The following is a 72,089-nucleotide window of genomic DNA, read 5'->3' on the forward strand; positions in this document are numbered from 1 at the left end:
AATATATTTTACAACCCCAAACATGTCTTTTTCAAAGCTTGCAGTGAAGAGAAGGGTTAGTGATGAGCAAAGACAATTCCAGGAAAAGTGGGAGATGGAATATTTCTTTGTTGAGCACACCAGGGGCACCCCGACGTGTCTTATTTGCACAGAGAAAGTTGCATGAGGGATACAATGTGAAACGTCATTATACAACTAGACATGCTGAGGAGTATGCAAAAACTTTTTTAAGAAATCTTTTCTTGCGGCCCAGCCTCACCCAGACTCTGCATCCAGTGGCCCCCAGGTAAAGTGAGTTTGAGACCCCTGATCTAATTGATAGGACAAATGTCTCTGCACCAAAGACCTCCACACACACCCAGGATGCATTCTAGACACACAAAAGACGTAAGAAGGACATTGAGTAAAGCATGATTTGATTGTCCAACTTGGAAGAGCAGGACAAAGTGCCATTGATTGACTGACTCACCAGCTGACCTATATTTGACATGCACTGCAAAAAAAAAAAAAAAAAAAAAAAACATATGTCAACAACGCAGTGGCGTGCAATCAGAGCCAGCAAGGTCTTCTCTGCTGGCCTAACATAACCAGAATTCATGATCATCCATCCATTTTCTAACGCTTATTACCTTTGGGGTCGCGGGGGGCGCTGGCGCCCATCTCAGCTACAATCGGGCGGGAGGCGGAGTACACCCTGGACAAGTCGCCACCTCATTGCAGGGCCAACACAGATAGACAGACGACATTCACACTCACATTCACACACTAGGGCCAAATTAGTGTTGCCAATCAACCTATCCCCAGGTGCATGTCTTAAAGACAAAAGTAATATTTTCATTTATTTTCCCTGAAAGTATTCATATTCTCTTCACGTCATATTATGCTCCTTTCAGCACTGTTGTTTTTAGTTCATAGAGTTTTTATCCAATCAGAATTCATCTAGCTTATGTTGCCATGCTGTACCAAATCTGCCCGGGGCCTTCAGAATCAACAATACTGGTCCTTAAAGTTAAAGTACCAATGATTGTCACACACACACTAGGTGTGGTGAAATTGGTCCTCTGCATTTGACCCATCCCCTTGTTCACCCCCTGGGAGGTGAGGGGAGCGGTGGGCAGCAGCGGTGCTGCGCCCGGGAATCATTTTTGGTGATTTAACCCCCAATTCCAACCCTTGATGCTGAGTGCCAAGCAGGGAGGTAATGGGCCCCATTTTTATAGTCTTTGGTATGACTCAGCCGGGTTTGAACTCCCAACCTACCGACCTCAGGGCGGACACTCTAACCACTAGACCACTGAGACAGCTTGCACTGTAAGTGAACATACAGATATTGACAGTTGCAATAGCCAATCACGCGTTATTGTCAGTAAGGCCTTCTAGCTTTTTAGCATCTAAGGATGTTATGAGCCAGGTAACATCCATCCATCCATTTTCTACCGATTATTCCCTTTGGGATTGCGGGGGCGCTGGTGCCTATCTCAGCTACAATCAGGTGGAAGGCGGGGTACACTTGGAGAACATGCAAATTCCACACAGAAAGATCGGGATTGAACCCCAGACTACTCAGGACCTTCGTATTGAGAGGCAGACGCACTAACCCTTCTGCCACCATGAAGCCCTAGCTAGGTAACATAAGAACTCCATTACCCACCAAGCCACAGTAGTGAAGCGCCTGCGCCTTAGCCCTGTTTATGTTGAGCGTAGCCATGCCGGCAGCGGGGTGTTTTTGATGAGCATGCTGTGGAGTAAACTTTAAGAACTCAGCCAACACGCCTCGTCTGCATCTTTTATGATTAGACAAAACAACACATATATTTGCAAGGCCATTTTCAAGAAGGATATTTAAAGAGAAACTACATCTTGTGAGATGATGTCGGCCAACCCCCGGAAGCTAGCTCAGCTATGAAAATAATCCATTCATCCATCCATTTCCTACCGCTTGTCCCTTTTGGGGTCGCTGGACCCTATCTCAGCTGCATTCGAGCGGAAGGCAGGGTACACCCTGGACAAGTCGCCACCTCATCGCAGGGCCAACACATTTATACAGACAACAGTCACACTCACATTCACACTCGAGGGCCAATTTAGTGTTGCCAATCAACTTATGGAGGGAACCCACGCAGTCACGGGGAGAACATGCTAACTCCACACAGAAAGATCCCAAGCCTGGGATTGAACCCTAGACTGCTCAGGTCCTTCATATTTTTAGGCAGATGCACTAACCCCTCTACCACCCTGCTGCCCACTATGAAAATAATAGTTTAGATATTTTATTTCTTTATTTTTTCACAATTAAAATGTTTTTGGGAATTTAAAATTTTGACAGTACCACATAAGATATCAGGGGTGTGGGAAAAAAATCGATTTAAATTTGAATCGCGATTCTCACGTTTTGCGATTCAGAATCGATTCTCATTTTTAAAAAAATCAAATGTTTGTATTTTTTATTTATTTTTTTATTTTTTTTATCAATCTAACAAAACTATACACAGCAGTACCATAACAATGCAATCCAATCCCAAAACCAAACCTGACCCAGCAACACTCAGAACTGCAACAAACAGAGCAATTGAGAGGAGACACAAACACGACACAGAACAAACCAAAAGTAGTGAAACAAAAATGAATATAATCAACAACAGTATCAATATTAGTTATAATTTCAGCATAGCAATGATTAAAAATCCCTCATTGACATTATCATTAGACATTTATAAAAAAAAAAGAACAATAGTGTCACAGTGGCTTACACTTTCATCACATCTCATAAGCTTGACAACACACTGTGTCCAATATTTTCACAAAGATAAAATAAGTCATATTTTTGGTTCGTTTAATAGTTAAAACAAATTTACATTATTGCAATCAGTTGATAAAACATTGTCCTTTTCAATTATAAAAGCTTTTTACAAACATCTACTACTTTGCTTGAATGTCAGCAGACTGGGGTATATCATGCTGAAATCCTATGTATTGAATGAATAGGGAATCCTTTAAATCGGGGAAAAAAATCGTTTTTGAATCGAGAATCGTGTTGAATTGAGAAAAAAAAAATAGTTTTTGAATCGAATCGTGAGCCCAAGAATCGATATTGAGTCGAATCGTGGGACACCCAAAGATTCGCAGCCCTATAAGATATGTCTTAGTTGCCGATGTGGATTTATTGATTTTTAAATAACGCCAGAAAATAACCTGTTTTGTACAATACCCAGTAGTGCCTAAATGTGTTTCTGTTTAGTATTTCTCCAGCAATGGTCATGTGGTGACATCAATGATGGTATTTTGAGAGGTAATCATTGAAGTCGGACATCACTGAAGGCCTAGGTGGGAAACGCACTGCCCGCCACTGCAACAACGAGGGGTCAAATTCAGTGAACAACTGCTCACTTGCTAGTAGGATATAATAGAAGATACTTTATTCATCCCACAATGGGGAAATTATGCAGTTGCAGTACAGATGCAAAAAGTCCACAAAAATTAAACTAAAAACAATGGCGGCGGGCTAGTGGGTAGCCTAAAATGGAGTCAGCTCTCTTAGTTGCTTTGTAGGATCTGTATTCTTGCTTCTGGCCGTGTGGCTTCCCACCCCAGCGGACATTGCTGTGGAGCACTGCAGAAGCCACCGTGGTGTACAGTACTATATGTGGGTGTTGAAATTGTGTTTTTGTTTTGTTGTTTGTCTATGCACCACGCAATCGTATGCGCACACTATTTATTTATTGTCGTTTTTTGGGGGGGTTTCCATTGTTTCTTACTTTGTAAATGTATGTAGAAATGGCGCCACTGAAGTGGTGGCAGCTGGTTGCATCAGTTCTGTGCTGCATTTAATGCCTTTGTGTTTTTTTGATGTTTCCCTCTTGTTTTCCTGTGATTATGTTCCTTTAAGTAACCCTCTATTTGACATTTTCTAATATAAATCTGCTACATCGTGCCAGCAACTTGAGGGTTCCAGGTTCGGTCCCCGCTTCCGCCATCCTAGTCACTGCCTTGTGTCTTTGGGCAAACACTTTACCCACCTGCTCCCAGTGACACCCACACTGGTTTAAATGTAACTTAGATATTGGGTTTCACTATGTAAAGCGCTTTGAGTCACTAGAGAAAAAGCGCTATGTAAATATAATTCTATATTATTTTCTCCCCATTAAAAATGGTAATATTAGGTGGTGAAAAAACTTAGTACTAGTTTAAGTTAAAGTACCACTGATAGTCAAACATACACATTAGGTGTGGTGAAATTACCCTCTGCATTTGACCCACCCCCTTGTTCCACCCCCTGGGAGGTGAGGGGACCAGTGAGCAGCCACGGTTACCACGCTCGGGAATCATTTTGGTGGTTTAACCCCCAATTCCAACCCTTGCTGCTGAGTGCCAAGCAGGGAGGTAATGGTCCCATTTTCATAGTCTTTGGTATGACTCGGCCAGGGTTTGAACTCACAACATACCGATCTCAGGTCGGACACTCTAGGGTACTGTAATTGCTTCTTTCTGTACAATTTTTTTTAGAAATGTTGCATTGTGAAAATGTAAAATGTGTTTTTTTTAATAGATATTGTCTGGTGTGTCGTGGAAGATTATGTAATTTCACCTAATTGGGTTTAAAATATTTTTGGCAAACCAGTAATTATAATCCGCAAATGTGCTGTTGTTGAGTGCTGTCTAGACTTATACTTAACTTCCTTTTTATTGTCATTCAAAGTTTAACTTTACAGCACAGAAAAGAACGAAATTTCGCTACATAAGCTCATGGTAGTGCAGGATAAAAAAAAGCAATAAGGTGCATATATAATTAAATAAATATATATGAATAATATATGAATATACATATAAAATAAATAATAATACATTTTATGTGCCAATAAAATAGACGATATTTTGCAGCAGATAATATGGATGAACTCTAATATTGTAATAGATGGAAAGCCTTTCTTTTGGAAAAATATGTTTGAAAGCGGAATCATTTTTTATCAATGATATAACCAATGAGAATGGTAAAATATGAAGTATGATGAATTTAGAACTATGTATGGTGATGCTTGCTCAAGCTTTTCTTTAAATCAAATAACTGGAGTAATTAGGAAAAGATGGAAACAAATAATTAATTATGGAACTACTAATTTACAAGTTTGTAAACCTCTAATAAGAAATTATAGCTGGCAAAAAGGAACTAAAATCCATCCATCCATTTTCTACGTCTTATTCCCTTTTGGGGTCACGGGGGTTGCTGGCGCCTATCTCAGCTACAATCTGGCGGAAGGCGGTGTACACCCTGGACAAGTCGCCACCTGATCGCAGGGCCGACACAGATAGACAGACAACATTCACACACTGGGGCCAATTTAGTGTTGCCAATCAACCTATCCCCAGGTGCATGTCTTTGGAAGTGGGAGGAAGCCGGAGTACCCGGAGGGAACCCACGCAGCCACGAGGAGGACATGCAAACTCCACACAGAAAGATCCCAAGCCCGGGATTGAACCCAGGACTACTTGTGAGGCAGATGCACTAACCCCTCTGCCACCGTGGTGCTTAAGTTAGTATTATTTATTTGTTAATTAAATTGATTTAATTTAAGTGTTTATTATTTTTGTTGTCATTTTTAAACATCATTAAGTCCATCCATCCATCCTTTTTCTACCGCTTGTCCCTTTTGGGGTCGCTGGAGCCTATCTCAGCTGCATTCGAGCGGAAGGCTAGACAAGTCGCCTCATTAAGTCATCGGTTAGTATTGTTTATTTTTTAATCAACTAAACTTTGTTTATGTGAAGTGAATTATATTTATATAGCACTTTTCTCTAGTGACTCAAAGCACTTTTACATAGTGATGCAAGTCATATTGTTGAAGGAGCAGAAATGGCCCTTTGAAGTCACAACATGTGTACTACACAGCACTAAAACAAACGCCATGCAAAGATGCTAACACAGATAGCATTGATGCTTGCATTTGAACAGAACCAAATGTCGTGGTTCTTGCGACAAGAGCATTACTGGAACCAGCGGATTAATCTGCATTAGCTGCCTGCTGCCCCACTGGGCGGCGTGGGCTTCTCGTCAGCGACGCTACTGTCTCTTTAAATTTACCCAGGAGCCCCTTAAGGAGCCCCAGGGGCCCCTAGTCCGGCTCCCCACCCCGAAGACAAGCAAGAGCCTTAAAATACATGACTGGAGGCCCGGGCGGGGTTTTTTTTTTTTGGGACACGAAACAGGACGCTTTTTAACGGCTCGTGTGTGTTTTTCGGGATCCATGTTGTTGGTGTGAATTGCTGAAAAGTTAACTTGGATGCCCAACACGCACGTCGTACTACACACACATCGTTAGTGCTGCTGTGCGATGCCAGATGCGTGTCGCCAACACGTCCGTGTGCGAGTGACATGTCCCACTCCGACGAGGAGGACGGCGAGCGGCCCAGGCGTCAAACCGCGGCCGGGCCGGTGATGGAAGACACGGCGCCCGGGGACAGCGAGCCTGTGGACCTCCGCCGTGGCGAACAGGCTAAGCTGCTCTCATTAATAATAATCAGCGGGGAGGAGGAAGAAACGACCCACGCACACAGTGACCTGGGAGGTAATGGTACATTTCACACTTTCTGTTGTTGCGTGGTACTGTCAAATGGACGGCGATTGTCGTCGGATTGTCGTCGGGGACAATACGCTAGATCGGCTTGGCCCCTCTGTGTGGCTCCTGTAAACAAAGGCTCAACGGCGCCATGGCACGTACAGGGGCGCCCTCTTGCGGGGGACGGTGGAACTACCACTCGTGTAACGATAAACCATTATTAAAGACTTCAAAGACTTCATAGAGCATATGCAAGGAATTAAACATGCCAATGACATTATGAGCTCCTTGATATCAACTCAATGTTTACAGATTGCCACACAAAGTTGACAGTGCGTACGAGTTTCTTTCAGCAGCAACGTGACATAAGGGGGGCCTCCGGGAATTCAGGGCCCCCGAAAAATCACATTGGGCCACCACTGGTCCACGATCCGTTTTTTGGGGTGAAAATGTTGATTTGTTCTTGCACCCTCCGATCCCCTATGGCAGGGGTAGGGAAGCTATGGCTCGAGAGCCAGATGTTGCTCTTTTGATGACTGCATCTGGCTCTCAGATAAATCTTAGCTGACATTACTTAACACAAGTAATGAATAATTCCGCTGGTAATCACAATGTTAAAAATAACGTTCAAAATATAAAACATTGTCATGCATTCTAATCCATCCATCCGTTTTCTACCGCAATTGTTCAAAAAATAACAATGTTATCAAAGAGAATTAGAGACTTATTATACTCAAAAAAAGTTGGTCTTACTTAAAAAATGCACGCATTTAGTTGTATTCAGTATTAAAAAATATGATATGGCTCTCACGGAAATACATTATAAAATATTTGGCTTTCATGGCTCTCTCAGCCAAAAAGGTTCCCGACCCCTGCCCTATAGCAGTGGTCCCCAACATCCGGTCCGGGAACTGGTACCGGTCGGTGACGCATTTGCTACCGGTGTCAAGCGAAAGGAACATTAAATAATAGGTTGTACTTGTATAGCGCTTTTCTACCTTCAAGGTACTCAAAGCGCTTTGACACTACTTCCACATTTACCCATTCACACACACTGATGGAGGGAGATGCCATGCAAGGCGCTAACCAGCACCCATCAGGAGCAAGGGTGAAGTGTCTTGCTCAGGACACAACGGACGTGACGAGGTTGGTACTAGGTGGGGATGTAACCAGGGACCCTCGGGTTGCGCACGGCCACTGCGCCACGCCATCCGTTTTAAATCGTTTATAAACGACTGCATTTTCTCCGACTAACTTACGTCTGTCCCACCAGACACAACAAAAAGCATGTTTATAGATGTACAATAAAACTCCTCATAGAAAGTTACCATTTTTTATAACGTTGTGACATGATATGATGCACATTAATGAACATATAAAAATAGAAATGTGACAGATTGTAGCCAAAGGCTGTTTTCCTACTGCAGTTTACAATCAACCTGCTGGGGATCTCATTGCAAAGAAACAAGCGTTATAGTGAGTTGTATTTTTCATGCACTTATTTTTGCTGTATTTCTCTGGCACATGTGGAAAGCCGGTCCGTGAAAACAATGCCTACATTAAACCGGTCCATGGTGCAAAAAAGGTTGGGGACCCCTGCCCTATAGTATAACTAGGATTGAAGTGGTTAACAGGTCTGCCTTTTTAGTCAGGAGATTGGGATTTTAATTTGTTTAGTTTGCATGTTTTTGCAAGAGTTCTCTCATGGTACTACCTTATATGCATGTTAGGCTAATTGAACAATCTAAACGAGCGTTAAAGTGAGTTGTATTTTTCATGCACTTATTTTTGCTCTATTTCTCTATCACAAGTGGAAAGCCGGTTCATGAAAATATTGCTTACATTAAACCGGTCCATGGTGCAAAAAAGGTTGAGGACCTATAGTATATTTAGGGTCTGCCTTTTTAGTCAGGAGATCGGGATTTTAATTTGTTTATTTTCTATGTTTTTGCAAGGGTTCTCTCAAAGTACTAACTTACATGCATATTAGGCTAATTGGACAATCTAAACAGTGCGTTAGTGTGAATTGTTGTTCAATACAAACGTGAATACAATTGTTGGTACCATTTTGTAAAAAAAAAAAAGAAAGTATCACAACTAGTAATAATTTAAAAAACTATGCTGAGTATTACTTCTACGAGACAAGCCTGAAGATTATTGGCAGATCACATCGTTAGTAGGTTTGCAGACACAAAGATGAAGCATACAGACTTAAGAACATCCCGTGTAACATAGAGGTTATGTGTTTCCGACACAGGATGTTGCGACATCTGAAGACTATCAAAGCATTCTGGAGCGAAATGTGTTGCAGAGAGCTGTTTCTTTGGCGCAGGTCATGTGTCCTTCAACAGGACAATGAGCCAATCACGGAGCCATGAACACCAAAGAAAGACTAAGGGCCAAACGTTTAAATATTCTGAATTGGCCTGTTTTAAATCTAATTGGACATTGTGGAAATAGCTGCAATGTACAGTTTGCAGAAGGCATCCATCAAACCTGACAAAGGGTGCAAGAGATAATTAGATTACTGAGAAATACAGAAATTGCTTGAGTACAGTAATTGATTGGGAAAAATATTTAGAGAAAAGGGCTGCCAGGCAATTGTCATTTGTTTTTGGAAAAGTTCAGTCTGCCTACAATTTAAAAGCGATACCTGATTTATTTTGTTATTTTTAGTAAACTTCTTCTGTTTTTATCTATTTGTGACATTCCAAACATTTTAGTGATTCTTGTGGGTTTTTCTTTCTTTGGCCAAAGTGTACCAAGAATTTCAACCATGTGTAAACACTCCAGGGTTAGTACTGCCTTTCATTCTCAATCAACTGGGATAGGCTTAATCTCATCCGTGACCGTAATGAGAATAAGTGTTATAGCAAATGAATAGATGGATAGGTGTCTCCATAAGTGTAAGAACCAGGCAGAAGTGTGTCCTCCGATATTGGAGACGGACTTATTTGTCTCATTCAACAAATTATGCAGAGGAAGAGTAAAATGTTTGATTTTAAAATCATTGACTCTCGTGTTTTCAGTCTGCGGCTCTGACTCGAGACACTGCAGGGGATCTATAAAACAATTTCCATAGATACGACTTGTTTATAACGTCTTGCTGTTAGTTTTCATGCATATTTACAAACCACGTCTTTTGAGTGAAGTTTAATCTTGGCACGGTCACTTTAAAAATCAGTGAAATTCCTCCACCACAAAAAGTTTGAAACAGCAGCAAGACTTGCTGTTTTTTTTTTGTTTTTTTTAAAGTAATCTTAGCATGTATAACGATTACACAACACCGAATCCTACTCGGCCAAATGTCAACACATATGACATTATATTAGATAAGATGTTTAAAAGGTCGTATGAAGACAATATTGCACAGAGTAGTGAGACTTTTGAAGCAAGCATAGGAGAGACTGAAAAGCTCAATTAAGGTCATAAAGTGATGATTAGTGTAATATGTATTAGCCTATTATTGCTATTTAAACAACAATTATAAAAATTGGAAGAACTGTAATACAGGTAGAGAATCAGAGTGCCAGGGAGAGCCTCTGGGTGTGGCGTAAGATTATATTAATTAGAAAAGACATTATTGATTAGAAAAGATCCATAAAGGACAACCGGTAAGGATTGATATCTTGCTGATTTTTTAAACATGCATTTAATTATTTCATTATTTCCACAGTTATATTTTATTGGGGGTTAAGGTTTGAGGTTATAGTTATCTGTTAGGTTCACGCCCTTAGATGTCACAAGTAAGAGTAGGTACCAAATTTGGTAAATTTATAGGTACCGACCAAAATCCGTCAGTACTATAGGGTACCAATTCATGTAAAGTCAAACAGTACCACATTTACTTTGTTACACGTGACATCACGGCATCGGCTCAAGCACTTGTCGGGCAAACCAGCGTATTCGTGGGAGATTGTGTTTTTTTTCATGCCAACAAATGAAGCATTCCTAATATAAAACGTTCACTTTTCAAAGTCCGCTAGCTTGATGCTAATTTACTTCCACATATATGCTGCTGATTTGCATTGGCATTTTTACATGGCAATTTCAATACTTCCGAATTTGGTCAATAAAACTACACTGGAACAAATTCCATCCATCCATTTTCTACCGCTTGTCCCTTTTGGGATCGCAGGAGGTGCTGGAGCCTATCTCAGCTGCATTCGGGCAGAAGGGAATTTACACCCTGGACAAGTCGCCACCTCATCGATGGGTTCCCTCCGGGTACTCCGGTTTCCTCTCACCTCCAAAGACATGCACCTGGGGATAGGTTGATTGGCAACTCTAAATTGGCCCTGGTGTGTGAATGTGAGTGTGAATGCTGTCTGTCTATCTGTGTCAAATGCCCCTCTTAAAAAGAGTAAACAATAATACGGGTTAAAAAAAAATAGTACAAGTTAAGAATCTGCCAATGGAACAAATCCAAATTGCTTTGGTAAGATTTCTTGAAATTATACCATTATATTTAAACTTTAAAAAACTTGAAAGTGATCTCAAAATTAGCAATTAAAACTAATTATTTGCAATACTGACTAGTATTGTGATGTTTTGCGTCTTATACCAAAGTTAAGGTGCTCAAAAGTAGTATTTTCTTCCTCAGAAGATCTAATACCTAAAAAGAAGGTATTATTTCTCATAGAAGAAATACTTTTCAGGGGATTGTGACTTGTATTAAGTTTGTTTCAATATTTTGAAGAGAAATTGGAAATATACACTTGGTGAGATTATTAGTGTTTAAGGTGTACAACTAAATTACAATTAAACAGCCTGTATGTAATACATGCAAAATTAATGTTACCGACAAACACTTTGGAGGGTTCAACAAAAGACCAGACTGGCACATTAAAAGTAGTAGCAAAACAGACTACGACAACATAGCTCGGACAAACTAAAATTAATGCATACATGCAAATGACTCAACTAGACGGCATCAATTCAGTGTTAAATGTTACATAAAGAAAATTGATTTCATTATTAAACTAATGAACCCCACACGATCACAGACACAATACAGAGAATTGGTACTGTTGAGTACCAGTATTGATTCCCAGATACCGAGAATTTGTGTCGTATTGGTTCAAATGTGGGCAGCACGGTGAAACAGAGGTTAGTGCATGTGCCTCACAACACGACAGTCCTGGACTCGGGGTCTTTCTGTGTGGAGTTTGCATGTTCTCCCTGTGACTACATGGATTCACTCCGGGTACTCCAGCTTCCTCCCACCTGGGGATGGATTAGATTAGATTAGATTAGATAGTACTTTATTTATTCCGTCAGGAGAGTTCCTTCAGGAAAATTAAAATTTTCAGCACAATCCCATTCAAGATCAGACAAACGTTACAGGGAGACAGAACAGGATGGCTGACGGGTCTACCGGCTTCCAGCGCCCCTTACAAAAAAGGTGAGATACAGGTAAACAAGTGGGGGGGAATGGGAGAAAAAAATAGAAGATTAAAATAAAATAAAAAAGGTAGGTTGTTTGGCAACAATAAATTGGCCCGAGTGTGTGAATGTGTGTGTGAATGTTGTCTGACCATTTGTCTGTGTTGGCCTTGTGATGAGGTGGCGACTTGTCCAGGGTGTACCCCGAATTCTGCCCGAATGCAGCTGAGATAGGGTCCAGCACCCCCCGCGACCCCAAAAAGGACAAACGGTAGAAAATAGATGGTTCCTCTACAATTTATCAATCACAAGCTAACTGGGCAGTTAGCTTAGCATTAAGTGACAAGAAGACAAGACATTGGGTTATAAAATAGACTTGACTATTAGGTGTACATTTCTATGGGAAAGCACTTATATGTAGAATCAGAGGTGCAGTTTCTGCTTCTAAAAAGGTACAAATTGCAGTCCAATAATTAGTCCTCCTGTGTTTTAAGTATGGACCTTGACAAACAGAAATGGACCTCTATTTCTGTCATTGAATCTTAAATCTGGTTTGGATGGGTGATGGACATTAAAAGTGCATCTGTGTTGTTGTTTGGCTCGCTCAGAGGAAGACACTTTTGCTAATGGTCACGCTGATGAAGAGACAGAGGCAGGCACCAGCTACTGGAGCATCACTGAAGATCCCAACCAGCCTCTCCTCCTCTCCCCGAACCCCCGGCCTTCAAGGCGCAAAGCCAGGGTGCGGCGCGCCTCAAGGCCAGGTATGAGCCGCATCCCGGGCCGTGACCACCGCCGCTACTACCACGAGTATTGGCGCAGTGAGTACCTGATGGACTTTGACCCCGAGCGGCACGGGATGATCTGCATGGTGTGCGGCAGCTCGCTGGCCACCCTGAAGCTCAGCACCATCAAGAGGCACATCAGGCAGAAGCACCCGGACTCGCTGCTGTGGAGTGCCGCCGACAAGGAGGTGATCCGCTCAGGGTGGGAGAGCCACCTGAACCTCGGGGGAAGTCAGAACTCATACGGAGCCTCGCCTCAGAGAGATGACGACTCGCTTGACTCGAGCCATCATGCTGCGGGTGTGTACCACTTTACTCACTAGGACTATTTCTACATGTTAAACCTAAAATTTGATTGTTTTTTTTTTCTTCCACATCAATATGTACTGCCCTCTAGTGGTATCATAGCAAAGGCCTAATGATTACACATCTTACTGCTTTTTTTTTTTGCAGAGGCTGCACATGCTCTAGCTTCTGAGCAGCAGCAGCAGCAGCAGCAGCAGCAAGTACTCGCTCTCAGCCCCTCTCCACATTTTGAGGCAGCGGAAACTCAGAACGCAGCGATGAAAATGGAGCAGGACGTAGCCGGGCCTTCCACACGCACCCTGGAACTGTACCTGAACGCCTCGCTGCACTCCTGGTTCCGGCAAGAGTTCCTGATGGAGTATGAGGCAGAGCCCGGTAGACTGCTGTGCATGGTGTGCGGAGCCCAGCTGCCCTCGCTTCACCTGGACATCATCAAGAGTCACGTGTTGGACACCCACCCCGACTCGCTGGTCTACAGCTCGGAGGAGAAGCACTGCATCTTGCAGGCCTGGGCTCAGACACACAGTGAGAAAACCTCTACAATTAAAAATATTTGTTTCTTTGTGCTGACAGGCTGATGTCATCAGCATAAATCCAACCAAGTTTATGTGGCTCAGTGTTGCTATGGTAACAGATTGAGCTGTTCAGCGTTAACATTCCACAGGCCAACTAAGAGCTCAGCAGAGCCATTAATCAGCCCAGAACAAGTACCGTAATGCTTTGTCACACTGTAGTTGTTGATTATTTTGAATTTGTTTATTCCCTTTCTTTGTAACAGATGAGCGTGAAATCTCAATCAAATCTGAGGCAAACACCAAAGACGACAACTTTGAGTCCAATCACACCAACTCTGACTTGAGCCAGGAAGTGGACGGCTCACTGTCTCAAGATGCTTGTCTCATCCGCGAAGATGGCGGGGTGGAAACTCCGTCGGGACTGCAGCCCCTGCACCAGCCCAGGAGGCGTCGTCTGTGCGGGGGCAACCCTTGGCGGCTCCGCCTTGACTACCTAATAGCGTACGGGCCCCAGGGCCGCGGGACCTACTGCATGGTGTGCTCTCAGGTTCTGAATGAGACCAAGGTCAGCAGTTTCAGACAGCACATCCAGGAATGTCATCCGGAAACCACCGACCTAAGTCGACAAGAAAGAGAAGCAATGGCGGCAGCCTGGACCAAAGACTATTCTACTGACCACACCACAGCACAAGACGGTGAGAGCATCACTCACTCCCTTTCATTTCGGAATATTTCACATTAAAAGCCTTCAGATGTCCTCGGTTTACAACATTCCATGCTGCCATAAACCATTCCAAAACAAAACTTTGGCTCTTAAACAGATTTGCTCGAGAACTAGTTACAGCGTGCTCGGTGGAAAAATACAGTTGCTGGAATAGGTGCATGAATGCAGTGTGTGCCTCGTATGAGATGTAATCTTTTGCTGCTATGGGTAAACCGACAAGGGAAAACATCGCTTAGGATTAATTATTTTCTTTGCACTTTGTAGATCTCCCAAGCTAGGCACCGTGTAGAAAAGGACATTTAGGTGAAGTTAAACTTTCTAAAACGATCAGTGGAGAAATCAACGTTCAACACATAGAACGCCGCAAACATCACGGATGACAGAGATGATGTAGTGCATCCGGAAAATATTCACGGCGCTTCACTTTGTCCACATTTTGTTATGTTACAGCCTTATTCCAAATAATTTTTTGTCTTTAAAATTCTGCACACAACACCCCATAATGGCGATGTGAAAACATTTTTTTTTTAGGGATTTTTAAAAATGTATTAAAAATAAAACTAAGAAATCACATGTACATAAGTATTCACATCCTTTGGATGAAGGCAACATAAATTACTTGAGTTTGAGTTTATTTGGAAGATGCGTGCATACAACATGATACATCACAATTTCCAGTTTCTCTATTCAACATGTTCTAAAAGGAGTAGGAAGAAGCAGAGCTTATATAATCCTAGCCCTTTTTCTTTACATAGCAGTTGCTAAAACTTTTTTTCACTTCCTGTTTTTAATTTATTCACAATATATTCCACCCCCACCCCACCTCCCTTGTTTACCTGTATGTCATCTTTTTTGTAAGGGGCGCTGGAAGCCGGCAGACCCGTCAGCGATCCTGTTCTGTCTCCCTGTAATGTTTGTCTGATCTTGAATGGGATTGTGCTGAAAATTGTAATTTTCCTGAAGGAACTCTCCTGACGGAATAAATAAAGTACTATCTATCCATCTAATTAATTACAATACAAAGAAATGAATAATAATTAGTGAAGTAAGTTATATTTCATATGGTGAGATGAGTAGGATTAGTAAAATGTATGGATGGATGGATGAAAGAAATTCAGAATGTGTATCATGGTTCTTCTTCTTTGTACTTTGTAAACACTTAAAGTTGGAAGAGTGTCTTGAAGTTGATCATATTAGTACATTGTTTGATTTCTTTGCTTAATCCATTCCATATTTTAATTCCACATACTGATATACTGAAGGTCTTGAGTGACAGGAAGGACTTGTGTTTAGTACAAAGATGTTTATGCATGCTTAAAGGCCTACTGAAACCCACTACTACCCACCAGACAGTCTGATAGTTTATATATCAATGATGAAATATTAACAGTGCAACACATGCCAATACGGCCTTTTTAGTTTACTAAATTGCAATTTTAAATTTCCCGGGAGTTTTTCCCTGAAAACGTAGCGTAATGATGACATGTACGCTTGACGTCACGGGCTATTAGGAATATGAGCACTGCGCTCACACACAGCTAAAAGTCGACTGCTTTAACGGCATAATTATTTTGGAGATCTGTGTTGATGAATCTTTTGCAATTTGTTCAATTAATATTGGAGGAGTCAAAGTAGAAAGATGGAGTTGGGAAGCTTAAGCCTTTAGCCACACAAAAACACGGTGATTCCTTGTTTAAAATTCACGGAGGTGAAACTTTACTATGGATCAGAGCGGACATGGATCCCAACTGAATGTCAACCAGCAGGTTTCGGTGAGAAAATTTTGGTTAAAAAGTCGCTTATTACCGGATATCAGCTGAGCTTGTTTCGCCCATAAAGCTGCCGCCGACTTCCCTGAGACACTGCGCGTCAACACCCAGCCGTGGATGTACATTTCCGACTATCAGGTACTGTTAAACTCACTAAAACACTAGCAACACAATAGAAAGATAAGGGATTTCCCAGAATTATCCTAGTAAATGTGTCTAAAAACATATGAATCCGTCTCAATTCAATCGTTTTTTTTTTTTTTTACTTGTTTTTTTTTCTTGTTTTTTTTCCTAGTCCGTCACTATCAATATCCTCAAACACGAATCTTTCATCCTCGCTCAAATTAATGGGGAAATTGTCGTTTTCTCGGTCCGAATAGCTGTTTTTGTTGGAGGCTCACATTGAAATCAATGTGAATATGTGAGGAGCCATCAACATGTGACGTAATCGTCTGCGACTTCCCGTAGAGGCAGGGCTTTTCTCCTAGCACCGAAAGATGCGAACTTTATCGTGGATGTTCTCTATTAAATCCTTTCAGCAAACATATGGCAATATCGCGAAATGATCAAGTATGACACATAAATGGACCTGCTATCCCCGTTTAAATAAGAAAATCTCATTTCAGTAGGCCTTTAAGCTTATGCTTCCTACTCATGTTTTTTGGCAAGATTGTATAACCACAAAAGCACCCTCTATACCACTATTTTACCTCCTCAATCTGCAGAAGTGAGCTCAAGTGAGGCCGCTGTCCTAAATACCACAGGAGGCCCGAATGAGGACGACTCCCCTGACATGAAAGTATGCAGCCAAGCGACGACGGAGGATGATGATGATGAGAGCGCAGCAAAGGACAAAGCCACAACCTCTCGTCACAGCCACTACCCAGGGAAGGACCAGCGGCGGAATTATCAGGCGCGCTGGCGCTCAGACTTCCTGATGGACTATGACTGCCAGAGACACGGACTCATATGCATGGTGTGTGGAGCCACGTTGGCTACGCTGAAGGTAAGCACCATCAAGAGGCACATCCAGCAGGTGCACGCCCACTCCCTCTGTTACAGCGCCGAGGACAAACAGCATGCCATGCTGACCTATGACCAGAACTCCATGCACTTCATTCACTCGGATGACTGTTTCTTGTCCCAAGACCACGCCCGCGCCGACATAGGGACCTCCCCTGCCCATGTTGACACATAGAAAAGACTTCGAACTGGTCACATTATGACGGACTCTAGTGCATGCACACATTGCAACAAAGAGTCATTTTGACATCAAGATGCTGAAGGCTGCAAAATACAGTCAGTTGAGCTCTGCTTTGTCAAGGTGCGTTCACACTTGTAGTCTCGTGCTCTGGTCCGGAACGAAAATGTAAAAAAAAAAAAAAAAAAAAAAAGTCCAATGGTGCTTACTTTAATATGCTATGGTTTGGCATTGATTGTTGTCATCAAACCAAATAATGGTCTCTGTTAAACATATGCAAAAAAACAAAAGTCACGCCTCGATTGGACTTGGAGATGGCATTTCTGAAAACATTGCCAAACTGTAACGGGCAACACCCAGTTTTAGTACTTATTTATTTAAACCGGACCAAAAAAGACAGGTGTGAACGCACACTAAGACGCCAGCTCGGTCAGACTGGATTTGGTCCGCATGCTGCTGGCCTCACCAAACTTGCAGCATCATCTAAAGTGACCCAGGCTGTCCACTTTTTTTTTTTAATGGAAAAAGTGTAGTTGTAGTATTGACCACTTACCTGTCGTGGAATCCTCCCAAGGAAGCGATCTGAGGTATTTGTTTATGATCTTCAACTCTCAGGACGTCGGAAGAAAAAAATGTATGAGAATCAGCACTTTTTACCCACAAATGTATGGACCATCTCTTCTGTGCGGCCACCTGAATGAACTACGTGAACTAGTGTTGCTTAAGACAATGAATTCCAGCAGGACTTTGCATCTATTTAATACATTGTTTACATCAGCACTTGTAATACTAGAGTTCTCTCCGCTGGCCTCCATCATCCAACCATCTTGGCCTAAAGCTGCACAAAACGTGGTGTAAACGTAAGAAATATTAACATTTCTTTTACTTTTGTAAGACCACACATGCAAGCGCAACAAACTCTTGACACCCAATTTTCAAATGAACAAATGCAACTGAAGTATACACAGAAATTAGAAAGAAAACTCACTTCCTGACCCGGAAAATATCTCAGGGATTCTGTCATTGTTCCCAAAGTGTTTTTAGGAAGCAGGAATACGGAACAAAAATGACATTACAGGTGGTCCTTGGTTTGCGACGTTTCGTAGCGGCAACACACTCCCATGAATTACTTTCAAAACATGGTTTCGACACAAGCAGTTTTGGTTTGAGGAGGCGTTTCATTCATAAGGTGGAGGAATTGTGCATATAGCTGCACTCCCTCGCCCACCTTTCGCCCTTCTTCATGGCTCTCACTTCAGCGTAAGGCAGATTCTCCCGCTGAAGAAAAGGAAAACCACCAACACCATTTAAAAAAATGCAATAAAAGGGGAGAAATGCCAACAGGGGCCACATGGCCGGTCAAGCCGCCACAACCATCATCAAGGATAAAGATAGTATCCTTCAACGTGAGAAGAATTTGCGCCTAATGAAATCCAGTGATATGTTTTTTAATTATTACAATTTCATTTAATCCTTATATTTAATATTTTAATTACTGTATATTATATTTCCTTCTTATACTCTGTGTTGTGATAGTGACGTCATCTGACGTCAACATAATGAATTTGTAACGTGTCGTGTCAACGGGACTCGCTTGTGAACCGAGGACCTCCTGTATTTGAGCCACTGCTTGGAAATATTTTAGTACTATGCCGGAGAAAAAAGAATAGATCGGTAATAGCTTACCGATTGGAAGTCGCCAAACTACAAACATTCAAGTGAATTGTTACAATTTATAAGTTAATATTTGAAATGAAGTAGTAATTTATTTGATTTTGTCCGTCCCAGAGTGTGACTTGCGTTAAAGTGGCACTGAATTTTGTTCTATGTAAATGATTGAGAGAGGAATGCTAAATTGAGTGTAACAAGAAGTGACCAGCAAATATTGTGATTCACACAAGTCCTCTTTCCAACTCTATTGGTACACTTCAATTAAACAAAGTGCATTGCTTCACTCCCAAGAGTTTTAACACAGCACTTAAATGATTTCAAACAAATTGTTGACTTGTTGCATCTTCGTGTTTTTGTGACGTCAACTTGCCTGTCATCTGTACGTGGCCTCAATGGGAGAAGGTCATCTCAGCCTTTCAATAAATACGTATTATACTCAGCACCTGGAGACTTGACTTTTGAAACATTCCTTTGAACATAAAACGTAACTGTATCGTCAAGCTTGCTGTAACTTCTTTCCTGGCACTGACAACAGTCAATAGATGCCGGTGTTCATTATTTTTAATGTTTCGTTTGGATAGATGACCCAGAATGCATTTTGTGTTGACTTCCATCACGGTTGGGCTGCAATAAACTCACAAAACGACCTAACTCCTAACAAAATAGGGAAAACAAAACGATAAGCCCAATGTAAAGAGGAAAAGTTGCAAGGTTGATACTAATAATTCATACTACAAAGCTTTGAAAGAATATCGGCGTGGGCCCCTCTACCCCATTATTTCTTACCTCCAATGTTTTGTTTTTCAGTGTTCTTAACACTGCCGGGTTTAATACACCAAATTAGTTTCCTTTTTTACGATGAACTACTTAATAAGTCAGAGTATTATCATGTAAATTATGTATCATTGTGTGAATGCAAGTGCATTCACACATGTTTATTATTATTCCGCCACAAAAGTTTGTCGCGCTCTACCGTCCACAGTTTTCATCCGATCGGAAAGGTTCAAGTATCAAAACGTTCGGCTCGATCGGGAATCCTGAACTCTGACAGAAATGTTTTTAAAATATCCTGGATTACCCAGAATTCACAGCTTTTCGGGACATTTTGCCCATTGAAAAAAATGTGCCAATTTTCAAACCTGCACATCCCACATTTGTCACACAATTCGAACCGTTCCGCCATCCACACACTCCACTCAACTTGGAAAATCATTTTCCAAGTTAAAAAAATTCCAGGTATTCCCAGAATTCCCGTTTATCCAAAGACCTATTTTCACCACTTCCTGGAAAGTTTTCACAGTCCATGTTTTTCAACCGTTTTTGACCATTCCACCTTCAAAAACATTGCTCTATTTTTCGTGTAAACTCCTGGTTTTCCCGAAAATCAAGGTATTCCAAAATACCCATTTTCAATTCAAACTATGCCAACATTTTTTAACTGATACTAAAAATTCTTAAACCAACCCATTCATATCATCTAGGCCAGGGGTCGGCAACCCAAAATGTTCAAAGAGCCATATTGGACCAAAAATAAAAAATAAAAATACGTTAGTAGCCGCAAAATATTAAAATAATTATATAAGTGAAATGAAAGTAACACATGATGTAAGTGTCTATATTGGTGATATTAAACTCTTAATCGTGAGGTGGGTGTGGTATTTGGATTGAATGTTGTTCATGTTTGACAATATCTGCTTCACAGGTATTTGTTTTGTTTGCAACAGCCACCTTACCTACAACTTACACCACGCCATGCTGAAAGAAAAGTGTGTCGCAGGCTGACGCAAATCTTCATTGACAGAAGTGTTGAAATTTGATATTCATTCTACACGCTTATACAACATTGGAAAACAGTCTTTCTGTGGCAGCATCGGAGAAAGTTATACATGTAAACCAGGGGTGCCCACACTTTTTCAGCAGACGTGATACTTATCAAATGACCAAGTTGATGTGATCTGCCTCATTTACAGTACAGTCCAAAGGTTTGGACACACCTTCTAATTCAATTGGTTTTCTTTATTTTCATGACTACCGTATTTCCTTGAGTTGCCGCCAGGGCGCTAATAATTTAAAACCATCTTCTCACTCCTGCGCTTACCAAAGGCATGCGGTAAAAGTAAGCATGCGCTAATTATTCTAAAACCTCTTCTCACTCCGGCACTTACCAAAGGTATGCAGTAAAAATATGAGTGTGATGTAAGCTTTGACCTTAAATCCTACTGAATAGCTCTTAATTTTCTTCCCTTTATGCGATTTCAAATTACCTGTATTGAAATCAGCCTTATCCATTTTGAAAATGATGACAGGGGAAGTGTCACTCGCGACGTCACCAGTTTGACCAGGCGGTAAGTAAGCATGCCATAACTATTTTGGGAAGTGAGTTTGACCCGGCAGTAATTCAAGGCAGGCGCATACTATATGCCCTGCGGCAATTCAAGGACGTACGGTATTTACAATGAAGATTGTCACCGAAGGCATCAAAACTATGAATGAACACTTGTGAAGTTATGTACTTAACAAACAAAAGGTGAAATAACTGAAAACATGTGTTGTGTTCTAGTTTCTTCATAAATAGCCACCCTTCGCTCTGATTACTGTTTTGCACATTCTTGGCACTTCACTTCACAGGTGCCATAGTTTTGATGTCTTCAGTGACAATCAATCAATCAATCAATGTTTATTTATATAACCCTAAATCACAAATGCCTCAAAGGGGCTGCACAAACCACAACGACATCCTCGGTAGGGCCCACATAAAGGCAAGGAAAAACTCACCCCAGTGGGACGTCGGCCATAATGACTATGAGAAACCTTGGAGAGGACCACATATGTGGGCAACCCCCCCAGGGGACCGAAATCAATGGATGTCGAGCGGATCTAACATGATATTGTGAAAGTCCAATCCATAGTGGATCTACCGTAACCGTTAATGTTAACAATGTACAATGTAAATAGTTGTGAAAATAAAACGAGAGAAAATGAGAGGGCTTCACGGTGGTAGAGGGGTTAGTGCGTCTGCCTCACAATACGAAGGTCCTGCAGTCCTGGGTTCAATTCCAGGCTGAGGATCTTTCTGTGTGGAGTTTGCATGTTCTCCCCGTGAATGCGTGGGTTCCCTCCGGGTACTCCGGCTTCCTCCCACTTCCAAAGACATGCACCTGGGGATAGGTTGATTGGCAACACTAAACTGGCCCTAGTGTGTGAATGTGAGTGGGAATGTTGTCTGTCTATCTATGTTGGCCCTGCGATGAGGTGGCGACTTGTCCAGGGTGTACCCTGCCTTCCGCCCGATTGTAGCTGAGATAGGCGCCAGCGCCCCCCGCGACCCCAAAAGGGAATACGCGGTAGAAAATGGATGGATGAAAATGAGAGGTTTTGTCCAAACTTTTGGCCTGTAATGTACACGCACACACACACACACACACACGTGTGTTATTTACCTTATTCTGATGACTTGAGTTACTTGGAATCAGACAGGATTTGCAGTAGTTGCTGATAAACTCCACAACTTTGAATTTACTTTGTGTGGGGGAACAGTCCTCCTCTCTTTCCAACACCACATGAAAGTAGTTGCTTTTATCGTTTCATTTGTCCGTCTTCCATGCTCATTTTCATACCGTTTGTAAGACACATTAGAGTTAACTCCTTAGCTGCTAGCTTGTATGCGATAGCTTGAGACTTTTATTTTGTTAGCGCAGGCAGGATGGAGCAGCACTTTTATTGTGAAAACAGGAACTGTGCGGTCGGTCTTTACAGTTCTGACTGCCGGTATGGAGAGTGAGTTGTTGAAATAAAAGGGGTTACTTACATTTAGAACGATCGTTTTCCCCCCTTTCATACTAAACTCGCAGCAGCCAGCGTCATCGCACAAGATCCTCGATGTCAACCAAGTAACGTCGAAGTGAAAATTGACGATCAGTAATGTTTTGGGCTACTTTTCTATTAACTGTTTCTTGCGATCGAGTGACACACCCTCACCAATCAATTGATAGCTCGCCATCGATGTAATGGTCACCCTTGTTGTAAACAAAGTGCTACGTCACAGGCCACACAACTACGGTGCGTTCATGAACTGCCGAAATCAGGACAAAACGCTATCGCCAAGTCCTCTCATTAGTTAAGCATGAACGCAAACATATTAAACAGTGGACTTTCTAACAATTAGGAAGGTTTGTGTCACGTTTGTCCTCCTACAGAAACCACATTAAAACAAAAAATATATTTTCTTCCATTTTTTAATTTTCATACATTTTTGAAAAAGCTCCAGTGAGCCACTAGGACAGTGGTTCTCAAATGTGGGTACGCGTACCCCTGGGGGTACTTGAAGGTATGGCAAGGGGTACGTGAGATTTTTTTTTTAATATTCTAAGAATAGCAACAATTCAAAAATCCTTTATAAATATATTTATTGAACAATACTTCAAAAACATATGAATGTAAGTTCATAAACTTTGAAAAGAAATGCAACAATGCAATATTCAGTGTTGACAGCTAGATTTTTTTGTGGACACAAATATTGATGTTAAAGATTTTTTTTTTTGTGAAGAAATGTTTAGAATTAAGTTCACGAATCCAGATGGATCTCTATTACAATCCCCAAAGAGGGCACTTTAATTTGATGATTACTTCTATGTGTAGAAATCTTTATTCATGATTAAATCACTTGTTTATTTTTCAACAAGTTTTTTATTTTATTTTTACATCTTTTTTTCCAAATAGTTCAAGAAAGACCAATATTTTGCACTGTTATACAATTTAATAAATCACAAACTGATGACATAGTGTTGTATTTTACTTATTGATCTCTTTTTTCAACCAAAAAAGCTTTGCTCTGATTAGGAGTTACTTGAAATAAAAAATGTTCACGTACATCACTGAAAAAAGGTTGAGAACCACTGCACTAGGGTGACGCTAAAGAGCTGCATGCGGCGACCTAAAGTCGCGGATTTTCGACCCCTTATCTAGGACAATTGTGCTAGTGTCCATATTGTCAAAAATTCCTGTTTTTTCCGAAATTCCAGGAAATTCCCATTCAAGTGAATGAACATATTCAAAGTGCTACAATGCCCTATATTCTCAAATGTTGCACAATTTCTAAACCCAATTCCGACTTTCAAACAATACACCCACACTACCCATCCAATATCCATCCATCTTCTTCTTCCGCTTATTTGAGGTTGGGTTGCAGGGGCAGCAGCGTAAGCAAGGAAGTCCAGACTTTCCTCTCCCCAGCCACTTCGTCCAGCATTTTCCGGGGAATCCCGAAGCCTTCCCAGGTCAGCCGGGAGACATTGTCTTCCCAACGTGTCCTGGGTCTTCTTCATTAAAGTGAAAAAAACAAACAAACTTGAACTCACAATTTGCAGCATCTATTCGGCGCCGTATAAGCCAGTCGGCTTATTCGAGTGGAAATGGCGAGCATTTGATAGCCAGAAGAACTGCACAAGCTTCCGGGGTTGGCCGAAATAGTCTCACAAGATGTAGTTTCTCTTTAAATATCCTTCTTGAAAATGGCCTCGCAAATATACATCTGCCGCCTAATCAACGTTTTGTTCTCCGTCTCTGCGTCGGGCTACGGCGCAACACTTCCTGCATCCTTCTGAATGGAAACTTATGAATGGATACTCCTTTTGGAATGACGAGTATCCAATCCCAGTTTCGTTAACATAAGGCTATTTAGACAGGCTGCTGTCAACAACTTGTGACCTGATTGGCTATCGCAACTGTCTCTCAACTCTGTGTTCTCACATTCATCCGCTGACGGTCCCGATGACATAGCCAATCGCAGGACGCAGAAATATCCCATTCAACTTGAGGCCATCTACAAAGCCTTACTGACAACTCGTCGTGATCTCATTGGCTATTGTAACTGTCTATCAACTGTATGTCCCCGTTCGCTTACAGTGCACGGACGCCCGCATTGTTGATCCTGAGGGCCCTGGGCAGATTTGGTACAGCATGGCAACATAAGCTAGCTGAATTCTGATTGGATACAAACTAAAACTAAAAACAGCACTGGAAGGAGCATAATATGACATGAAGAGGATATGAATAATTGTCTAGCTATTTAGGGAAAGTAAATAAAAAAAATTTTTTATCTTTACTTATGATCATGATTGCTGGCCCTGACGGCACAACACTGTATAATTAGCCAAGATGATGATTAACGTCTTAGTCACTGCTAGTGCTACAGCAGTTCACTAATAAATCAAGCAGTCCTACATCACTCACTCACCGTCACAGGCAGCATTGGACTGCAAGGGGGGAGAGTTTACTCAGGAGTCAAACTGTGATGAAGCAGCTTCTGTTATTTCTGGTACAACAGAGCATAAACGTTTATTGTCCCATTATAAGTATTGTAAAAAAATATATATTTTTTATGGAAAAACTGATGCAGAACTAACTTGTCCTTGAACAAAATCTAAATGGGCTTCTTAGCACTGTAGCTCGAGGTGGTGAGCTTCATTTTCCCCAGACAAAACATCTTTTTAAACAGTCAAAACTGTCTAAAATTCTAAATAGTCTTTTTACTTTGTTGTCAGCTAATATACTGTCTTTTATTACATATTGCTGTGAAAACAAATATATTTGAAAATTAAAATTTGATGCATAAAGGCTATTAAATGTCCCACTAATAACACATTTTACATGACCACATTGAACACATCATGAGAACTAACTGACCATCAGATGCTCATAGTTAGTAGTTAAAAGCATCATTATTCTGTTACTCGAACTATTAATAATGTTAATAATAATATATAAATATATATACATACACACACACACACACAATTGATAGCTATACCAGCCCCCAGACATTTTTTTCTCTAAATGTGCCCCCGAGTCAAAATAATTGCCAAGGTCTGATTTAGAGGCAACTTAGGGCTTTGCTTGAGCCCTTAGAATTGTCATCACCTTTCCCTCCTCACAGCGGCACTGACCCCAGTGCTAAACCAATGCATGTCCGGAAATAGCTCCAAAATATGACTTAATTCACAACATATATTATCAAGACAGTAACAAAACAATTGAAATTTTCCGTTGCGGTTCTATGAAGTCTGAAAGGAGTTAGATCATTTAGATGTTTTTAAACTCACAACCCAGCTTTGAAAATCCTCATTCTTCACTATCAGTACATTCCAATTTGTGTCCAAGTAGGTGGGCCAATGTGCACATCCGATAAAGGCACCGTTATCTTTATTATGTACCATAACTTTGGCTGTGTTATGTGACTTGAAATGTGATGTCAAGTCTGCATGTGACGACATCTCATGCATTTTTACATGCTGGCCAATTATTTAAAAAAAATCAAATCTCCCCACAACCCAAACACGAACACGAACTCTCCTGGATGCATCATCTATCCATCCCAGGCAACAGTGCATACTAGAAAACTATGTTTTTCTGGAGGGTTTAGCAAAGCAGAAGAGAGCAGTTCTTTTACGTGTTTTTATTAATTTCACTTTGACATGAATACAGAGATCACATTTCTTTTTAATTTTCTTTTTCTCTCAAAGTAGAACCAAAGTCCTAGCTAATACAAAAACAGAGCTGATCTTAGTGAACATCGTACAAACAGGTCAAAAGCAACAACACGGCTTGACGGAAGACCACAAAACAATAAAAATAAAAAGACAACGCTCCTGTCACACTCTCCATTCCCAATGAACCGAGGAAATCAACATGCTTTCAGCAAACTGGTTAAGAGTAATAATCCATTATATAGCCTGTGTGTGAACTTATAGAAGAAATATTACACTCAAAAGAAAGCCAGCTATGATTCTGTATGGCGGACACCTATCGAGCCTTGCTGGAAGCTTTAAAGCAACTAAAGCGTCAATAATCATGCCAATTAATAATCTATGATGAGACAAACTGAAATGCACATAGTCTCAGCATAATTTGGCTTTAGCATCCAAAGTATGAATGAAAAACCATGCATGATGTGGAGAGGGGTGGGATGACACCACGGATGGCATGCATGGCACGGAATGTCAGACCAGTGAAAACACATTTAGCAGTAGAAGTAATAGTAGTCGGTCAGACACATTGGACTGCATTGATAGGACACTCATCCATAATTAGCCACTTTCACAGCATGCAAACTTACTTCTGGGATCATGAACAGAAACACAGCCTCGTAGCCTCCTTTCACTCCCTTCGGTATCACTCCCTTCGGTATAACTGCAGCGCTATAAAACTAATCAAACCACTGAAACGATCACGAGTCATTTAAAAAATGGACATAAACTTAAGTGGAGAAGGGGAATATGATACAGCCTATATTCAGGGTGAGAACTTGCTTCCAAGCGTAAGATCCTTAAAGCAGTCCAAAACATCGGGGGAAAAAAAACAGCGTCCTTACTTCAAAAAGCTACATAAACTAGTATTTGTCTCAAAATTGCGGTAAAGCATTTAAAAAGAGTTACATTTAACATTTTCTTTTAATTGCAACGTTAGCAATCGAGGTCACCGCTTTCCCCCGGGTTTATGATCTGATCCCTGACTTGCTTCTAATTATGATGCTCATTGAGCTCAATTCTCCTCAGTGACAGCAGTAAGTGGATCTTTAAGTGTACTGTATACAGGTAAATGCATGCACCACAAGCGAGGACTGCTGGCTGCAAAGATGGTGAACTAGACTAAATTATCACAGCTGGCTCAGTGTTCCAAATGCTTTTATTTCCACCTGCTCGCTGGGTTTCAACATAAAAGTTCAGTGCATTGCAGAAACTTACACACCAAGGGCTGCCTGCGCAGCTTTACAAGCAAGCCCATGACCTGCTTCTAAAAATGAGGACTCAATCTAAGCAGAGCAGAGACAGCAGGATGAGAATAGCCACAAAGACACCTACAAGGTTAGTATGCATATATCCATTTTTGTCTTGATTTATCTTTAAATACACGGTTTGTTTTTCCTAAAAATGTTTCCGGTTTACATCATTACCTGACCTTCTACGGAAATAGTGTGTTTTTTTAGTACAGACATTTGCTTTAAGCGCCGCAAACATGCACCCTTGAAACCAGGTCATAGATTCAGTCTAGTTCACTTGACCACGCTCCGCTTGCCCGCACTCCATTTGGCCACGCCCACACAGAGAGGTCATGGCCACGCATTCCTCACTGGCACACTTCTTTTATTAATGCTTGCAAGTGAAGCTGCTCAGTAGTTTGACATTAAATATCGAGGAGCTCAGAGATGATCCTAGCTAGTCAGGTTCAGTGTAGACAGGTGGTACTTGGTTGAGAGTGGGTGATGAGGCGTTAAGGGCGAGGGGGAGTCAAGGAGGGTGATGAAGAGGATTGTGAGGATTTCTTTTTCTTTTAAGGGAGGTCGATCATTCAGTTTTGCTGCGCTTCACGGCGCCGGGTAGTTTCTCTTGCAACCTGAAAAAGAAAGAGTTAATTCACACAGCACATAGAATTTGTCACATGACATGCAGCGCCGCACACAACTCACTTGGCCATGGTGGTGTTGATCTGGGTACGTGCCAGGTCGATGTACTGATCAATTTGGGTCTGCATGCAAGAGAGCACAACGGCTTACTATTGGCAAAGGTTTTTGTTTTTTTTCATGCGATGACTTCATGTTCTCGGCGGGGGTTAGTTAGGCCACAACAACAGGATGGACAAAGAACGCCTTTAGTGTCTGACGCAGACCGCGCTCATCCAAGTGAGCGCACTGCTGCGCTGACAGCCAGCTGATGTCATCATGCGCCTGCCTCAGACTTTTATCATCCTCATGGCGTGGAACACAATGCCCAACTCCTTACCTTGTTCTTCTCGTAGATCGGCGGCACAGCGAAGAGGAGGATGTCAGCTGCAGAGAGGCACAAACAATGCAATAAGATGCAAACGCTGACATAATAGGTCAATATATTGCATCCCATTTAAGTCCATGCCCTTGGCAGACTCACTTTGACGTGACTAAAAACAAAAATAGCAATTACTTGCAAATGTACTTGTGGCTTACCAGGTGGCCTGGTTAGAGTGTCCGCCCTGAGACTGGAAGGTCGTGAATGCAAACCCCAGGCAAATCATACCAAAGACTATAAAAATGGGACCCATTGCCTCCCTGCTTGGCACTCAGCATCAAGGGTTGGAATTGGGGGATAAATCACCAAAATGATTCCCGAGCGCGGCTGCCACTGCTGCTCACTGCTCCCCTCACCTCCCAAGGGTGAACATGGGGATGGGTCGAATGCAGAGGATAATTTCACCACAACTAGTGTGTGTGTGACTATTGTTGGGACTTTAACTTTAACTTTCGTTGGAGACACAAAGAGCAGGGGCAATAAGAAAATATGTTTTATGGTTTTCATATTATATTTTATACTTTTATCTAGCATATGATAGACTTTTACTTATCCCACAATGGATAAATTACGTTGTTGCAGTGCAGGTTTTTACATACAGTAACAGAAATAAAGCGTAATGAAAAACAAACAAAATAGTCAAATACTACATATTGCTCACTAATATATAGACAGAAGATAAAATGCACACCATGGAAAAAAAAAAGATCACAGTAATCATAAGTGTGTTGTAGAGTCTTACGGGTGGGGGTGGAAAGGATCTGTGATAGCTCTCCTTGCACTGTGGATGTAACGGTCTAATGCTGAAGGAGCTACTCAGGGCCTCCACAATGCAGTTATGGATATCAACTTGGTCAGCATTCGTCTGTCAGCCACCTCCTCAATGCTGTTTAGTGATCAGCCTCTCCTAATCAGTTTATTAAGTCTGTTCCTGTCTCTGACAGCGGCATAGAACACAGCAGAAACCACTACAGTGTCGTAAAAGGTGCGCAGCAGTGACCTGTGCAGGTCACTCTAGAGATTTTTGTATGACTTGACGACAATGATAATAAATATTTCGGACATGCACTAATTTTTCTTTAAATATATTTAAGAAAAAAGGGATTAATTTGTGAGTTGTAGTAGAATCTCTGTCGATACTGCCATGCTTTTATCTTGAAACTCACTTTGCACAGAGTAATACATCACCAAGAGCATTTACTTTGCTGTTGTAGTGTCTCACACAACTTAGCAAACAAACAACACAACATAAACTGAACAATTTTTTATACAATTAACCCCTTGGTATCTCAAAGTTGAGGTCACACAAGCGGTCGACCATGTATGTGGGCACTTTTTAAGTAATGAAAGGAACACTGTGAGCCAGGGTCACCTGCGTAGAGGCAACATTCAACTTCTTGCACGTCTGTTTTGAGTTGTGCTATAGTATTACAATACAATTTATTTTAACCAATATGGTAAAAAGGGCCAAAGAGAGACTTACTGTATGCATGCGGGCATGGCAGCATAAACCACCTACTATTTCAATCTATGAGTGCTATGGGACAAGTTTAATGTAAACAATTATGAGTGCAGACAGAGCACATACTTTTATTTGTACAGTATGTTTACGGTGCCAAGGTTTATAAATGACTAACCGGTAGACTAGACTGGATTCCTATAAATGGGTTAAATGATGATGCATTACTGGTAAGTAACTTGATTGGTTATTTCCTTACTCTATAGTCTATACAGTACATTCGGAACACGTAAAACTGCCTTTTAGCTGACAAATTAGGGCATCTCGAGCTTGGTCTTACCAAGGATGAGGATGGTGATGCCGTTGAAGACAGCGCCAACATAGGTCAACAGCCACATGACCACAGCCAGCTGCACAAAGAAGAGCAAACAAAGAAGGCGGCTTAGAAAAATTAAGCACCATAAGTGTTTGAAATTCACCTTCATGTGCTTTAAACTGAAAAAAGAACCAACTAAATCACAGTAGCTCCCAATTTTGGAAGATGTGGCTGGAAAAATCAATTGGACTTCACAGGTTTTCTACAGCAAATCTAATCGAATGTTTTTTAATGCTGTTTATAATGCCATGCCATGTCCTACTGCTGATAGATATTATACATAGTCAAAGGCTGACAACTGTCTGTGAAGACACGGTTGTAAGCATTTGAGAATGCTAATATTGAATAACTTAAAAGTTTACATTAAACATTACTATCTTGTAAATTAAAATCGTCTTAAGACTGTTTTTTCTGAGAATTTATTTGAAATTAAATTCTTTTTGTAGCGGCGGCAGCTGAAAGTTGTGGCGATAACAGCAGAAGTTGCTTTGTTGGTCACGCCAAAAGAAATTTGACATTGTTAACTGCTGCCTGCCATTAATGGCTGACTTTTGATTAGCTATTAGCATGTGTGATTGTACTGCATTGATGCCCATTGAGAAAAGTTTGGAGTCTTTTTGCACAGGCTGCATAACGCCTCTCTGGGTTGACAAGCTTTAACCAGGTTTTGTTAGTTAGCCTAAGATCCACTTTTGCAATTTTTCACATTCCCGACATGAATCCATTTTATTGCTTTTGCTACAGCACATTCACAGGATGTACAAAAATTATTAAAGGGTTTTAAACATTTTGGGGAATTTTGCCTATCATTCACAATCTTTATGTAAGACAAAAAAAATTTTTTTTTTTTAAAATGCATTCCAAGTTGTAAATAAACCATAGCAAATTCCCAACTATGCAAATTCTAATAATGGAGTCAATGATAGGGCCTTTATTCTGGCCACAAAGCCCTCCAAGTAAGAATTACTTGATCAATATAATATACCCAGAAGTCACTTTTTAAATGATATCGCTTTAAAATGTCCTGTAAAAAAGCATATCTTTGGAAAATATGCCTTATAACAGCCACAGACTGGGGGATATTTTTTTAAATCAGGATACAATTTAAAAATGTGTTAAAAGGCGTCATGGAATAATAAATAAATATCATACTAGAGAAGCAGCTGTCGGATATTTTAGTAATAGAGTATTCTATCGCATATCCCGATCGATTGAGTAATCCGGAAAAAAACATTTTAGCTAAAAAAAAAATTGTACATTTGTATTTGTTTTGGGTCCTGTCCACCTTCTCAGGCAAATCACAAATTTACTTTACAAAAGAGAAGTGTGGAATACTACTCTTGTTGCCTTATTTGTATTTTGACTTTATTAAATGGATTTATATTATTATTTCATTCAGCCGGGCTGGAGCAATATTTTGCTTAATTAAGGTTTAATTATACATGTTAAGATATGCCCTCAATCATTGTGTTTGGCTTAATTTTCTTTTATGTCTTAAACGCCTGTTTTCATTATTGAAGGCTGACACGCACAGCTGAAATGCGTCCGTGGTTGATTGTGCTAATTTGTGTGTGCTAATGAAAACAGGTGCGCTCACAGCCCTATGTGCTGTGTGGTGTGACTGCATAAACAAAGTTCTTGTCTGTCGTGCGTTTTTGATGATTATTACACGGTGCCGTTTAAATGGTGATTTCTCCACGCAAATCCGCTGAGCTGTTTTCAACCTGCCAACAATACATAAACAATAAAAAAAGACAAAACCACATAAAAATTACAACAACAGTTTTAAATTTTAAGAATGTCACAGTTCATTGCATTCTTTGCACACAAAATAGTAATCAATGTTCATTTTGCCATTATAACATGTTTGAGATGAAAACATGCATCTGAAATGTGTTCAAAATAAAAATTCCTGAGGAAGTTCAAATAAAAACTATATTCTTAGTATCAAAAATAAAACAATAAGAACAGTTTTCATTATATCAAATATAAAAATTGGATTAGGTAGTGCCTATAAGGCCATGTCCACACGAACATGGAGAGTTTCAAAAACACATTTGGGGTTAAAACAATCTCCATCCACACAAAAGTGTAGTTTCAAAATTGTGTATGTACTGTATACACACAAACACATAAACCTGTTCTCATGCACAGTATGTCCAATCAGAAGCCTGAAAAAGCAGCAATAGCTGACTTGGTGGCAATACACCTCCTATTATGTTTATTTTAAAATACTTTAGACCAGGGGTCAACAACCTTTTTTAAACCAAGAGCTACTTCTTGGGTACTGATTAATGCGAAGGGCTACCAGTTTGATACACACTTAAAACTGCCAGAAATAGCCAATTTGCTTAATTTACCTTTAACTATATTTTATTATTAATAATTAATTATATTTATCTTTGTGGAAACACTGATCATCTTAATGATTCCTCACAATAAATATATATAGAAACAGATAAATATCAATATGCAACACTTTATTTTTACATTTTCTCTAAGTGCACATTTTTAAAATTGAACATTTTCAAATGATCACTTCTAAGACAGTCTTGTGAAATCACAATATCCCATTTTAACTAGCTAGCCACTAAAATCTTTTAACAAATCATGAATTACTTTGCACCATGTTTGTAAAAAATAATAACTAATTTAAAATACAAAAGTCAACTCTCAAATTTTTAAATAAATCATGTCACACTTTGAACTGGACACCACATCTGTTATCTGTTTTTTTGTCAGTTAGTGGGAAGCCTGGCATTGCATGCTGTCCTCATGACATAGTGTCAGAGTTAAGGACTCCACAACTACGGTGCCCAGAGAATGGCAGGGTTTCCTGCCCCCAGAGTTGTTTCATTTTGCCGTATCGAGGCACAGCTTTTCATGCTTTCGAACGAGACAAGACCTCTTATATCCAGTTTGAAAGCCGCAGCCAAAGAAAAACAGACGTAGATATGTATTGAGTTTGTTTTCATTTACCGTTTGAATGATTGACTAAACTATCGGCCAAGTCTTACAATTGTATAAAAAAAGTTTAATGCCTCTGGACATCCTATTTAATGCTTTTTATAGCCACTTAAGGTCTACATTTTCTCAAAATCTATTTGATTACTTCTAATGCTCACTGAGAACCTGCTTCACGAACATAGTGGATGTTTGTCTTTAGCTTCAAAAAATATTAGGAGCTATCTCCCCTTAAATAAAATTAGTGGTCCTCCATATGGAGGACAGACGGCATATGAAAATGGAAAGCCGTTCACCTTAAGGGAGTCCACAAGGTCCTCCACCAGGAAAAGGCGGCTCATCTGCTTCAGTGCTCGATTGATGTAGGTCAGGCTGACGTCAACGTGCTTGCGGAAGGTCTCTGGGGGAATGCGGACATCCTTATCCATAAGCGACCTGCAGGGAGACGGACACGAAATGAGGATTATGACAACATTATTAGCGGCAAACCTGCCAACCCTGAAAAAAAGGCACCCGGGCCACACTTGGGACACCTGCTTTTATAGATTTGCATCAGGGTTGAGTGCAAAAATGCAGTTTTTAGGCTAAAAAACAAAAAATATAGATTTTGTAAAGGTTTGGCTCTGACACAGCCACACTGCATATTCACAGTCACAATGTAATCAACATTTTTCATAGTTACAAATCAAAATATGTTCCATGGTACAGATATAAGAAACTGTACAAAAAATGTATCATGGCAATAATATTTTGAAATCATCTGGCATGTGTCTGAGCCAATTGCCCACAAGAACTTTGAATATTGCTCATGGTTACTGTTTATGTCATACAACAGAATTGCTGCTTTGGCATTGCCTGACAAAATAAACAAAATATTCAATTATTTTAACAAAGAGTTGGCAAACCGGATGCTAAAACAGGAACATGTGTTTTTTTTTCATCTCAGCAACGGTTCTCAGTCACAGTGGAGTTGAAACTATTACTGGTGATATGATTGGTTAAATATTGCATTCCAATTGTTATTTGGTTTTTCATTGGATTAGATTATGCTGTTCATTAGCTTTTCATAAGTAATCTTGTTAAAATGCTGTAATAAATCCCGATCTGCAAATTCTTCCCTTTCCTTTTCTCTTCCTTCATTGACACAATTTACAGTAGCTGTGATTTATAATGAAGAGTGTGTGCTGCACCATTTTATAGACCTGAATATTTGTTTAGATTCTGTGGATTTTGCATATGCAATGTTTTTACAATAGACTACACGCAGAGTTTTATAAATGACGTCCCTAGAGAGCAGCAAAGCCTAAAAGCGTATTCAAGGGTCAAAATGCGTGCAGTAACAGTACGACAAATACGTACAAGTTGACAAGTGTGTAAACTGTAGAAATGACCTTTCTTTTTAAGTGTGTTGAAACAGAAGCTTTTATTTAACAGTAAAAACTAAATGTATTTTCATTTTTAACAAAAGGGTATTTTGTTGCTCTCGACTATAGTTTGGGTTATGTATTACAAATGCAATGGGACTCCCGCGGACACGATGTAGGGTAGCTATAAATAAATACCCTAGAGGTGGAGGTCATTTCACCAAGCAGACACTGCCAGGAACAAAGTTAATATCCAGAAACGTGATAGTCTTTGGAGCTTGCCAGCACTCGTCTCAGTGACTTTGTCATTTTAATCTACAGCGACGGCTTGTTTCAATGTTTTATTGATACGCCGTGTATGCGTTTCCCACACCGAGCTGACTTTGGCAGTATGCCTGGCAGTATTGACAGTCCTGTGTTTCAAAGTTGCAAAAGCAAATAGACAAGCACTACCTAATGTTGCCTTAGATTTTACGATCGCCAGGGCCTTACTTAAAGGGGTGACCATCGCTGGACTTCTGCACGGCCTGGATGACGGACTTGTAGATGCGGAAGGTGATGGTGACGCAGAGCAGCGCCAGGAGCAGGTAGGACGCCACGCTGATGACACTGAAGGCGGCCAGCGACAGCAGGAGTAGCATGGTCAGTCCAAAAACCAAACCTGACTTTTTGGGCTCCCGCCAGTGAATCAGATCCTTGACTGTGGACAAGTGGAGGAGATTAGATATTGTGTACCACCAAAAACATTATATATAATCTGAATAACTTAAAAGGCCAACATGTTGGACTTGAATAGGCACATTTTAAAGCAAGTGGACTCAAAAAGAATCGCCAATTAGCACACCACAATCATGTTTGTATGGCTGTTCTGTGGGGAGTCGCGGATGCAGAAGTGATTGCCTTTACACAAGGCCGTTATGTAACGTCAGAATGGGTTGGCACTCTCAAACTGCCAGTTGTGTGCATGAGAGAAATAAAGGGCGAGATGTGCGTTTGTGTGTTAAAAGGCCCAGTGTAAAACAGTGGAAACCCCACAAGGACAATAGTGTTGTAGTAACACGAAAAACACAAGAACCAGACAAGGAAAGTGCTCCTTGACGGTCTTGAAACCTATTTAATTACTCAGTCAACTTGCCTTATGACAATTGACTTTAACGTTTGTGGCCATGAGCCAATCTTGGGCCATGACAAGATTTCATTCTTTCTTCTTACCAATGTTTTTTGTGTCTGCCTGCCTGCTATTTTGTAGTCAAATGGCAAAAGGCAAATCATTATGTGTTAAAATAAATGGCCTAAAGGTGAAACGTCTTAATAATTCAGATCATGCAAGAAAGATTAAATGTTGAGGAGAAAAGTGGCGGCGGCAGCAGCAGCACAGTTGAAGCCCTCAGAGGAAAACAAAGCGGGCTCTATTGTAGCTAATTCAGGCCGTTAAGCCAACAGTCAGATTGGGTAAATAGTGCATAACACGTCGGGAAAAACTTCCCCTGGATCATCGCAGTGGCCTGAGACTATTTAGGCACATTTAGGCATAAGCAGATATGAAAATGAACTAATAAAAGGCAGAACAGGTCAAACTGGAAATAGTAATACCTAAGGGCTCAGGAATAGGTGAGCTTTTCGGTTTTGGTATCTGAAGGGCTGTGTGTTTGTGTTCCCAGCATGCTTTGCAGGGCAGGTACCCACAGGGAAGCAGCAGTCGTCAACTTGTTTGGTCTTAACAACCAACAGCCAACGTGCTCTTGTGTAATGGGCCACTTTCACTTCGCAACTCCTAAAGCTGATCCACCACCAGTAATTTCAATGTATAAAAATATTCAAGTTATGTAGTATATGAAAGACTATGCTTAAAAGGGCAACTGCACTTTATTGTTTACACTTTGTTTACAATCATTATGAAAGACATGACAGCGGATGTATTTAAAAAAAAATGCATTATAAATATTAAATAAATGTAAATAAAAGTCTGCTTATAGCAGACCCAATGGGAACTCCACTATTCCACCCATAAATCTGATAAATAACAATTCAAAAAGCACCAAAAATACTGAATTTACATTTTGTGACTTGAATATTAACCAAGTATTGGTGATATTATTATAAGCGCTAACGCAGACAAACTATTTATAGCGGCAACGTAATCACTTCCGCGTGTCCCTATGTTTACATCATCGAGTGGTCTGCTGTTTCCTTGCTTACTTGCTCCTTGTAATTTTTTTTGAAGATCATAAATCATGCCTCTCATCTGGAAAGTAGATGGCTGGGAATATAATCTGAAATGTTGGGACACTTTGACAGGCAGTAAAAGCGCTTGCTCCCACCTTCTTCGTTCCTTCGCGAGGACTATTACACAATTTTCATCTAAATGGGAATATATGAATATCCCAGCAGTTGGCATCGTAATGACCGCAGACCTTGCACAGTAAGTAATGTTTCATTATGCTAGTAGGCTCTCAAAAAGTCTGCAGTGAGCAGAAATCAGTGATGAAGAAAAAAAAAGTTAACGTAATGCGTTTTTTAAATTAATGTGCCGTGTATGCCTAAAGTGATGCAAATACTTAAATATTAAATATTATAAATGCGCCTGTAACTAAATTGCATATATACTTACATCATGTATATAAAACCCTAATAGAGGTGTTTGGATGTGTTTTTAGGGGCTTTACAGGCATCAAAACGCTCTCATAGGCTCCTTTGTAAGCAGAATTTTGATAGAGTTTATTTGAATATATAGAATGAATTAATTCTTTTTAAATCCATCCATCGTCATGTCTTTCATAAGAATTGTGAATGATAACCAAAATTCCTAAAAAAGTCTAGTTCCCCTTTAAAGGGGCTGTTTGCAACTTGCTCAAAAATATAACACTGGCAAGCCTCTGTTACCGTTAGTGGTAGATATGTACTTTTAAAATGTCTATATTCTTCACAATTATACTGAATAAAAAAATGTCACGTCCATTTGTACACGCCCAGAGTGCGAGCACATACACAAAAACTGTCCCAGACAAGCATCTAACAATTTGCAGTCATGTTATAATAGGCTATACATTCAACAATAGCTAAAATTAGTAGATCAACTTAGCTAAATTGCTATCATTAGCTGACAAAATCCGTAGTTTACATTCTCAAAGCCATAAAACGGCGGGATATACTGTAAATACATATTACAGCACTTTAGGGAAAGTTAGCACCCTTTACTTATTACAATAGTCCCGTCCATTTCGTAATTTTAAGCACACACAACTCTTTAGTTGTACTATTTGAATACACTTGCAAAACAGAGGACCATTCAAGATCACCAGCTCATACACAAAACCACAAGAACGTTTGAAATGAACTACTATTAAAAGTGCATACCAGCAACTTTACAGTCAGTTTCGAATGGATCATGTTTGTACACAAAAGAGGGTGTACCTTGCACTAACTAGTACTTTGTTCTTGTAAGAATTTGACCAGAGCAGGGGGCAAAGTATCAGCGCGGATTAGGACATATTAGACTGTGTTATATGTGTTTATTTTGTCTAAAAATGTACGGTAAACATTCTGACAGAATACCAACTTAAATAGGTGCCATCTCACTAGGATATATACATTTCCAGACTTGTGCAAAATCCCGAATATCATGGACAATGTCTCCCAAATGCCAATTCAATCCCATGAACTTGATTTGAGGTTGCAAACAAGAAATTCAAATGCAATTCAAATTACAGTAGAACTAAAATGCCAATAGATGATTTCAATTGACACTAACTTCATAAAAAATATATTCCCATAAACCTCATGTACACATTGTTTTTCCAATTACAGCAAATGTTTTTCATCTACCACTAAAAATAAAAGTCTCTTATGTAAAAATAGATCATTTAATTTGGTGTATAGTAACTTTCAAATTATGGAATGCGATGGAAATTAATTTCCTAGACTGCTGTATTTTGTCCAAGTATTTAAAATGGTTGCCAAGATAATGCAGTACATTTGTTTGAAAGCCTGTGTTGAAAAATTTGATAAACAGATCTAGTTTCAAACTGCACCTAGTGCAGTTTGTGACAACAGCAACATGGAAAAGGATAATAGACATAAAAGGCCATTTGTACGAGATCATTTTGGTGAGCTCATTCTCAAGGACAAAATCCCTGATTTATTCATGTTAATAATATTAACATATTTAATAATAATAACACAAGGGACTGTGTGTTTATTTTAGCATTTGTAGTATTCATTTTTTTAATGGGAAAAATGATTCCTGTCACTTAGCTATAAGGATTTTCTTTGAATTGCAATTATTTTAATTCCACTTGCTGTAATCCAAATTCCAAATCAACATTCTCTGGGGGTAAAGACATATACCATTCGGTTTTGGGTTCTGTCTTTCAGTTCCTGTCACCTAGCTACAAGGATTTGCCCTTGGTGGGCTTTTCCTGTGCACCATCTCCGGTTTTGGTGTTGTTCATAATTTGTGAGGGACTATTTGAAAAACGATGGTTGACCGACTTTGTCTCTTTACCATTCTGCGATCTGCACCGGCTTTCAGTTCCTGTCACTAAGCTAGAAGAATGTTATTTGAATTGCAATTAATTTAGTTCCACTTGCTGTAATTCAAATTCCAAATCATCATCCTTTGGGGGTAAAGACATATACATTTGAATTTGGAATTTTACGCAAGGCTGGTTTCTTCCTTGGACTATTTGAGTGAAAAGACACCGCCAGTGAAAGCTGCTCTGGGAATTAACCAAGGGAATTAGTATTACCTGAGACGTGGGTTAGTATTGCTGTCAAGACATGCTCCGCAAGATGATAGGCTTCTGCAACCCATATGTCGATGGCTTCAACACCCTCAGAGTATGTGCTGTCACAGCAGAGTGTGTTGCTTTGGATATGTGGCGCATTAGGAACCAGGATACATGTAGTGTCATCTTCTTCTTCTTGACTGCAGCCCAACTGTTTGAGAGCACTGATGGTGAGACGTTCGTGTTCAATATCCATCACCATCGTGGGAGGGGACTGCTGACCATACACGACACCTTGAGTGTCATTTGACTCTTCACAATCGCTTGATTTGAGGCACTCTCGCATGAACTCTACAAAGCTATCCACAGGCTCAGAAATTGAGGGGTCAGCTATTTTAGAATCTTGTTGCACCTTGGTGGGCTTTTCATGTGCACCATCTCCGGTGTTACTGCTGTTCGTAATTTGTGAGGGACTATTTGAAAAACGACGGTTGACTGAATTTGTCTCGTTACCATTCTGCGATGGGTCCTGGCTTTCAGTTTTGGTTTCAGACGAGTCAGACATAAAGCGTTCTTTTGCACTTTTTAGTTTTATCTCATGTGACGCATCCTGGGTTTCAGTGACTACTTCAGAAGAATCTGACAGAAAGCGATTCTTTAGACCTTTTGGCTCTATCTCGAGCTTGGAGAAGGGAGACAAAGGCTCATAATCAAAGGATTGCCCATCATAGGTGTCATCCCGCATTAAGTTTTTAGAAAAAACAGCCACTGCCTTGTTGTTTGGGCTTTCCTGGACACTAACATCAGTTTGGTCTGTCTTAGTAAAGTTTTGTTGGAATTCAGTTGACCACTCATCTTTGTCAGGTACATTCACATCTTCCTTTACATCTGAAGAGGTGGCAGTAGTCTTACATTTTTCAGGTTGCGGATAGGACACATCCCATCCAGAGTCTATAAATGTTGGTGCCGATTTCTCATGGACAATATCAAAAGGAGATTTGACTATCTTTTGTTTGGGAGAGTATTCATCTTCTGATTCTACAGGAGAGGAAGGAGGAGAATAGCCTTCTATGAATTCGGTTTCAAGGGGCCTTCTGTTATGTGCTTCATTGCTGTCCTCAAAGGCAGAATCTGCAGTTTTTGTACCCTGTTTGACCACCTCATGGGCTTCGTGCTCTGTCTCAAATTCTATCTCCATCTCATCATCACTGCAGTTTGGCTCTTCCGTTTCTATCACATTGATTGTGGGAACCTGCATTAGTTTTCTCTCTGATCTTGCAGGGGGCATCACCCTTTCCTGTGGAAGCGATGAGATCTCAGGACAGGTAATGTCCGATGGAGGAGACATAGATCTTGGAGGGGATACAACAGAGGTGAAGCAATCTTCAATAACAGTTTCATCAGACTCCTCTGAGCTGTCTACTTCCCTGGCCTCTGCTGGCTCCAAATCTTCAGTCCAAGTGATCATTTTGTCACTCGTGACATCCAGAGTAGCTACGGGGCAATCTGGAAGCATTGTATCCTGCCCTGATGGATCAAGGAACCCTGACTGGTCCTGCTGAACCCACATGTCAGTAGTTGGCAGAAAGTTAAGGTCAAAGTCTGAGTCATCAACACTTGCCAGTTTCTGTGGACCATCCATCAAACCTTTCTGATTGTGATCACTTGAAAAATCCATTAAAGTGTCTGGGACACTAGTGATAGGAGGGGCATCAGGACTGACCACCTTTGGCTTCAATTCTGAAGTGATGGCGCATTTAACTAATCTTTCAGCATCGAAATCTGGCACTGGCGGAAGATGAGCCTTCATCCATGCTTCGGTTTCTTCAAATTCATTCACTTGTCTTAAGTCCCCAAGAACCTCAAAGGGGGATAGTGGTGAATCATAATCAGTGGAGCCTCTTTTCACTTCGACAACTGGTACATTTTTCTCAGTGGAAAGCTTCTGAAACCCTGTAGGAGGCTTTGCGATATCAGAGGGAGATTTGTCGTGGTGACGATCTTTTAAGTGTAAAGAATCGTTGCTTCTAAAATCAGTCTCCTTTTTGGCTGCAAGAGCTTCCAGAGCCTTTATGCGCTCTGAAACCGGAGACGTCTTTATTGGAGACTCTGGCTGTACATCACTTCCGTAATTATAGGGAGAAAAAGAGCCAGGTTGTGAAGAAAAGCGGAGGGATGTTGCTGTGCCTTCACAGGGCTTGTCGGGACCCAGCACCAGCTTTTTGTCTGCATTGACACGCATGGAGGACGACAGCAAAGAAGAAGAACAAGTAGGGGAGGTCACACATGTCACCTAAATGTCCATGCATTATTGATCATTGACTAAGACCTTACTCTTACTGCAGCCAAAGCGTTCATGCATTGCATCATTAGAATGTGAGCTAGATGAACATAATGGACAGACCTCTTACATATTGTTTTGCTCTTGACAGCGCAATAGCTGCAATAAACATGGGATCAAGTCATAATAATGATAGCATGAAGCCGCAGACACAATAACACTTACGCATAATGGTGATTATTCAATTATTTGTGGGGAAAGCAAAAGCCATTGGATATGTTAAAACTCAAACATGGAGGCTTCAAAAAGAAAACTACACAATGTGTAGGTCCAACATTTTGTGACATCATTCATAAAATTGTTACTATTGTAAAATAGGTCAGTTAGGCCTGGGCGATATATTTATCGATAAATTTGAGTGCTTTGTTGCAGGTGATTTAAAAAATAAAACATTTTACTTTTTTCTCCTCTTGCATATTTTTTTTGCCCCAATGAGCTTCTGTATCCATCGCCCGCCCTCTTTCTCCAGTGAGATCCACAAGTCTAGCAAAACAATGCTAATGCTAACTCAATGCGAGACGTTTGTTTCAAACAAAAGGAAAGTATTGTCAGTGCTTTAGAATTGCGGGAACAGGCATGGAACAAGTTACTGCACTGCAAAGTTTCTTTAGAAAAGGCAGCAGCACAACAAAACTTATTCCAGCATCTGAAAAATCAACGAGACGAGTGGAGAAACTGCAACTCTTGACAAGGCGAACAAGACCGTCAACTACAAACTCCACCTAAGAAGCATCGTACTGTGGAGGAATCATTTACATAAAAAGGTATGTCTCCATGTATCGGAGTACAATGCACAGAGAGATCACTAAAGCAGTTGCTCTGCACATCCAAACCAGACATCTCGTATACGTTTGCTGCTGCAAAACTCTCCTGGAACCATAACTAATTATACATCAATACAGGGATATATTACATGTACAATGAAGTGTACATTATCTTTAACATCAGGAAACATTAAAAAGGAGCCAGAGATACTTCAGGGAAAAGTTTGTGTTTCTCTACTTATTAAAACTATTTAACCATCTCAATGTTTTACTTGATTAATTGCATACAATGTACAATTTTACCCTTTTTATTTAAAATAGTATTTTATTCAAAGCAGAAGTTTTAACTTTGCACTTTATTCATCTAAATCATTTTTAGTATTTGATGATTATTGGTATCTTTGATTTATTTGAGTATTTTGCATGCAATGTTGCATATTTATTACAGAAATATTTTTCAAGACAGATGTTCTAAATTTGCACTTTATAATCTCGATGTTGCGGATTATTTTTTTGCATGAAATGTACAATGCTACATTTTTCTTTACAGAACTATTTTATTTAAGCAGAAGTGTTGCCTCCCAGAGGAAGCTCTTCATTTAGATATATGAAAATGATTGCATGTAATGTACAATTAAAATCTGGTCTAGAAAGTACAACAATTTAAAAAATAGAATTTTGCTGAGAGTAAGATACAGTATCATTTCAACCTATTAGTTTATGATTAAATAATAGCCATACTTGTTTAGAATTACCTCCGTCATTTGTATTCATTGGTTTATTTAAAAAGTAGGGGAAAAAAAATCTGAAAAAAAAATGTAAATCGAATTTTGGGTGAAAAAACCCTAATATTTTTAGACCTTGTCGCCCAGGCCTAAGGTCTGTTGAAATAACATTATATTTCAGGAAGTGCATTTCACAAAAATGAAATGATTGGTATATTTAAAGGGGAACATTATCACAATTTTAGAAGGGTTAAAACCAATAAAAATCCATTCCCAGTGGCTTATTTTATTTTTCAAAGTTTTTTTCAAAATTTTACCCAATGTGGGATATCCCGAAAAAAAGGCTTTAAAGTGCATGATTTTCGCTACCGTCCATTTTCCTGTGTCGTCATCCACTGATATACATGCTATCCAGGTGGATAGCACAGCAAGATATAGCGTCATTAGCTCGGATTCAGACTGATTTCAGCGGCTTAAGCGATTCAACAGATTACGCATGTATTGAAATGAATGGTTGGAGTATGGAGGCAGATCGCAAAAACGAAATTGAAGAAGAAACTGAAGCTATTGAGCGAATAGCTATTGACGCTATTCGGCCATGTCTGCCTTAGCATCGCCGGTAAAATGTGCAGACCAAACGATCGGGACTTTCGCATCTTGTGACACTGGAGCAACTTAAATCTGTCGACTGGTAAGTGTTTGTTTGGCATTAAATGTGGGTGGAGGGAAATGCTGGATGCAAATATAGCTACAAATGTACATACAGCTAGCCTAAAAAGCATGTTAGCATCGATTAGCTGGCAGTCATGCCGCGACCAAATGTCTGATTAGCATATAAGTCAATAACATCAACAAAACTCACCTTTGTGATTTTGCTGACTTTATCGCTGGAAATGCATCTGTAGGATATCCATACATCTCTGTGTCATGTCTGCCTTAGCATTGCCGGTAAAATGTGCAGACCAAACGATCGGAACTTTCGCATTTTGTGATACTGTTGCAACTTAAATCCATCAATTGGTAAGTGTTTTTTGGGCATTAAATGTGAGTGGAGAGAAAGGCTGGATGCAAATATTGCTACAAATGTACATACAGCTAGTCTAAATAGCATGATAGCATCGATTAGCATGCCATGCTAATCGATGCACATTCTACATAAATCAACATGAATCCGTCCCTGATCGTGCTGTCACACCCTCTGAAAACAAACCAACGAGGCATGATGTCTCCAAAGTACGGAAAACAGTCGAAAAAACGGAAAATAACAGAGCTGATTTGACTCGATGTTTATAACATGTTTGAGAAATGGCGGTTGACTACCTAGGTGACGTCACAACGTGACGTCAACGCTCTGAGAGCAAATAATAGAAAGGCGTTTAATTCGCCAAAATTCACCCATTTAGAGTTCGGACATGGGTTAAAAAAATATATGGTATTTTTTCTGCAACATCAAGATATATATCGACGCTTACATAGGTCTGGTGATAATGTTCCCCTTTAAGATGGGAGCATTACCCCTGAATGCTGTCAAGCCCTGCTTCAATGCGGATGTTACTGAGCAGAACACAGTGGTAGTATCTCGGTATACAAGTGCTTCTTCTTTCAAGTTTTTCGGGACATGAAATGTCACTTGGCTGATTATTATGCTGTAGGATGCGAGCAAAAATTTGAGTCACGAGCCTCCTCACCGCGAGTTGGTGTAGTAAATGCAACATCGATATAAAATTGTTTCAAACCATTGCAACAAAGAAAGAGACTGTAAAGACAGGGATTTTCCAACTATGGGAACGGAGATAGTAAAAGTAAAGAAGAGTGCTAAGAAGAACAGTATATATTTATTAAATTACAGAAAAGAGAAAGTATTCAGCTTGGCAAAAACTGTTGGAGAGGAGCTGAGTGAGTCTGCACCATACCGAAGCAGAATGAGTCAAGAACGCCAGCCAATGGCATGATAAAGAATTCTAAACTGCGTACATTTATACAAAAGATGGAGAAGCACCTTAAAGGAGAAACTGTAGAAGTCCACTCTCCATTGAAAATGCTATACATCAGGGCTATTCAAGTACATAATGAAGAGGGCCGCAGTTTCAAGAACCTAAGAGCTCAGAGGCCGGAAATCAAAATTTGGATGGTTTGTCAGAAAGTGCATCCGCGGGTTATATTCCTTTGAGACTGTTAATTGCAAAGTAAAAATATCGCCTTTCACACTGCACCGTCAATAAAATTATTATTCTGCCCATGCTACCAATTCAAGCATGTGCAGCTAGAAAAATACTTAACAGCATTAAGAAACAGAAGCTTTTGAAGGATTAATGTTCCTTTTGAATTATTTTCCTTTCTCAATTTTATTTACACTTCTCACCTCATTGAAGTTTGCAAGACTGAAATTATAAACATAAAACAAACATTACAAAAGTATAACGTCGAAAGTGTATTTTACAAAATAGAATGTTTAGGTTAATACATTCACACAAACTAAAGATGTTTACACAATACTTAGGGCTGGGCGATAGATCGAGTTTGTAAGAGATAGATATATTCTTAAACAAGATAAGAAAATATTGTAATATCATTATAATCTATTTCACGTTAAAATGACAAAACACCGCCTATTTGTTGTGTTCCTTGTCAAACTCTATGGTCTACTAAACCCCTCCCCTTCCTCCTTCCAAGACGTGCACGTATGGTTGTTTACTATGATGAGTCACGATTGGTTGAGATTATGGCAAAACCTTAGGAACAGGCCAATCATAGGCAAGATAGGGCGGGTCATCAAACCAGGAAAGGAAACACAAAAGATATCCCAATGATGACGAGAGAGTCGGAGAAAAGAAAGAGGGAATATTCAAGCGAGTGATTTATATATTAAAAAAACTAGTGGAACATGGCAGAGGGATTCTCTTCTTTAGATTTTTCTTTTAGCAATGTAGATGACGACCAGGAAACCCACAATGTGTCTACTTGGCCACATTTGGACTAATGTATGAGTCTGGATAAAACACTAATTTGAGTTGTTTACCATATAAGCCCAAATCAAAACTGTTCTTGAGTTGCCAAACAGGGCATATTTCGCACGAGAAATGTTGCCAAAAATTAATGTCTAAGTGAGGAAGATCATAGCCGCACAATTAGGTCAAGTCACTTACTTCGCGCTGACCAGAACTGTTCATTTGTGACAGTCAATTACATCGTCGACTGGGAATTAAATCGTGCAGTGGTTCTCAAATGGGGGTACGCATACCCCTGGGGGTACTTGAAGGTATGCCAAGGGGTACATGAGATTTTTTTTAAATATTCTAAAAAAATAACAACAATTTAAAATTCCTTTATAAATATATGTATTGAATAATACTTCAACAAAATATGAATGTAAGTTTCAACAAAATATGAAAGTAAGTTCATAAACGATGAAAAAAAATACAACAATGCAATATTCAGTGTTGACAGCTGGATTTTTTGTGGACATGTTCCATAAATATTGATGTTAAAGATTTCTTTTTTTGTGGAGAAATGTTTAGAATTAAGTTCATGAATCCAGATGGATCTCTATTACAATCCCCAAAGAGGGCACTTTAAGTTGATGATACCGTCGATCATAATATTTTATTAGAGCGTATCAAAATACGAATTGGTATTTCAGACTCAGCCCTGTCATGGTTTAACTCTTATCTTACTGATAGGATGCAGTGCGTCTCCTATAACAGTGTGACCTCGGACTATGTTAAGGTAACGTGTGGAGTTCCCCAGGGTTCGGTCCTTAGCCCTGTACTCTTCAGCATCTACATGCTGCCGCTAGGTGACGTCATACGCAAATACGGTATTAGCTTTCACTGTTATGCTGATGACACCCAACTTTACATGCCCCTAAAGCTGACCAACACGCCGGACTGTAGTCAGTTGGAAGCGTGTCTTAATGAAATTAAACAATGGATGTCCGCTAACTTTTTGCAACTTAATGCCAAAAAAACGGAAATGCTGATTATCGGTCCTGCTAGACACCGACCTCTATTTAATAATACAACTTTAACATTTGACAACCAAATAATAAAACAAGGTGACTCTGTAAAAAATCTGGGTATTATCTTCGACCCAACTCTCTCCTTTGAGTCACACATTAAAAGCGTTACTAAAACGGCCTTCTTTCATCTCCGTAATATCGCTAAAATTCGCTCCATTTTGTCCACTAAAGACGCCGAGATCATTATCCATGCGTTTGTTACGTCTCGTCTCGATTACTGTAACGTATTATTTTCGGGTCTCCCAATGTCTAGCATTAAAAGATTACAGTTGGTACAAAATGCGGCTGCTAGACTTTTGACAAGAACAAGAAAGTTTGATCATATTACGCCTGTACTGGCTCACCTGCACTGGCTTCCTGTGCACTTAAGATGTGACTTTAAGGTTTTACTACTTACGTATAAAATACTACACGGTCTAGCTCCAGCCTATCTTGCCGATTGTATTGTACCGTATGTCCCGGCAAGAAATCTGCGTTCAAAAGACTCCGGCTTATTAGTGATTCCTAGAGCTCAAAAAAAGTCTGCGGGCTATAGAGCGTTTTCCGTTCGGGCTCCAGTACTCTGGAATGCCCTCCCGGTAACAGTTCGAGATGCTACCTCAGTAGAAGCATTTAAGTCTCATCTTAAAACTCATCTGTATACTCTAGCCTTTAAATAGACCTCCTTTTTAGACCAGTTGATCTGCCGCTTCTTTTCTTTCTCCTATGTCCCCCCCTCCCTTGTGGAGGGGGTCCGGTCCGATGACCATGGATGAAGTACTGACTGTCCAGAGTCGAGACCCAGGATGGACCGCTCGTCGGGACCCAGGATGGACCGCTCGCCTGTATCGGTTGGGGACATCTCTACGCTGCTGATCCGCTTGAGATGGTTTCCTGTGGACGGGACTCTCACTGCTGTCTTGGAGCCACTATGGATTGAACTTTCACAGTATCATGTTAGACCCGCTCGACATCCATTGCTTTCGGTCCCCTAGAGGGGGGGGGTTGCCCACATCTGAGGTCCTCTCCAAGGTTTCTCATAGTCAGCATTGTCGCTGGCGTCCCACTGAATGTGAATTCTCCCTGCCCACTGGGTGTGAGTTTTCCTTGCCCTTTTGTGGGTTCTTCCGAGGATGTTGTAGTCGTAATGATTTGTGCAGTCCTTTGAGACATTTGTGATTTGGGGCTATATAAATAAACATTGATTGATTGATTGATTACTTCTATGTGTAGAAATCTTTATTTACAGTGGGGCAAAAAAGTATTTAGTCAGCCACCGATTGTGCAAGTTCTCCCACTTAAAATGATGACAGAGGTCTGTAATTTTCATCATAGGTACACTTTAACTGTGAGAGACAGAATGTGAAAAAAAAATCCAGGAATTCACGTTGTAGGAATTTTAAAGAATTTATTTTTAAATTATGGTGGAAAATAAGTATTTGGTTAACCATTCAAAGCTCTCACTGATGAAAGGAGGTTTTGGCGCAAAATCTCACGATACATGGCCCCATTCATTCTTTCCTTAACACGGATCAATCGTCCTGTCCCCTTAGCAGAAAAACAGCCCCAAAGCATGATGTTTCCACACCCATGCTTCACAGTAGGTGTGGTGTTCTTGGGATGCAACTCAGTATTCTTCTTCCTCCAAACACGACGAGTTGAGTTTATGCCGAAATGGATACATGGATGATACAGCAGAGGATTGGGAGAACGTCAAGTGGTCAGATGAAACCAAAATAGAACTTTTTGGTATAAACTCAACTTGTCGTGTTTGGAGGAAGAAGAATACTGAGTTGCATCCCAAGAACACCACACCTACTGTGAAGCATGAGGGTGGAAACATCATGCTTTGGGGCTGTTTTTCTGCTTAGGGGACAGGAGGATTGGTCCATGTTAAGGAAAGAATAATGGGGCCATGTATCGTGAGATTTTGAACCAAAACCTGCTTCCATCAGTGAGAGCTTTGAATGGTTGACCAAATACTTATTTTCCACCATAATTTACAAATAAATTCTTTTAAATTCATACAATGTGAATTCCTGGATTTTTTTTACATTCTGTCTCTCACAGTTGAAGTGTACCTATGATGAAAATTACATACCTCTGTCATCATTTTAAGTGGGAGAACTTGCACAATCGGTGGCTGACTAAATACTTTTTTGCCCCACTGTATAATTGAATCACTTGTTTATTTTTCAACAAGTTTTTAGTAATTTTTATATATTTTTTTCCAAATAGTTCAAGAAAGACCACTACAAATGAGCAATATTTTGCACTGTTATACAATTTAATAAATCAGAAACTGATGACATAGTGCTGTATTTTACTTCCGTATCTCTTTTTTTCAACCAAAAATGCTTTGCTCTGATTAGGGGGTACTTGAATTAAAACATTTTTTACAGGGGTACATGACTGAAAAAAGGTTGAGAACCACTGAAATAGTGCCTGACGGCAAATTTATTTTTTCATCTAAGTTTGATACATTTTGTATTAATTGCACAGCTATGTTATTTATTTTACGTAGAAATAATATTGTTGTATTTTATTTATGTTATGTAATTCTGTGCTACTTAAACAGTTTATTTTCTGTGATGTTAATACCCATCTTGACTAACGGGTAATAAAAGTGCCACTGACTGTTTACAGTACAGTTGTCATTCAGTGAAATTTCAGTGAATCACAAGCTCGAAAATGAATATCTTTATATTTATACTTTCACCGGAAAATATATCGAGATATATATCGAATTAGGGCTGGGTGATATATCGATACACGCGATATATCACGGGTTTGTCTCTGTGCGATACAGAAAATGACTATATCATAATATTCGAGTATACGTTCTCATGCATTTGTTTTTAGCTGCGGGCATTATACTACAGGCTCTTCCCACTCCTTCTTGTGTCTCCTTCTCACAGAGACTTAAAACAAGCCCGCCTTCTTACATATGTCACATACTGTCACGTCATACGTCACAAACGTATACGCCCTCGCCCAGCAGAGAAGTAGCAGTGTGGCCAACGTTAGCCGTGATGCTAGTGGAGTGTTGCGAAGGTGCAAATCTGGTAACAAATAAAGAATTAATTCCCAAGAAAAACAGCACGGGGTCCATCGTCTGGCGGTGCTTCAGCTTCAAGCGGGAATATGTCGAATAGACAACTTTAATTTGTCAAGTGTGGGGCACAAGCGTTGCTACCAAAGTGGCATTACTGATAATATGTAGCATCATTTGAAAAGTCACCTGCTAATAACTTTAATAATTAAGTTTTAGTAAATTGACTTAGTTGTGATTTCCCTCTCTGCATGAAAGTTTAAAATGAGCATATATTAATGCAGTATGAACAATAATTTTTTAATGTAGACACACAGAATCATCATCCTGCTGTGTTTATATGTATCAAGTGTTCATTCAAGGCTAAGGCAAAATACTGAGATATATATCGTATATCGCGATATGGCCTAAAAATATTGTAATATTAAAGAAAGGCCATATCGCCCAGCCCTATATCGAATATCGAGTTTAAGTAAAAATATATCGAGATGTACTTTTTCGTCCATATCACCCACCCCCAGCAATACACATATGGAAATTAAACTTCCACAGCAAACATGATTGTGGCTCAACACATTTAAACCTTCTAGTGGTCAAATTTAGCTCTGTGTATATTAAAAAAAGATTTGATTGCCAGTGAGAGTTACTCAGACACGACAACAAATACAAAAGAGACCATGAAGTCATCAATTTCAGTACAAAAAAAACTAAATATATTGATGCACAATATGTAGTTACAAAGATCTGACCAAGTTTCGCGATGAAGCTTACACGTGTGGATTTCTATCGTTATTGTTGATCTGGAACAGTGTGTCCGCCGCTTTAAAGGTATGACCGAAAACAATGACTCTAGCAGTGGGGCAGAACATTTAAACTGTGTTGTTCAGTCAGTAACCATTTTATTTCGATTTTTAAGGATCAATGGTGCCATTTTTCAGTAGTCTTCTACTCACCCAACTGCTGCTTTATTGGGACATATATGCCTCACTGTTGCCTCTTGCACGGTGGCAAGTGTGCTTCATACGTGATCAACCCTAGTTTGAATGGTTTCACGGTAATGTTCAGCAGGCCAAATTAAAAGCTTTGGCGGGCCGCCAGTTGAATAGGTCTGCTGTACATGATTATAGTATTTCATAAAACTAATTTAGTTGTAGCACATTTTTGTGTATTGTTTTCGACACAATATTTCCTCGCGCTAATTAAATTAAATTAATTCAATGGATGAGACTGGCATTACAAATCTTATAGGCACAAGCTGCATCACAGCACCAATTAAACTTATGTCCCATCCTCTGCTGGTTGCAACCTAGCGCTGCCTCCCTTTTGCCTCAGTTGCTTTAAAACATGATCAAATCAATTCATCCATTGTTAAATTTTGCACATTTGACCCAATTATTTGCACCCAACTAAACATAATAATATTGTGCCAGTCTAGAGATACAACTGCATTCATGTAGATAAACTATTGAGATGTTACCAGATGTTTTACTGTTGACATACTCCCAAGTATCCATCCATCCATTTTCTACCGCTTGTCCCTTTTGGGGTCGCTGGAGCCTATCTCAGCTGCATTTGGGTGGGAGGCGGGGTACACCTTGGACAAGTCGCCACCTCATCGCAGGGCCAACACAGATAGGCAGACAACATTCACACTCACATTCACACACTAGGGCCAATTTTAGTGTTGCCAATCAACCTATACTTAAAATTAACACAAAGTTGATTTAACATGAAGTGAAAACATGCAATGATTGTGTAATCGATAAGTATTAGGATAAACACCTTATAGGTCTATTCTAGCATAACTACTAAATACAGCACTAACCCATGACAATAAGCAAAAGAAGAATGGAAAAAAACGTAATGTCGTCTTAATGGCTAAAGCAAAGATGTGCACAAAGCCACAAGCAGCTAACTAGTGGACGGGCACTGGGCAGTAGCTGATTACATCAGTGTCACTCATCTTCTCCTGAGGCCCCTTTGCTGCTGGGTCTGATTATGGTGAGTTAAGATACTGGGTCAGAAGGAAGGTGGGCCCAATCTAGCCCCTCATGGGACACCAACCTGAACCATATTTAGATTCCTACATCTGGGCAAAGAACGTGAACTTGTCTTGCTTTCTTAAAATAAGGTGCCAATCTCAGGATTATCTTAAACCTGCAGTCACTGTGGCTGACCTCAATAATGCTCACTCGCAGGCGATAAAGAAAAAACAGATCAGGCTACCAGCAGCTGTAGAGGCCCACCCGTCTCTATCTTGTAGTTTGAAAAAAAAAAGGTTCCAATTCATGTGATCGCTTGTTGGCGCAAGGAAACCTTTTTTTGTACGATTTTTCATCTCACATGATGTTTCATGCCGGACTCAAACTTGTGACAAGCATTTCATGACAAATGTCTTGCAAAGAAGGATGGGTAGAACTAAAAAGCAAGCTTTAGGGGTATATTATGTAGTTCTGCTGGGGTATATTATGTAGTTCTACTGGCCTGTGAGGAGCAAGAGATGACTACCAGAAAGAGGGATGGAGAAGAGCAGCTGAGCAGAAAAACGGAAAGCAGGCGAGCAGTCTTACGAGAAGCAAACACTTGCCTTGTGAAGACTGAATGAGAGATACAGGCGAAGAGGTAAGAAAGGAATCTGGGAAAAAATGAAAAAAATTAACTCCTGTTCAGTGTACTGTATGACAAAAGCATTCAAATAAGCACTTAATTATGCAAACTTACTACTTATTCAACTTTATGTGCTACAAAACTACCATAGTATCACAACATTTACCATGCAGGTTGAACCCTAACCAAAACAGACCACACTTTACAACACTGACTTACTGTTTCTGCCTCGTGGTGCAATGCATGACACAGCAATATTACGTGAACTACATTCCCTGTGTTGCGGTTTAACAGCTACACAGACAACTTTAAACATCAAGTATAACTTTCTAGAAAGCAAAAATGACAGTAATCAATTATTCCCCTCTTGAATGGGGAATTTGCACCGCTGATCAGCAAATTACACGGTTCTTTCATGATGTAACTTGTGACAAAATTGACCTTTAAATGTTTCAAATCTGACGACAAAGGAGGGAAGTTAGGCTAAATCTTACTGGCCTTTTAGCAAACTAAAATATATTTTTAAATGGCGTAACTGGTGATGAAATTGAAGTTTATAGCTAAAAAGACAAATGAGAAGTCAACCTAAATGTGACTAGACTATACATGTGGAGTCATCAAGGGTGCATGGAATTTTTTGGGGGGAGACGGGGGTGGGGGCTTTCGAGACAATATTTTTTTTAATCCAGAGTCAGGTTGCCGTTCCATAAGCACGTCAGTTGGAGTGGACATTAATTATTTTTCTTTTTGTTGCGAGGAATGTGTGTGTGTGTGTGTCACATTGACTCAGGGGTGTGTAGCATGTGGACGTGGTACAGGATCTGCAGGTTGGGGTTGCTCCACCCTTGTGGAGCAGCATTCCTTGTTTAGAGCTCATAAGGCAGTTTACCGTCTTATATACCACACCTGCAAGATAAACTGTGAAAATTGAACATCCATGGCCACTATTCTTAAACTTGTGGGACAGTTATCAACTAGCTTGCTCTCCCACTGAGGTCTCTTTGACTGCGTCTGTGACCTCAGTGACGTGCTCAAAACAGGATGGAGAAGTATTACAGGAAAGAGAAGGGGGAACCTAACAAGCCAAGTATGAAAAGCAGGAGGCTGAAAGAACGTCAAATTCTGGCACCTGTCTATATCCAATTGATCAGTTGCCTCTATAGGCGGTGCTTGTGCAACAGCATTCCACTGATGCAGTAAAAACCCTGCATATTATTACATAATGGTATCTATATTTGCATTAAATTAGTCAAAAGTAATCTGGGATACTTAAACTCACATGCCATTAACAAGTGTAACATTGCATGGCATAGTTTAGATTGATTCTGCTCCAACTCAAAGACATTCCCAAATCATTCTTCATAATATTCTAATGCATGTCAAAGTTAATTCAATTTTTACATTACACCAATAAAACACACCTGTGAGTTGTAAATGGTCTCCCGAGCCAGACTTTGGACACCTCTGTGCTAAAACCATATTGTAATTGCTATTGCACCCAACCATACTATGAGCTTTCATGCGAGCAGTTTTCTCCTAAGATTGCACACAGTCTCATAAAAGATGTAATTTGTACCAAACTTCCTCTGGTGATGCAAAGCTGTTGGAGAAATGAGGTCCTCATTTTAAAGTGTGCCACTTCCTCTGTGACTGGCGTCGCTCATCAGTGGCCACGTCCAGTCAAATGAGCTTGTTCCTATTCATGATGCAATTGCTAGGTCATATAATAAAGAAACAATATGAATATAAGTATGCACAATGTAGTCTAGAAGTGCTAGAATGGGAATATGTTTAGCTTGGTGGTGCCTTATGTTGTAAATGACAAGTGAAAAGCAGCATTTTGGAATAATCCCCAATGAGAATGCGAGGGAGGGTCTTCAAAACTGTTTTGAAGAGATTCATTCAGCCGTGTTGGAACGGCGCAGCTTTGTTCAGTCAGCTTTCCTGGATTAAAGCCATTGTCATTCAGAGACATTCAAGGAAAACAATTGGCACAGCTTTTAACATACAGACGCTTTTCTCTATTGCACCTTTAATTAAAATTAGAAATGCAGCAAATTTTTGGCTAAACACTTCTCACCGGAACAACAATGCTGAAACCGGATGTTGTAATGTAAGCAGGAAACATGCAATTATCTGGAGTGAAGGCAACATGTATGCAGTGTGGGCATACTTTAATATCTGACAATGTGCAATGTGGAAATACCAAGAGAGGGATCTTCTGCAAAGACGTTCTCCACGTCGGGTCTAATCACCTGAAATCCAAACATTCTGATCGCAAGAAAAGAAAAGTACATCCCCGAAGACTCTGAAGCGTCATTCAGTATTTGGCCTGTACATTATCATTTTTGTTTTATATTGTTGTAATACCATAATTGTGTGATTATTCTACTCTTTGAATGATTAATATTAATTCAAGCAATTGCAATGCCTTGATTTTAGGCAGGTTAGTATGCAGTCATAGCTATAATAAAAGCAATGGTAATAATAGTCATAATAATTTATTTTGGTGTTTCGGTCTAAGTTTCCTCTTTGTGTTGCAGCAAATAAATTTCATTTCTGTACATCCCTAATTAAAATAGATTGTGCACGGGTATCTCCTGGTGGAACAGCTGAGCCATGAAGGATGGCAGCTGCTTGTAAAGGAGGATCATATTACGAGTAAAGGAATACTACCTGACACATGGCCATCAAGGTAGAAAAATAAATAAAACATTAATTCAAATTACATTTTGACATATCTAAATACAATCAAACACAAATGATGAATGCATTAAATGAACATAGTAAATATGTTTATAATTGTAAAAGTAGTAAATAAATACAATTAAAACTGGTCAGTTCCTAAATTCTGACCAACTATAATATATGAGCTACAGTAGAATGAGGCATTACAGGCCACACCCAAGCAAGTGTAGCTGACTTCTATAACCACATTTGGAATAGTTTTTAGCCTTTCCAAAACACAAAAACATCAAACGTGAAATTAAAAGGATGTTCGAGCAATAATGAAAATGCCCCTCTAAACAATAAGTACTCGTAGACTACCAACAACTATTTGATCATCCTTTACTTCATCCTCGCTCAACAGAGACAATTTCTCCTAATGAAAGGATCTTGTTGTGGGAGTGTCATCACTCATGACACATCTAGATAGCTGTGGCTTTAAGAGATGCCGCCTTTATTGGCACTTGCGCTGTAACTCATCTGCAGTGCATGCCACACACCTCAATTAGACACACGCCCAAAACAAAAATGTCATCAAAACGTGCATTACGATTGGATGATTGTTATTCATTTTTTGGGTCGCTACTATTGTAAGCATTACGGTTACGCTAATTAAGTGAACTGCGTGCAAGCTGCATGCAAGCTTGTACTGTTGCAAACAGTAACACACATTGGCAAGAATTACACACAATGTGTCTGAATACTGACATATTAGTGTTGTATTTTGTCAAATATGTAGTCAATAAAAGCCATACAATGGCCACGCACTGTTCGACAGACAAAAATAAAAGCGCAACGGCTTTTGTAGGCTCGACGACAACACATACGTTAGTCCAACAATAGACATCGCTAAAAAAATAAAAGAGATTGGTGTCAGAATACAACGGGTTTAAAAATTATGTCTCACCGGTTGGCTTTGATTCCTTCGAAGCAGAATTTTGTCCATCTCCCAAGCCCTGTGACGACGAGATCTGGGCGGACTGAGTCATTGGATCCATACTGAGCTCGCAAGGCGGCGGCGATAAAAGGCAGATGAAATGTCACGGGTCTCAGTCAAAGTGGTCTCGAAGAGGATCTTCCTTGGGTAGAGAGGAAGACTTCTGCTTTTCCCACCCCCAGAAAAGCAAATGCTTGGGTCTACACTTCACCGTGGCGTCCGACAAGTGAAAAGACAGAGAGGCAGGGAAAGAGGCGGTCTACGTGACGAAGGAGGGGACAACATGGCGGCGGAGAGACGTTCACGGAGGGAGTCGAGAGTCAAAAATTCCAGTACCCAACCCCTCGACATGTTCACACGTCCACGATACTAAAAATATTGACTTAATTCATGCATGTTCACCATTGCACTCATACTGAGCATGTGTTTGCTAAAATTCCATAAACTACACGTTTTTATTCGGTATGTCAATATTCTACGCCGCTAAAGGAAACAAACCAGTACCAATATTGCTTTACAACGCTATAATAGATCCGCATTCCTATTGTAATGAGTATTAAGTAACATTATATCTGGGTTCAATCCTGGGCTCGGGATCGTTCTGTGTGGAGTTTGTATGTTCTCCCCGTGACTGCGTGGGCCTATATAGTCACAACCACTGGTGTGCCGTGAGATGCAGTCTGGTGAACTGTGGGAGATTGTCATTTCACCTATTTGGGTTAAAATATATTTTTTGCAAACCAGTAAAAAAAAAAGAAGCGGCAAATAATGTGCCGTTGTTGAGTGTCTGTGCTGAATAGAGCTCTGCAGAGTAACCATGTAATACTCTTCCATATCAGTAGGTGGCAGCAGGTAGCTAATTGCTTTGTCATGATCACAATATGCAGACGACCGCGGGGCCAGTGTGGAGGTCAAAGGTTATTAAATGCTTAAACCAGTGCTTCTTAACCTTGTTAGAGGTACCAAACCCCATCAGTTTCATATGCGCAATCACTTCTTTAGTGAAAAATACAGTTGAAATGTTTTTTTTAAATTTCAAGACAGAGTTACCGTATTTTTCGGACTGTAAATCAAGGTGTTTTTCCTAGTTTGGCCGTGGCTGCGACTTATACTCCGGAGCGACTTATAGTCCGAAAAATACGGTATATGTTTTTGGTAACACTTTAGTATTGGGGACATATTCTATGTAAAAAATACTTAATTTAGAGTTTTTGGGACACAGGGGGAACGTATTCTAAGTAGGGCTGCAACTAACAACTAATTTGATCGATTAATTTGTCAATTATTACTTCGATTAATTGAATAATAATCGGATAAAAGAGACAAACTACATTTCTATCCTTTCCAGTATTTTTATTGAAAAACAGCATACTGGCACAATACTTATTTTGATTTCTGTTTCTCAGCTGTTGATAAATGATGCAGTTTATAAATAAAGATTTATTGAGAAAATACATATATATATTTTTTAAATAAATGAAAAAAAAATAACCTCTGCTCATGCGCATAGCATAGATCCAACGAATCGATGACTAAATTAATCGCCAACTATTTTTATTATCGATTAGTTGTTGGAGCCTTAATTCTAAGTAACAAAGACTTCATTTAGAGTTATTTAGTTAGGGTTAGAGTTAGAGGGTTAGGGTCAGGATTAGAGAGTTAGGGTTTAATAAGTACTTAATAATGACTAGTTAAGAGCCAATATGTTACTAATTTGCACTAATTTGCTAATTTGTTAATAAGCAACTAATTAATGGTGAATATGTTCCCCATACTAAAGTGTTAACATGTTATTTTTTACTGGTGTACCAAATGAACCGTGCATCAACATCACCTTGCTCAAACAACAAAACCAACACAGTGCATAAACTCACAACAAATTACTTCTGCTGTTGCTGTATCCATAATATGCCGATAGGGAGAAGTTTTTATTTACACGATGAGTCGGGTGTGTCTTGACCTCGCCGAACCCCTGAGCCCGACTCACCGAACCCCAAGGGTTCGATTGAACCCAGGTTAAGAACCACTGGGTTAAACAAAAAATAAACAGAAGACAAGTGCCGCTACGAAAAGGCATTGAAGCTTAGGGATGGCTATGCAGAATGAAACTAAAACTGAACTGGCTACAAAGTAAAAAAAAACAGAATGCTGGATGACAGCAAAGACTTACTGTGGAGCAAAGACGGCGTCCACAAAGTACATCTGAATATGACATAATGTCCACATAAAGAAAAAAAAAACGACTGAAACAGTTTTGATTGCAAAAACTAAGCAGGTTCGGGAATAGCGCTCAGGGAAGAAATTAAACTACGACGTTAAAATACCAACAACACAGGAAAAGCCACCAAAATAGGAGCGCAAGACAATAACTAAAACACAACACACTGGAAAACACCACAAAAACTCTAAATAAGTTATGGTATGATGTGACACGTTGTGAGGGCGGCATGGCGTAGTGGGTAGAGCGGCCGTGCCGGAAACTTGAGGGTTGCAGGTTCGCTTCCCACCTATTGACATCCAAATCGCTGCCGTTGTGTCCTTTGCCCCCGGTGCCGCTCACGCCGGTGAATGATGAATGAATGATTGGTGGTGGTCGGAGGGGCTGTAGGCGCAAACTGGCAGCCACGCTTCCGTCAGTCTACCCCAGGGCAGCTGTGGCTACAGATGTAGCTTACCACCACCAGGTGTGAATGAATGATGGGTTCCCACTTCTCTGTGAGCGCTTTGAGTATCTAACAATAGAAAAGCGCGATATAAATCCAACCATTATCATTTAGGGCTATATAAGTAAACATTGATTGATTGATTGATTATTATTATGTGCTCAGTGGCCTTGTCGTTAGAGCGTCCGCCCTGAAATTGGTAGGTCGTGACTTCAAACCCCAGCTAAGTCATACCAAAGACTATAAAAATGGGACCCATTACCTCCCTGCTTGGCACTCAACATCAAGAGTTTGGAATTGTGGATCAAATCACCAAAATGATTCCTGAGCGTGGCCAATGCTGCTGTTTAATGCTCCCCTGACCTACCAGGGGGTGGAACAAGGGGATGACTATCAATGGTCCTTTTAACTTTACCTTTGACAGTACACCTACTTTGAGACAAGAGCTATGGTGATGCATATCATATCCAACAATTGCCAGAACAACTTTTTACTGAGTTTTATTTTTTAATGTTTTCTGCTGGTGGTGTGCCGCCACATTTTTTCAATGGAAAAAAATGTGCCGTGGCTCAAAAAAGGTTAAAAAAAAACTCTGGCCTAGTGTGTGAATGTGAGTGTGAATGTGGTCTGTCTATCTGTGTTGGCCCTGCGATTAGGTAGCGACTTGTCCAGGGTGTACTCCGCCTTCCGCCCGAATGCAGCTAGGATAGGCTCCAGAACCCCCCTGCCACCCCAAAGGGAAAAGCGGTAGGAAATGGATGGATGGATATATCTGGTGAATGATTTTACCCATGGCGTTTCCCCATATATTGTTTACTTCCCAGTTGTCTGGCGCCCTCTAGCGGTAACATTCTCCGTGCAGTGTCAGGCAGCAAGCAGGGGTCAGTGTTGCTCAGCGTTGACGCAGAAGGGCGAGTCTCTCGTTGTCCGTGGTAAACATCCCATCTTCGACTTCAACTATAAGCTTCAGGATTTTGGACCGTCGTTACAATGGCCGGTAACAAAAATTACACTTTCTCTTTGTCGCATTTCACAAACTTTACAAGTCGCAAAACGGATGTTTACCCTTAATTGATGAACTCCAGATGTTCTGCTAACTTCCGCTGGAAAAGGGATTGCAACACTTTTTTTTGCAGCTTTCAAATGATGCAAACATGGCGTAACGGAGGTATTTTTTGGACTGTTTTAGATGAAGTGCACGTACTGGAGTCCAACCAGAACCCACTGGTGACAGTCAGCTTTCAGAGAGACGCCAACAGGAAGCAGAAGTACCTGGAGGCTGAACCAAAAGCACTCGGGGTCTGTGCATGTGCAAAATGCATGCTTTGGTTTTGCTTTAATACAGTGGTTCTCAAACTTTGTTCGCCGAGTACCACCATAATAAACAACATTAAAATGCATTAACATAGTAGGCCTAAGTATTCATTAACAACAAGGCAGATGTTTTATTTCACAAGTATAAGTACTATTTTTGTCCACTATACCATTAACAAACAACAATGATACTCCATATACATTACATAATGTATATGGAGGCCAGAACCCCTTCAATTCAGTACATCACTAGTCGGTAGAGTGTCCGCGCTGAGATTCGGTAGGTCGTGAGTTCAAATCCCGGCTGAGTCATACTAAAGACTATAAAAATGGGACCCATTACCTCCCTCCTTGGCAATCAGCATTAAGGGTTGGAATTGGGGGTCCCTGGTTTAATCCCCACCTAGTACCAACCTCGTCACGTCCGTTGTGTCCTGAGCAAGACATTTCACCTTGCTCCTGATGGGTGCTGGTTAGCGCCTTGCATGGCAGCTCCCTCCATCAGTGTGTGAATGGGTACTGAAGTGAAGTGAATTATATTTATATAGCCCTTTTTCTCTAGTGACTCAAAGCGCTTTACATAGCTAAACCCAATATCTAAGTTACATTCAAACCAGTGTGGGTGGCACTCGGAGCAAGGACACAACGGCAGTGACTAGGTTGGCAGAAGCGGGAATCGAACCTGCAACCCTCAAGTTGCTGGCACGGCCACTCTACCAACCGAGCTAAACCGCCCGGGTAAATGTGGAAGTAGTGTCAAAGCGCTTTGAGTACCTAGAAGGTAGAAAAGCGCTGTACAAGTACAACGAAATGAACCCAGATTTCCCTCGCCCGGACGTGGGTCACCGGGGCCCCGCTCTGGAGCCAGGCCCGGAGTTGGGGCACGATGGCGAGCGCCTGGTGGTCGGGCCTGTTCCCATGGGGCCCGGCCGGGCACAGCCCGAAGAGGCAACGTGGGTCATCCCTCCAATGGGCTCACCACTCATAGGAGGGGCCATAGAGGTCGGGTGCATTGTGAGCTGGGCGGCAGCCGAAGGCAGGGCACTTGGCGGTCCGATCCTCGGCTACAGAAGCTAGCTCTTGGGACGTGGAACGTCACGTCACTGGGGGGGAAGGAGCCTGAGCTAGTGCGAGAGGTAGAGAAGTTCCGGCTGGATATAGTCGGACTCACCTCGACGCACAGCAAGGGCTCTGGAACCAGTTCTCTCGAGAGGGACTGGACCCTCTTCCACTCTGGCGTTGCCGGCAGTGAGAGGCGACGGGCTGGGGTGGCAATTCTGGTTGCCCCCCGGCTCAAAGCCTGTACGTTTGAGTTCAACCCAGTGGACGAGAGGGTAGCTTCCCTTCGCCTTCGGGTGGGGGGACGGGTCCTGACTGTTGTTTGTGCTTACGCACCAAACAGCAGTTCAGAATACCCACCCTTTTTGGGTACACTCGAGGGAGTACTGGAAAGCGCTCCTCCGGGTGATTCCCTTGTCCTACTGGGAGACTTCAACGCTCATGTTGGCAACGACAGTGAAACCTGGAGAGGCGTGATTGGGAAGAATGGTCGCCCGGATCTAAACCCGAGTGGTGTTTTGTTATTGGACTTTTGTGCTCGTCACAGTTTGTCGATAACAAACACCATGTTCAAACATAAGGGTGTCCATATGTGCACTTGGCACCAGGACACCCTAGGCCGCAGTTCCATGATCGACTTTGTAGTTGTGTCATCGGATTTGCGGCCTTATGTTTTGGACACTCGGGTGAAGAGAGGGGCGGAGCTTTCTACCGATCACCACCTGGTGGTGAGTTGGCTGCGATGGTGGGGGAGGATGCCGGACAGACCTGGCAGGCCCAAACGCATTGTGAGGGTCTGCTGGGAACGTCTGGCAGAGTCTCCTGTCAGAGAGAGTTTCAATTCACACCTCCGGGAGAACTTTGAACATGTCACGAGGGAGGTGCGGGACATTGAGTCCGAGTGGACCATGTTCCGCACCTCTATTGTCGAGGCGGCTGATTGGAGCTGTGGCCGCAAGGTTGTTGGTGCCTGTCGTGGCGGTAATCCCAGAACCCGTTGGTGGACACCAGCAGTGAGGGATGCCGTCAAGCTGAAGAAGGAGTCCTATCGGGTTCTTTTGGCTCATAGGACTCCGGTGGCAGTGGACAGGTACCGACGGGCCAAGCGGTGTGCAGCTTTAGCGGTCGCGGAGGCAAAAACTCGGACATGGGAAGAGTTCGGGGAAGCCATGGAAAACGACTTCCGGACGGCTTCGAAGCGATTCTGGACCACCATACGGCGCCTCAGGAAGGGGAAGCAGTGCACTATCAACACCGTGTATGGTGCGGATGGTGTTCTGCTGACTTCGACTGCGGATGTTGTGGATCGGTGGAGGGAATACTTCGAAGACCTCCTCAATCCCACCAACACGTCTTTCTTTGAGGAAGCGGTGCCTGGGGAATCTGTAGTGGACTCTCCTATTTCTGGGGCTGAGGTCGCTGAGGTAGTTAAAAAGCTCCTCGGCGGCAAGGCCCCGGGGGTGGATGAGATCCGCCCGGAGTTCCTTAAGGCTCTGGATGCTGTGGGGCTGTCTTGGTTGACAAGACTCTACAGCATCGCGTGGACATCGGGGGCGGTACCTCTGGATTGGCAGACCGGGGTGGTGGTCCCTCTCTTTAAGAAGGGGGACCGGAGGGTGTGTTCCAACTATCGTGGGATCACACTCCTCAGCCTTCCCGGTAAGGTTTATTCAGGTGTACTGGAGAGGAGGCTTCGCCGGATAGTCGAACCTCGGATTCAGGAGGAACAGTGTGGTTTTCGTCCTGGTCGTGGAACTGTGGACCAGCTCTATACTCTCGGCAGGGTTCTTGAGGGTGCATGGGAGTTTGCCCAACCAGTCTACATGTGCTTTGTGGACTTGGAGAAGGCATTCGACCGTGTCCCTCGGGAAGTCCTGTGGGGAGTGCTCAGAGAGTATGGGGTATCGGAATGTCTTATTGTGGCAGTCCGCTCCCTGTATGATCAGTGTCAGAGCTTGGTCCGCATTGCTGGCAGTAAGTCGGACACGTTTCCAGTGAAGGTTGGACTCCGCCAAGGCTGTCCTTTGTCACCGATTCTGTTCATAACTTTTATGGACAGAATTTCTAGGCGCAGTCAAGGCGTTGAGGGGTTCCGGTTTGGTGGCCACGGGATTAGGTCTCTGCTTTTTGCAGATGATGTAGTCCTGATGGCTTCATCTGGCCGGGATCTTCAGCTCTCACTGGATCGGTTCGCAGCCGAGTGTGAAGCGACCGGAATGAGAATCAGCACCTCCAAGTCCGAGTCCATGGTTCTCGCCCGGAAAAGGGTGGAGTGCCATCTCCGGGTTGGGGAGGAGACCCTGCCCCAAGTGGAGGAGTTCAAGTACCTAGGAGTCTTGTTCACGAGTGGGGGAAGAGTGGATCGTGAGATCGACAGGCGGATCGGTGCGGCGTCTTCAGTAATGCGGACGTTGTATCGATCCGTTGTGGTGAAGAAGGAGCTGAGCCGGAAGGCAAAGCTCTCAATTTACCGGTCGATCTACGTTCCCATCCTCACCTATGGTCATGAGCTTTGGGTCATGACCGAAAGGATAAGATCACGAGTACAAGCGGCCGAAATGAGTTTCCTCCGCCGGGTGGCGGGGCTCTCCCTTAGAGATAGGGTGAGAAGCTCTGCCATCCGGGAGGAGCTCAACGTAAAGCCGCTGCTCCTCCACATCGAGAGGAGCCAGATGAGGTGGTTCGGGCATCTGGTCAGGATGCCACCCGAACGCCTCCCTAGGGATGTGTTTAGGGCACGTCCAGCTGGTAGGAGACCACGGGGAAGACCCAGGACACGTTGGAAAGACTATGTCTCCCGGCTGGCCTGGGAACGCCTCGGGATCCCCCGGGAAGAGCTAGACGAAGTGGCTGGAAATAGGGAAGTCTGGGCTTCCCTGCTTAGGCTGCTGCCCCCGCGACCCGACCTCGGATAAGCGGAAGATGATGGATGGATGGATGGAAGTACAACCCATTTATCATTTATAAATGATTCCCAGGCGCGGTTTCGCAGCTGCCCACTGCTCCCCTCACCTCCCAGGGGGTGATCAAGGGTGATGGGATAAATGCAGACAATAATTTAGTGTGACAATCATTGGTACTTTAACTTTATAATTACAGACATCTTTGGCATACCACTATATGAAGCCTATGTACCACTAGAGATGTGCATACCAGTTTTAAAATGACTGCTTTAAATAATTAATTGTATTGTTACATCTTGGTTGCAGATAACCCAAATTGGCATGAGTGTGTTTCAGATTACTTCTACAAGTGTGTTTCACAGCCAAAACCACGGCACAACTGGAATAGACGTCACTTTCATAATTTTATCCATTCTGGTAAGTCAGAGAATGATCTCATTGGATGTATACATAAGTGACCTCTGGTGTTACATTAAAATAAAATCAGCTTGCAAAACACATTTAGAAACGGTTGGTCCTTGAGTACTTTATTACAGTTACTTATTGTAATTTAAAACGTGTATGTTCGTACAACATTTTAAAAACCTTGAGCATATCTGTATGTGGAATTAATGTTTGGAATGGATTAAGCAAATAAATCCAACAAAGCACCAATATGATTCAGTTGAAGAGACTGTTCAAACTACAAGTGTTCACAAAGTACACGGAACAATAATTATTAGGGCTGCGAATCTTTGGGGGTCCCACAATTCGATTCAATATTGATTCTTGGGGTCACGATTCGATTCAAAATCAATTTTTTTTTTTTCAATTCAACATGATTCTCGATTCAAAAGCGATTTTTTTCCCGATTTAGAAGGATTCTCTATATTTATTCAATACATAGGATTTCAGCAGGATCTACCCAAGTCTGCTGACAGGCAAGCAGAGTAGTAGATTTTTTTTAAATAGCTTTTATAATTGTAAAGGACAATGTTTTATCAACTGATTGCAATAATGTAATTTTGTTTTAACTATTAAAGGAACCAGAAATATGACTTATTTTATCTTTGTGAAAATATTGGACACAGTGTGTTGTCAAGCTTATGAGATGTGATGCAAGTGTAAGCCACTGTGACAATATTGTTCTTTTTTTTATTTTCATAAATGTCTAATGATAATGTCAATGAGGGATTTTTAATCACTGCTATAACTATAACTAATATTGATATTGTTGTTGATAATATTCATTTTTGTTTCACTACTTTTGGTATGTTCTGTGTCGTGTTTGTGTCTTCTCTCAATTGCTGTATAATTGCAGTTCTGAGTGTTGCTGAGTCAGGTTTTGTTTTGGAATTGGATTGCATTGTTATGGTATTGCTGTGTATTTTTTTGTTGGATTGATTTAAAAAAAATAGATTTTTTAGAAAATTTGAATCGATTCTGAATCAAACAACGTGAGAATCGAGATTCAAATTCGAATCGATTTTTTCCCCACACCCCTAATAATTACAATTTTTCATTGAGACAAATATTTATGTATTTAATGTTAGTTTGCTTACTGTGGTATATTATTTATTTGTTCACTGTTCTGTTGCAGAGAACAAGGAAATTGCTATGGTAGGAAAAGTTATAAGATTAAATAAACTCTGCTTCTTCCTACTCCTTTTCGGATGTGCTGTAATGAAACAACTGGAATTGTGTGATGCATTACATTGTATCGTATGCATGTTCGAAATCAACTGACACTGAATCAAACTGAAACTGAACTTAATGTAATTCAATGTCTAATTTTTGTCCTGACAGGTGGTAATAGCTGGGAGTGTAGCTATAGCATCAAAAAACCTCCACCTGCCTTTGGTAAGTAGGTAATTTGCATATGTATCTGTTTTTTTGTATTACAGACAGTGGGAAATAAGTATCTTCTGATTTTATAAGTTTATCCCCGATCAACTTCGAATAAGTTTGACGCCATTGTATTATACACTTGTGTCAAGGAACTGATATTATGTCCATGAAGTCTTTTAAGTCGGTATGTGAACACATATTTATTTCCCCTCAATGAAATACAAATTAAAGTACTTCATAACCCATAAAATAATAATTTTGCAAATGTATTAAAAATAAAATAAAATAATCATATGTACATAAGTATATTCACAGCCTTTGCTCAATAATTTGGCAGCAATTACAGCATCAAGTCATTTTGAATACAATGCCACAAGTTTGGCACACCTATCTTTGGGCAGTTTCACCCATTCCTCTTTGCAGCACCTCTCAAGCTATATCGGATTGGATGGGAAGTGTCGGTTTTCATCCAGGATGTCTCTGTATATTGCTGCATTCCTCTTAATCTAGTCAGGGAGGTGATCGAGAACCCACTGTGTCAGAGCTACAGCATACCTCTTTGCAGAGAGGAGAACCTTCCAGAAGGACAATCATCTCTGCAGCCAAAGAGCAAATCAAGCCTGCATGGTATAGTAGCCAGACAGAAGCTCTTTCTTTGTATAAAATTTGCCAAAATGCACCTAAAAGACTCTGACCATGAAGAAAACAATTCTCTGCTCTGATGATGAGACAAAGATGGAACTCTTTGACGTGAATACCAGGCGTCATGTTTGGAGGAAACAAGGCCCAGCTCATCACCAGGCCAATACCATCCCTACAGTGAAGCATGGTGGCGGCAGCATCATGCAGCACTCTAAAGAGGCATCCTGGATGAAAACATCTACTTAACATCCAAATTGAATGAGTTTTAGAGGTGCTGCAAAGAGGAATGGGCAAAATTACCCAAAGATAGGTGTGCCAATCTGATGGCATTGTATTAAAAGAATACAAAGAATACAAAGGTGTATCAATCAACGCAGTATTGAGCAAAGGCTGGGAATACTTATGTACATGTGATTTTTTTGGTTTTTAATACATTTGAAAAATAAAAAAGAATAATTTTTACATTGTCATTATGGGGTATTGTCTGTAGAATTTTGAGGACTTGAATGAATATATTGTATTTTAGAACAAGACTGTAAAATGACAAAATGTGAAGTGCTGTGAATACTTTCCGGCTGCACTGTACAGTATGCTGCCTCGAACAAACTTTGCAAAGTGTTTTGTCGTTGTCAGCTGAAGGCCTGTCTAGGGATGCAGATTGTGGCCTGCCTCGCCAGCTTCGTTAACATCATCTGCATACTGATGAATTACGAACAGTATTATTACACAGCCTGCTGGCACTACGCTCACGGCAACCAGACCACTTACAGTGATGACTGCCATATTCTCGAGGTAAGTCAGCACCGCCGTGACCTTGTCAAAATGTTTGGATCACAGGTTATTGACCTGAGTTCCTCTCTGTTCCTTACAGCGCACAAGGAGCCACCTATTTGGGGAGAGCATACTCATCCAGGTCACTTTGATGGCCATATCAGCCACTCTGGCCTCTTATTGCTGCAAGGTGGTCAACTGCTGTGCACCGGCTCCCAAAATGGTGAGTCCAGAGTGGCTTTGTTAATCTGCTTGAAGAAAGAGAAATACCATCTCCAATTTAGTAGTCATTTGTAAAAATAAAAAAATTTATATTAAAAGATAATTCGAAAAAGTAAAGTGTCGGAAAGGGAGCAGGAAGAACATACTCGGATATAGTAATCTTAAAACAATACATACCGCATTTTTCGGAGTATAAGTCGCTCTGGATTATAAATTGCACCTGCCGAAAATGCATAATAGTGAAGAAAAAAATATATATAAGTCACACTGGAGTATAAGTCGCATTTTTGGGAGAAATTTATTTGATAAAACCCAACACCAAAAAGATACATTTGAAAGGCAATTTAAAATAAATAAAGAATAGTGAACAACAGGCTGAATAAGTGTACATTATATGATGCATAAAATAACCAACTGAGAACGTGCCTGGTATGTTAACGTAACATAGTATGGTAAAAGTCATTCAAATAACTATAACGTATAGAACATGCTATACGTTTACCAAACAATCTGTCACTCCTAATCGCTAAATGCCATGAAATCTTATACGTCTAGTCTCTTATGTGAATGAGCTAAATAATATTATTTGATATTTTACGGTAATGTGTTCATAATTTCACACATAAGTCGCTCCTGAGTATAAGTCGCACCCCTGGCCAAACTATAAAAAAAACTGCGACCTATATTCCGAAAAATACGGTAATCACCTGATTTATAACAATATTCAGTATACAAACTACATCCACATATACTCACAATAATAAACCCTGTCATCATTTTAGCAAATACATTGTGTTTAAAAAGCTTTATGATCATTTGTTTCCTTCTCTTTGTTGTACTACGTAAAACATGTTCTTTAAATTTTTAAATTGTATGATCCGCCCGATTGTAGCTGAGATAGGCGCCAGTGCCCCCCGCGACCCCAGAAGGGAACAAGCGGTAGAAAATGGAAATGGTATTACCTGGGTTGATTTCTTCGTAAAATTGATTCCACAGAGTCACCACATAAACTAATACACGTTAACACAAGGCTACTTCAAACTCAATTTACCCCTCAAATTATATTTCCCATCTCTATCTTTGAACATTTTGGGAATATTTGGTGGAAGTAGATTATTTTGAGCCTTGACTATTTGTCCAGTTTTTTATTTCATCGGATCAAAGAAGTTATGTGTGATTTTACAAGCAGTACATTTGTGTGTCCCCATTTGTTAACAGTTTATTATTCCCAGCGCTCTTTTTTCATAGTTTGCATAACTTTTAGAATGTGCTCTTGTATGTGTTTGCCCAGACGTCCACGCTGTAATTAATATATGGCAATAAGAATGTACAATACAGTGTGTGTGTAATGTCTTATGATTCAAGATGTGTTTGTTTTTTCCTAAAATGTCAATACTTTTTGCTATTTCGCTACAGATATTTTACGTAAGGTTTCTTGCACAGCTTCTGTTCTAAAAGACACCCAAACATTTCAATCTGTGTATTATCCATTTTCAACTTTAACATTAATTTGTACTTTCCGTTCTTGAACAACATGAACTAGGTTTTGTTCAAGTTTAGAGATTTATTTTTGTCAAACAAATATTTTTAATGTATTAATTTCTTTCTCCAGCCGGTGATAACCTTGCAAACCCAACCTGCCGAGCAGTGAGGATGGACATCAATGACAGATTAAGGATGTGAAAATGCATACCCTAACATGGCAATTTCAGGTATTGCCTTCAGCCTCTGTGATCTTCCTGCCCTGCACCAAACTTTGAGAGCAGAGATCACACCCAGTATACAATATATACCAGCGTTTCATATTTTTATATTCACAAAATTGTTGTTATTGTATAAGCTGATTACTATGACCAATTTTCAACACCTTAAATACTCACTCTGTATTTCACTATCGCTACCTGAATAATACTTTGATTATTTTGTTTCTGTAAAACATGTATGAATTATTATGATCATTGGAATAATCGCAAGCCCATACTCCATCCATATGATTTGTTATTATGTAAAGGCTCAAGGACATGTATGCTTCCTATTATGCTCGTTTTTTTATGCTCAACTTCCACATTTCTTAACCCATTCATTCAACTCCAACATTAAAATTTTTAGCTCATTCCGGGCATACAGGCCTGGAAAAAAAAAATAAAAAATCACACTTCTCATATGTCCACATGTTTCCTGACAAACTACTAGTAAAAAAATGAATGAACAAGTGTTTGGGTCACACTTCTTTCTTCTATATTCCTCAGAATTTTCCAGCCCAAAAAATCCCATTGAAAAAAAAAGCATTTTTCCACCCCGACTTCTGAACCAATTCAGCATCAAAACATTCAGGCAATTTTCCCCGCAATTCCCAATTTTTTGTACAGCATTTGAATTCAGTATCAGTTCAATGGCATTTATACATACATACTGAAATTGTCTTGTTTAGTTTTCTTCTCTAATTCATACATATTGTAACTTTAAAGCTCCATATGCTCAGTTGACATCAAATACAACACATTTTAAAGTGCATTAAAACACAATTAAAGGGGCCCTATTATGCATTAAAAAAATGTTTTTAACCGATTGTTACTGGTGTTGGGGCATTTGGGATCCCCATAAGTACTGAAAATGTGAATTCAGACCAGACATATTTGTAAAACAATCATGTCTTTTTCCGAACTTGCTCCAAAGAAGTAGTTCGGACTTTCACACTGTAGTGACGTATTTTGCCTTACTTACGTCAGTGGTTATCTTCATGTATGGTAGACCCGAAGAGCTTTGCACAAATTTGCCATTTTTATTCAGTTGTAGTCAAATTTCTTATTTTACCCCAGTCTTCTTGATGTGTGCAATTGAGCATGCATGCTAAAATCCTCCGTAGTTTCTATTTCTAATTCAAACTACTGTTCACCATAGACCTACTTTATATGTCAGTAGATTCAATATGGAAGCGCTAATAACTACAACATGGCTGACAGGGTGGAGACGCAGTCAAAGGGGGCTTGGCCTGGAAGTGGATTTCGAGAAGTAATTAAAACCGCCCACAAAACGACGCTTTCTATAGACGGCCAAAATGTTCTTTATAAAAAACATCATCAATGCAAAATTTGGAGCAAAGCACCACAAGGAAGTGTTGTAAATGTAGCGGGAAAAAATCAATAAAAATTTCCCCTTTATTATGTACAACAACCATGGTTTTAAAAGATATTTCATGATCACAAGTATAAAAAATATATAATGGCATTTGATATACATATTTATGTACAATGCATTCTGCATAAATTGGGGACAGCAGTCATTTCAGTTAATTTCTTTCATAGTTGTTCTGCCCAGTGATTCTAAGGAAGACACAAAGTCCGCAATGAGAAAAAGGTCCCCTCATCTCAGTGACATGACTGTGTGGAAGACAAGGCTGAAGTACCTTACTTGGGATGCAGATGAAGTGAACTCCTCCAGGTCTCCTATGCAGCCTTGTTTGAGGCGGATGAGAGTGCCCCACAGCATGGAGCGCCAGCAGGACGGGCACTTCCCCATCACGGGCAGGAGGTGTGATGGCTCCGCCTTCAGGAAGTGCTTGGCCAGGCAGATCACGTGGCTGCTCATCCCGCAACACGGGCGGAAGCAGCATAGCTTCTCGGATGTCTGAGGAGGAGGAGATTGAGAGGTCGCTTGGCAAATGTTCATGATATCAATCCAGACAGGAAACGAGTAAAGCAACCTACCTTGACTGGTTTGTCGCAAAGAAAACATCTAGAAGTCTCCAACTCGTCTTCAGGTTGTAACAGACCTTTCTTTTTGGCTCTCACGCCTCCGAAGACGACGGGGATGTGCAGAGGAGGCTGCAGACTGGCCTCAAAGTCCATCCTATACTCGGGCTTAAGCCAGCGGGACATCAGCGGGAGCCGGTTCCACGGCTCCACCCGCAGCATGTTGGAGAC

The 72,089-nt window shown here is 40.7% G+C and overlaps 4 protein-coding genes across 8 annotated transcripts in view; 2 read left to right on the forward strand and 2 right to left on the reverse strand.

Annotated features, from left to right (window-relative positions):
• The first annotated feature begins 6,064 nt into the window (after positions 1-6,064).
• Positions 6,065-19,346, forward strand: zfta (zinc finger translocation associated). The gene is made up of 5 exons (XM_061912389.1): positions 6,065-6,560; positions 12,545-13,021; positions 13,175-13,552; positions 13,806-14,237; positions 16,761-19,346. The coding sequence occupies exons 1-5, from the start codon at positions 6,368-6,370 to the stop codon at positions 17,231-17,233; spliced, it is 1,953 nt and encodes a 650-aa protein (XP_061768373.1). The 5' UTR covers positions 6,065-6,367; the 3' UTR covers positions 17,234-19,346.
• A 6,999-nt stretch (positions 19,347-26,345) lies between these two features.
• On the reverse strand, positions 26,346-57,052 carry rtn3 (reticulon 3). Of its 3 annotated transcripts, XM_061912392.1 has the most exons (9): positions 56,736-57,052; positions 53,082-53,129; positions 39,637-41,841; positions 35,381-35,588; positions 33,821-33,959; positions 30,525-30,594; positions 28,684-28,730; positions 28,371-28,429; positions 26,346-28,297 (listed from the first exon to the last, which is right to left on the reverse strand). In XM_061912392.1, exons 1-9 carry the CDS (start codon positions 56,824-56,826, stop codon positions 28,249-28,251), a joined length of 2,916 nt encoding a protein of 971 aa, XP_061768376.1. In that variant the 5' UTR covers positions 56,827-57,052; the 3' UTR covers positions 26,346-28,248. The 3 variants fall into 3 exon arrangements, with proteins under 3 accessions (XP_061768376.1, XP_061768374.1, XP_061768375.1); XM_061912390.1 differs by lacking the exon at positions 39,637-41,841 and having other exon boundaries at positions 56,736-57,034; XM_061912391.1 differs by lacking the exons at positions 39,637-41,841; positions 53,082-53,129 and having other exon boundaries at positions 56,736-57,031.
• Positions 57,053-60,267: 3,215 nt separating this feature from the next.
• On the forward strand, positions 60,268-70,380 carry LOC133560176 (membrane-spanning 4-domains subfamily A member 4A-like). 2 transcript variants are annotated; one of them, XM_061912396.1, is made up of 7 exons: positions 60,268-60,425; positions 60,618-60,727; positions 65,011-65,121; positions 66,490-66,543; positions 67,807-67,965; positions 68,045-68,167; positions 69,779-70,380. In XM_061912396.1, exons 1-7 carry the CDS (start codon positions 60,419-60,421, stop codon positions 69,815-69,817), a joined length of 603 nt encoding a protein of 200 aa, XP_061768380.1. In that variant the 5' UTR covers positions 60,268-60,418; the 3' UTR covers positions 69,818-70,380. The 2 variants fall into 2 exon arrangements, with proteins under 2 accessions (XP_061768380.1, XP_061768381.1); XM_061912397.1 differs by having other exon boundaries at positions 65,041-65,121.
• Positions 68,440-72,089, reverse strand: part of slx1b (SLX1 homolog B, structure-specific endonuclease subunit) — an 8,196-nt gene continuing 4,546 nt past the window's right edge. The window contains exons 3-5 of one of the 2 annotated variants that reach the window (XM_061912395.1): positions 71,874-72,089; positions 71,578-71,793; positions 68,440-71,489 (exon numbers count right to left, since the gene is read on the reverse strand). The exon at positions 71,874-72,089 is cut by the window's right edge and continues 99 nt beyond it. In XM_061912395.1, the coding sequence (XP_061768379.1) occupies positions 71,466-71,489; positions 71,578-71,793; positions 71,874-72,089 (456 nt within the window). In that variant the 3' untranslated portion in view covers positions 68,440-71,465. Of the gene's footprint in view, positions 71,490-71,572; positions 71,794-71,873 lie in introns of both variants that reach the window. The other variant, XM_061912394.1, reaches the window with a different exon arrangement.

Source organism: Nerophis ophidion, linkage group LG10 (assembly GCF_033978795.1).
Source record: "Nerophis ophidion isolate RoL-2023_Sa linkage group LG10, RoL_Noph_v1.0, whole genome shotgun sequence".
NCBI lineage: Eukaryota > Metazoa > Chordata > Actinopteri > Syngnathiformes > Syngnathidae > Nerophis > Nerophis ophidion.

Coding starts and splice junctions, on each gene's coding strand:
- LOC133560176 (XM_061912396.1), top strand. Junction 66,544..67,806: donor AAAACCTCCACCTGCCTTTG/GTAAGTAGGTAA, acceptor TGTCGTTGTCAG/CTGAAGGCCTGTCTAGGGAT. Junction 67,966..68,044: donor ATGACTGCCATATTCTCGAG/GTAAGTCAGCAC, acceptor TGTTCCTTACAG/CGCACAAGGAGCCACCTATT.
- zfta (XM_061912389.1), top strand. CDS start 6,368: ATGTCCCACTCCGACGAGGAGGACGGCGAGCGGCCCAGGCGTCAAACC. Junction 13,553..13,805: donor GGCCTGGGCTCAGACACACA/GTGAGAAAACCT, acceptor TCTTTGTAACAG/ATGAGCGTGAAATCTCAATC. Junction 14,238..16,760: donor CCACACCACAGCACAAGACG/GTGAGAGCATCA, acceptor CTCAATCTGCAG/AAGTGAGCTCAAGTGAGGCC.
- rtn3 (XM_061912392.1), bottom strand. CDS start 56,826: ATGGATCCAATGACTCAGTCCGCCCAGATCTCGTCGTCACAGGGCTTG. Junction 35,589..39,636: donor AATACTAACCCACGTCTCAG/GTAATACTAATT, acceptor ACTTGTCCACAG/TCAAGGATCTGATTCACTGG. Junction 33,960..35,380: donor AGCGATGGTCACCCCTTTAA/GTAAGGCCCTGG, acceptor GTCTCCCTGCAG/GTCGCTTATGGATAAGGATG.